The sequence below is a fragment of the Enhydra lutris genome, unplaced genomic scaffold, assembly GCF_002288905.1.
Source record: "Enhydra lutris kenyoni isolate GAN:26980312 unplaced genomic scaffold, ASM228890v2 scaffoldscaffold35, whole genome shotgun sequence".
Classification (NCBI taxonomy): domain Eukaryota; kingdom Metazoa; phylum Chordata; class Mammalia; order Carnivora; family Mustelidae; genus Enhydra; species Enhydra lutris.
This window is the reverse complement of record NW_019154119.1, coordinates 8,041,933-8,113,487: the sequence shown is the minus strand read 5'-3', so window position 1 is coordinate 8,113,487 and position 71,555 is coordinate 8,041,933. Positions and strand designations below refer to the sequence as shown.

Here is a 71,555-nt window from a genome sequence, read left to right as displayed (position 1 = left end):
TTTGGCATTCTTCAGTGGTCATTATTTTTCACCTAGAAACCAAATTGTAATCACCTTGTAAGAGATGTCTGACACCTTATACCTAACACTTAACGGTGTCCGCAATGAGGAAAGAGGACATGAGCTGCCCTGAGATGTTCTGAGCACCCTATGGGGTGCTAACCATTTACAGCACGGACCTCGGTGCAGTTTGCTCCCCGCCATCTATTCATCCTTCTGGTGATAACCATGTCCTCTCACCAACTCTTAGATGCCGCGTTTTGGTGTGCATCACTCCCTAATTAGGACTAAAGCCTAAAACCTAAGTGTAAGCCATCTAGATCATCCCATCACATCAATCTGGGGACAGGTACAGGACCCAGTCCGAACCAGTGAGAGGCAATGAGAGGTTGACTCAAATTTCTAGGAAAGAGACTGATGCTATTTCCTACTGGCCTTGAATCTGAGGAAATGTAAGTTTGGGAGCGAAGGCAGCCATTCAGTACCCTGAGGGAGGGATTCCACTTCCAGATGGAGTCAGCCCAGAGGAAGCAGAGTTGAAAGAGATAAAGAGGAAAAGAGAGGAAAAAAAGAAAGAGAGAGAGAGATGCTGAATCCTGGTGACGTTGACTAAGGCCCTGCCTGAAGCCAAGCCTGAAACCAGCCCAACTCTGCTCTTTTCAGAGAAGTGAGCTGATTAGTTCTCTTTTTGCTTAAGGTGGTTTGGGTTGGGATTTCTATCCCTGGAAAGCAAAGGAGCCCAAATGGATACAATCCAAATGGTAGCTCAGTCCCACCTCAAGCCTCACCAGGCCATGACACATCAGTAACAACAGAATGGTGGCTCTTAGCTTCCACCTCAACTGCTACCTACAGGGACTCAGCGCCACCATCCCCAGGGCTCCCTCACTTATTTCTTGGTTGGGACTTCCCACATGGGCATCTCACAGGTGTTCAGGAACAATTCTGGTCATGTTCTTTTATAACACACTCTTATCAAATGACCATGGCCAGAAGGGTGGGATCAATCCACTGACCCTACTATGATCACCAGCAGGGGTGGAAGGAGGGGAAGTATATTGGCAGCCTCCACTGAGACCACTCAACCTACAGGGAGGAGAGTCCCTGCCATAAAGAACAGAGAACCATTATCGTAAGAACAGGGAAGTAAGAGCTGGGCAGAAAAAACAATGGGCCCCACCATGGGTGAGGAGTACCATTTACCACCAACTGATGAGGAAATGAAGACATGGGAAAGGGAAGAGATATGCACACAGTCACTGAGAGAGGAAGTTACAGAGTTCAAACTCAGGCCCCAGGGTCCACGGTGCTTTCCTGCTCACCTTCTTTCTTTGCTGTAGAGCTGGGCATAATTCAGAAAGAGCCAGGAAAATTCATAAACTGTCATGTCAGTTCTTTCTAATCCACTGTTGAGTTAAAATACATTCCTGAACAATGGGACAAAGGTATGATCTAACAACCAGAGGACCCACCAAACATGAGCACCAGGCTCCCAGGCTCCCATGATGTAAACTATAGTAGAATAGGGTCCTGGAACACCACAGTTTTCCTCCCCCTGGAAACAGCCTCTTTATGGAGTTAAATGTGATCCTTTTCCAGGCTTGATCCAATTACTTCCTGACTCACCCTCACCTCAGCCATCCCAGTGACACTAAGATCATACGATGCCCTCACATTTCCAGCAAATTCTCTCGGCCATCTAGACTTCCTCTCTCCCAGCTTCTCAGAATTCCCTCTCCATCCCATTTCTATGGCCAAAGGGTTTTCCTCTCCCTTCTTTCTCTAAGGCTTTTCTTTTTCAAACCAAACTCCAACGTAACCTTCAAATCTCGGGCTCCTCAATGTTAAGAAGTCTAAATTGAAAGCAGGAGACATAGGGTACGAGGCAATCCTGGGTCTGCTGCCCTTGACAATGTTGGCCAGTTTCTCCACTCTGGGGCTTTAGTTCCTTCCCAATGCCACAGCATACAAATTCTAGGATTTCCTACATCATCTAACCCACTGTAAGCACAAAAGATGCCCTCTCTCCCCCACTTCCATTATCCCAAGCCTCATGACACTGAATTCTGCAGCATTCACACCAAGGATGTGTTCTGCTCCCAGGCTAGACCTGAATGATGAGAAGCGATGTTCTTCGCCCCGGAGACATGAGAGTCCCTGGCTGTTTCTGTTTTAAAAATAAACCATATGACTCTCAGATTTGAGGGTTGAAGAGCAAAGAGAAAGGGGATATAAGAGAAGCTTCAGGGCTGATTGCCAAATATGTTTCCCACCCACCAATTTCTTTAACAGGGAGCATCTCAAGGGGGAGCCGACCACATGGTCTTGATTTATTGTAACTTCACTCATCAGGCTGGTATCCTTTCAGGCATACTGGATGGCCAGCAGGCAAGAGCCTTTTCAAAGCCCTTCCCTCCAACCCAGGGCTGGCCAATGGCCAGGAGAGAGGTCTGAAGGAGTTCTGTGCAGTCTCCCAGGAAGCTGTTCCTGCTGGGTGACCTTCCCCCACTGAGCCAGAAAGTTCTGCAGAGGATCACACATGTCAGAGATGTGCTGGCAAATGTCCCATGGAGTCCAGGTCCAAATGGAAGCCTTGGGACTGGCCCCAAGTGTGATGGATACGTGTCTCGATGGGTATGGATAACAACATGGATGGCACCACACACATCAGCCCCCATGGATGTCACCCCACACACACACCGACTCCCATACACATACATGGGCACGTCCCTGTGAGCCCAGCCTCCGCCTACAGCTGGGACACCTCTGATTTCCCATCTGTGAGTGGGATATTGAACCTACTCATGGACTCTCACTACACACACTCCTGAGAAATCCATCATGAAAAGTCATTTTAGTTATGCTAAGATTTAATGTCCCTTTTCCCACTGGCAAATCCAAGTGTAGAGTTAAAGCAAGTCATCTGTTCCCCATAAGTATCCCTCTCTACAGGAGAGGGTCTATGTTCACTGAGCCCAGGTGTGTGATGGAGATTTGCAATTGGCACCTAAGCCCCAGGTACATGTTTGCAACAACAAATATGTGCCTGTTCAATCCCAAAGCCCTCAGACACACAGAGGAATCAATATCCCCTGTGAGCTCCAGCCAGCCCTCTCTAAAGGTAGCTACCGGAGGTCAGGGAAGAAATACAGGAAGTAAAAGGTGGGGTGGGACCAAAAGGCTCCTGTGGGCTCCTCTTTCAACTGGTGGCTTTTTGCTAAGCATATCCTAAGGCCAGCAAAAGCAGAAACCCAGCCAGAGTCTAGCACCAAGATGCATCTTCCCACCAGAGGACCCTCACAAGAAGGTCCTTTACTGGGAGTTGACCAGGGACCACGCTTCCTGGCTTCTGAGCTGAGCCCTGCCTCGGTGTATCTTCTTTCTCAGACAGGAGTGCCTGCACCCCAGATGTCCAGCCTTCACACACTTCCACCTACAAGCTGCAAATCCACTCATGAGCCCTGCCCTGGGCCTCTTTTGGCTACTAAAAGGCTCCTGGAGCTCAGTGTACAGCCAACACTGCCAGCCCAGGAGACCCACTGTGGGCACAGAGGATGAGCCAGTTGGGGCATTCTCCAGCTTAGGGAGAGAGTTGCAATGCCAACAGAGATGCTGAGGATCACTTTATGATTGGGAAACACACCAATGGTGACAGAGGAAAGAGGCAAACCCAGCAACTGCCTGTTCTCCAGACCAGAAAGTTCTAGAATATGCCGCTGTCCACTCAGAAAGAGTCTGATGCTTCCCAAAACACCTGCAGGCTATACTCACTTTCAGGGAAACTCCAGGGTAGGATTCACAGATGATGGCTCTCTAAGAGGGTATTACTCTAAATGGGAAACTGAGGCCCAGAGAGAAGGCAGGTCTGTCCTAAGCAGTGCAAAGCTGGACCATGAATCCAGGCTGGTATAGCAACTGAGAACCCAGGCTTTGGAGACAGGTGGTCCTAAGTTCAATCTAAACCCCACCATGGCCAAGGTCAACACCAACTTCTCTAGTGAAATAAGAACAGCACTAGCCCATGGAGTTCAGTGTGTGGTACAGGGGACACCACATAGAAGAATCCAGCATACCACAGGAACTCGATAAATACTGCCCCTTCCCACTCCTACCTTCTTTCACCAATCTGAGCAAAGGCTTAGCACTTCCCAACATCGGCCTAGATGATACTTTTGAAGATAGGGCCCAAACTGAGAAGGCTACCCCAGTGGATGAGAGCATGTCAGCCCCTTCCAGTGCCAGGAGCAGGTAGAGTCCAAGTTCCCAGACTCCTGGAAAAGACACTCCCTCTGGTTAGAGCCCAAAGCTTCTTGCACACTTCCGCTGGGGCACCAAACCTGTCACAACAGCAATACCAGGAGGGGAGACACCTCCTTGTTTGGGGGCCTTGGTAGCCCTCCCTGAGCAGAGGAGGAGAGAATCCTGATTCATAGTCTCACACAGCCCCAGATGTGGCTGAGGATCTGGGGGGTCCTTGCTGCCTACAGATCCTGAAGGGCTTTCCCAGGTCAAAAGGAGTACAATACAGGTTTCGGAGCCCTAGAAGGCAGAGCCAGAACCCAGGGATAGCTACAGGTTACTAGGAAGTTATAGGGGTGTCATACCTGCATATCTATAGCCTTTTTCGGGTTACAAGATGCATCCATATCTGTATTCTCAATACAGAGTGTAACAGGCCATCTCGAAAGGTGGTGTCTCCAAGATAGACCCAAGTACTAGATGGCCACCTGCCACAGATCTCACTAGGAGTTTCTCTAGTGGGCAAGGGAGGAAGGAGGGGGCTTTGACAGCCTTTCCAGACCCAGGTGTCTTTAAGGCCACTAGGGGATTCTTGTCCAGTTCCATCAAGTTTTAGGATACTGACGGACAGACCCAAACATCACAGAGTAAGAAGCTCTTTGTCAGAAAGGAAACCTCCTAGGCCAGGTACAGCCAACAACTTAGCTGCAACTCCTCACCCAAGAAAAGCCAAGCTAAAATACCAGGCCTCCCTCCCAACCCAGAAATCGAAAACTCACTTGCAACATGATCCTAGCAAAGCAAGATCCACCGCACTGACCCAGTGCAAGAACTAGGCCGCCCAATGGGGGGCTCCCTGTGATTGGCGTCTGCAGTGAAGCATTCCAGGCTGAGCCTCCCAGGACACACACATCTCTGTCCGCTCAGTCTCCACACCATTAACAAGTGGATATTTCCCTAGGCTAGTCCTCACCAGGCTAATTGGGCAGGAGTAAGGCAGCTTTCCTGGGACAAAGAAAGTCACTTTGTCCAGGCACTTGCTATAGCCAAAGTGGGCCATCTTTCTTCTCTGGGTTCTAAGACCTCCGTGCCAGGAGTGGTGAGGGGAGAAAGCAGACTGGGAGCCATTCGAATACAAACCCCCTCCAGTGTTCTGAGCCTTGAGCCTCTGGCACAGGACCACCAAACACTGACTCAGGACCACCAGTGGCCAAGACTTGGGAATGACTGCCATCTAGGCATTTTCTTCCATATGTTGAAATCTGCCTTCTTATTTTGCCCCACTTTCATTTATGCCATAAATATTTATTAATCATCTACTATGAACTAAGCAGATGGCCCTTACCCAACTAGAATTTGAAGAGAAAAATTATGCCCTCCTAAATGCCCAGCTGCTGGTACTCCACATTTCACCTACCCCCTTCGGCTACTCCTGCCATTGTGGGGGTTAGAGGCCTCTCCCAAGGAGAAGGGAAACCTTGACAACATACCCCTCCAAGTGTTCCATCCGGAGAATTTCAAGGACCGAGGCCTTCCAAGTCACAGAAGGCTCTGACAGCTCCCCTAGGTCAGTAGAGGGATGACCACAAGAACCAGAACAAACCTGCCTGGCTGACAAGGGAAGGCCCAGGGAATGGAGGCCATCCAGTGCTCAACACATAGTCTTCAAACCACAGAAGAGAAAGAGAAAACTCTTGTGAGTTTTCTCTGCCTTAATTCCTGGGTCTTATGGGAGCTCTGTAGCCATTTTGGTTTTATTTTGTTTTATCCAGGAAGGGATGAGGTAAGAATCCAAATGTCACATATCACTGTGTCCTTACAGATGACCCACCCTGATGGTTCTCAAATGATGCTGAATGGAGCCCTTCAGGGTACAAAAACCTTTATAAGATGTCAGGGACGCGGACCGCAGGCACAAGGTAGGATGGGGCATGAGCAGCATTGTCCCTGCCCTGCCCTCTCCAAAGGCCCTAAATTGAGAGGTTACCTATTCTATATATGGAGCTTTTTGCTTAAAGAATGGCGCCTGCAGATCTTTAAAAAAAAAAAAAAAAAAAAAAAAAATTTTTGTTTTGTTTTGTTTTGTTTTTGGATACCTCCTGCTTTTTGAAAGACAAAATAAAATCAGGGCCCAGAGAGAAAAGGGAATTGGCAAAGGTCAATGATTGGGCTCTAGAAATCTCCTGAATGATGGGCCAGAGTTCCAATTCACCCAAGCTTTAGGACCACTTTAGGGTAACAGTGCAGCACTGGGAGACAGCTAGTGAGGTAAGGGGCAATTACTCCCCAGTTGTGAACCATAAGAAATGCAAATAGATGGGCTCTTTTCCTCAGATGGAAATCACATCACAATCCGGGCTTGGCCAGGGTGCCTGGGGCCTGGGCGGGTGCCTGTGCTAGACTCTTCCCAGGACAGACTGATGGCGCCCAGGTCCTCAAGCCCAGTTTCGGGGCCCATCCCTTCACTTTCCAGGGCCATCCGTGGGCGTGAGCGTAGTTGCTCCTAAGGGGAGTTACCTGGCTCAGGTATGGAAGCCTGTCAAAGCCCCGAGCAGAAGCCCCCACACAGGGCCCCATCGGGGGCTGAGTCAGTGTACGGAGACATGGTGTCAGGGTCTAGCTAATGCTCAAATAGATCATGAATAATTTGCTGGAAGCAGCTGAAGGCCATACGCATTCTACAGCCATCGAATGTGGACTGTACATTGTTCTTAAACTTATTTCATTTTCTCTTTTGCCAAAAAAGGAAAAGAAAAAAAAAAAAAAGACACAAGTTTTGGGCCATGAGAACAACCCTGCTTGCTCGGCTCTACGCCCTTGCGTTTCCCTGGGCCTCGGCTTTTACTGATGTTTTGTCTGCGGTGGGCTTTGGCCACATAAATGTGAATGAAATGAGGTAACTCATCGTTAAAGTTTCTGGCAACACCTCAGCTGGTCGTTCGTACCCCTGAGTGCTGGTGGGACTGATGGACACAGGGGAACGGGCAGACCTCCCGCGACCAAGTGGCCATGGGGCTGAGAGCGACCACGTTCCACAGATGAGGGACTTCAGACTAGGGCTCTGGGGTGGGGAGGCTTGGGAACAAGGAGGACAGGGTCCACTTTAGCCCTGGCTACAGGATTAGCTTCACGAGTGCCACCACAGCCAGTGCTGAGAAACACAGTCCCCTGAGACACGGTGGGGCCCCCACTCTGAGGGTAACACTGAGGGGAATCAGCTACCTGAGGACCTCCTGTCTCCCAGTAGGCAACACAGTCCTGGGCAAAGACAAATGGCAAAGAGGAGACTGCAGCCCACTTCTCTGTAGCCTGTTCTTATCCATCCCTGCAGGAGTGAAGGAAGAGAGAAGAGGAAGAAGAGGACAGGAGTGATGGGGACATAAATAATGACAAATTCAGACATCCCCGCAGTCAGGGGGCTGAGGACTGAGCCAAATTTAATTTAGAAAAATAAATGTGACAGTTCTTACACCCAAATGGTATGGATCAATTCATACTGGTTACACTTGTTTTTAAGTTTATCAGAATTAAAGTTTGCCAACAGTCTACACCCATACATACTAAGCACTTGCTTTGTATCAGCTCCTCTGCTGTGACTTTGCTCAACCCCAGGAGATCCCCTACACACACAGGGAAGGCCTGACTCACTAACATTCCAGACCCCATGACAGGAGATGGGTAACGTCTTTCTGCACAAGGGACATTTAGAGTTTGGCTGAGGGCTTTACATTCAGTAAGTCATCAGCAAATACTAGAAATATTCTCAAGTAAAGACTAAACACAATTCTCTCTAGATGAAGAGATGGGGGCATAGTATTTCTCTTTCTTTCCATTTATTCATCGATTGGACAAAAGTTTCTGGGGCCTACCTTATCTGGTGCTCCTCAGCATCTGTTTCTTCTCTTCTTCCTAGAAGTAGAAGACGCCATGTTCCAGCCCCTTTGCGGTGAGATGAGCCCCAGAACTAATCCTGGCCAACAGGGCTATGAGCATGTCACCTTCAAGCTGAAGCATAAAAGAGCAACTGGGGAACCCTCCTTCATCCCACTCTCCTGCCAGAGCAATCAAGACACTGTGTAGTCCCAGCCAGTGTGGGTACAAGCGACAGAGCCTCCATCAGCTCCAGACATTGGGTGACTGCATGGAATGGAATCCCCACCCCCAATCTGTGAGGGACAGAAAGCACAAGTAAGGTCATTTTGCTACCTCACCCAGCCTAAACTGACCACTATAATGGTGAACTCCATAAAACCTGTCCCCAAAACAGAAGCTTTGAGGAAAGGGGTAAGAAATTAGCAGAATGTGGGGAGTCTAAATGGAGAACAAAGGGATAAGAGCGACAAAAAGCAGGATCTGTGAGCTACCAAGAAGAGCTCTGCCAAGCTCAGAGTCTCTGGAAGTCAACCCCACCCTGTCTCATCCCAGCTGGCAAGTGCCCCCACCACCCAGAAGTGCCCTCTGCTCTGCCCCTACCCCAGCCCTCCCTAGTCACCCATCTGAGCTGCATGAGGGGTAGTGGGGACTGGCTGGGGGTAGGGACAGGACCAGCTACATAACTCCAGAGGCCTAGGGCAGACTGAAAATGTGGGTCCTGTCGTTCAAAACTTATAAAGAACTTCAAGATGGACTTCTGTCTTCCACGAATGCTCAGGCACGAACCCACAACGCAGAGAAGAAGACAGAAGCAGAGGCAAGAAGGAGGCGTCACACTCACCTCCATAGAATCAAGGCCTAAAATGCCCCTGAGGAGAAGCAACAGTTCCCAGGAAAGCTCAGGGAAAGGGACTCTCTCAAAGCCACACAGCCAGAGGAGCAGAAGTGCGCTCCCCAGGCCAGGCTTCCTCCCTTCCCCCACGTCAGATAGGATACTGATGGAGCCGAAGCCATGAGTCCCCAGCGCCCAACTGCTGCCACCATCAATGGAACATGCGAGGGAGGAGTCATTCTTGCACACCCAAGCCCAGGAAGGAGCCCGTGGTGCTGACTGCTCTGGCAACCCTGGGCCATACCAGACAGCCTCAGGGGAGGTGCCAGGACATCCCAGCAGCATCAAGCTCAGGGTAGGGGTGGGGGGTGGGGTTCCAGGCTAGGAAGGCAACCTCAGACACCCCACCCAGGCAGGAGGACCACATTCCCACAAGCTCAGGGTCTCTGGAAGACTGCCATCTAGGCAGGGAGAGTCACCAGTCTCTCCCACCCTCAGCTCCCCTTCCCCTTGGTCCAAAAAGGGAACATGAAGGAGAAGAAAGAAATTTGGTTTCAGCCCTATTGCTGACCTACAACATGATCCTCAGAAATGTCTTGAGCCTGTTCTCCCACAGTCAAATCCAAAGCTGGGTTTTATGATCTCAAAGGTACAGCTGGCTCCAGAATCATGATTCTTCCTGAGAGGACTCTTACTCCAGTGGGACAAGCCATGTCAACCATGGGGACTAAACTCCAAGTCCTCCTGAAAACAAATGGAGAAATGGAGCTGTGTCACTTTACCTCCTTCCTGGATTTGCTGGAGGCGACCTCTTTGTGGGGTCTTGGAGCCCCTCTGCCCAGTCACAGGTCATGTGGAGTGATTTCACACTGTGAGGACCCCTCTGGGCCAAGGTTTTGCCATGGAAGCAGCCAGAAGCCGCTGTCCAGCTGGCAACATGTGGGATCTCAGACAAAGGCCATGTGTAAATCACCCATAAACTCACTCTCTTGCTCCCCACCCAGCTCTAATGGATCCCACAGAATAATTTATGAAGCCCAAGTGGAGAAGACTTCATGCACCACCCAGGGTCATAAAGCATAGGGTCTCCTGACCGCCCCATGGGCCCTGGGCTGGAATAGCAGAGCTCCCTCCAAGCACGTGCTTCTAGGCTCCAACACAGAGGTGTTGTTTCAGTTCTATGAAGGCCTTCCTGGGAACATCTGGGTATCACGGCCTCAGAATAAGGACTTGGGCAGAAGAAACTGAGGGCTCCAGAAACTGATGATTACCATCTCCGACCCCAAGATACAAAGCAGAGACTGACATACTCACAGAGCATTTCAGGAATGTATCCAAATACCTATTTTACTATTAAAATTAAACTTATGCCTATATAGAATTTTAGAAAAATCAAACAGCACACAAAGTCGTACAATAAAAAGAAAAAGCCCCTCCCATCTAACATTAAAAGAGTTATCTCATGATTAGAGGCTAGTCCCCATTCTACAGATACAGAAACTGCAGTAAGAGAAGTCAAATGGCTTGCCCAAGGTCACTCAGCTCACCTGTAGTGGAGCCCAGGCGTTCTGAACACTCGAGGGGAGTGGTCCCTCTGGGTGGCATTTTCTACACCTTGCATCTGAGTGCTGGGATGCCCAACATCCCTCCTGTAATTCCTGAGCCCCACATTGATACACGGCCTGCCCTAAAGATGGGGAAGTGGGTGGTTGCTGGTCCTCCTTGCACACATGAGGGGTCTGGTGTCCTGCACTGCATCCACCAGCAGGGCTCTCTGCTCCCAGCTCTGTAGCCCTGGGTCCTCACAGAGCTGGCTTCTTCTTGTTCCAGGGCATGATTCCAGCTGAGCTCCCCCAGTGAAGCCCTACTAGAAACTCTCTCATCCATCCCTAAGCTCTAAAGCTGCAGAGCCCAGGCCTAGACATCCTAACTGGTCTGCTGAACCCCAGCCTTTCTGCCCACTCTGAGAGGGTCTGAGCTAGGGCTGGCAGGAAAGGAGGAGGGAGAAAGTGTCGGGTCCAGTACCTGGCAGAATGGGGCCCTACGCACCAAAGCAGACTCAAGGGGAGAACATAACACATAATGGTCACTTAAATGGAGAATAAAGAAACGAATACCTCACTTGGGGACAAATTAACTTGCAGTACCATTGGGCCCTAGGGAAAAGGTCCAGGAGACAATGATAAAGGCGGCCCAGAGACCACCAGGGCCAGACCACCTGCTGGAGGCCAGCCCAGAGGCCACCCCAGCCACGGCAAGATGACAGCTTCCATTCTAAGCAAGAAACCTGTGCCACCTGGGCTCAGCCCAACCAGAGCTGTGTGATCCAGGACAAGTGCCCCTGAAGCACCCAGAATTGTAAGATCCTGAATTACAGGAGAGCCCAGGAGAGAACATTTTAAGTCCTTGAACAAAATCATGGAGAAGGAGAGACAGGTTGCCTAGGGTCATAAAATCCTACCCTTTCAACAACCTCCGTGACAAGCAGCCATCCTCACTTGTCTTAGACACTTCCTCCACAGGCATTCCCACCCCTAGAAGTCAGCAAATTCCTTGGTGGAAATTTGTATTTATGTGTTTGCAACATTTGTTTCCTCTGTAACATGCAACTGATGACTTCCAAATGCATAAGGGTGGGCATTCATTCATACATTCAACACATTTCACTGAGCACCTACCAGGTGCTATGCACTGGAACAGAAAAGAGCATGAAAGAGACAAAAACCCCTACCTCGTGGACCCTATGTTTACTACTGCTTATAGTAATAATAATAAATAAAGTGCACAGAATGTCTAACAGAGATAAAGAAAAATAAAGGAGGAAGAGAGAGTACTCAGAATACATTTTAAATAGAGTGGTCAGAAAGACCTTATCAAGTAGAGACCTAAAGAGGGAAGGCAGCAATGCGTGCAAAGTCCCTGAGGTAGCAAAAGCTGAGGCACAGGGAGCACGGGCTTGAGGATGGGCACAATTCTAGGGGGTCCAGCTAAAACTTCCCCCTTAGCTCTCCACTCAGTAAGGATGTGGAAATGAGAAGGACATTTGAGAGATGAACCTTGAATCTGCTCTAACTTCTTATTTAATGTACATCAATACTTCCTTACTAGCCACAGATTGTGCTGACAACACACCTCACAACGATGATGAGTCAGTGCCAAGAGCACTCCCCTCCACACAAACACAACAAGCCGAGCCTTCTATTTGGAGGAGAGAGGGGAGCACTCCCATCCCTCACTGTCCTCCTGTCCTCCTCTGGACCCGCTCCAGTCTGTCTAGGTCAATCAATCAGTCTCCATTCTTTTCAAAATCACAATATGCAGCTCACAACAGGAAAGATGGAGAAAAAGCACGCTGCATATCCGTTCACACACCACTCAGGTTGCCTTAACCCAGACGCATGACCTCCATGTTGGGGAGTCAGCGCACAGCCCACCCTCCCCCTTTGTAACCCACATCACCTCCAATACCAGAAACATGGATCACATGGATCTTTTCCCTTTTTTTAAGATGTTCCCAAGAAAATCTGTATTTAATTTATGGGCAATTTATAATGGAAATCGACCATATAAAATGTATACAAATGTGTAGGGCTGTATATAGGGCTTGGAAGGAGACAGTTGAGCTTAGCAATAATTAACGTGAAGGGTCTCTTCCCTGCTGCCAGGTCGACATTTGGATCGCCCCGACTCTCATTAGACTTAAACCAGAAAGGGCTCGGGGGCCGAGGGCCAAACATTCCTCAAGTCTATGGAGGACGTCAGGACATGGAGCCGACGACAATACATTTCACCAGCATTGCCAAAGCCTTGTTTAAGTTTAGAAGATGCCTGTATTGCATTACTTGGACAGAGAGAGCCAGCCCGTGCGCCACAATCCATTTTCCAGAGCAACAAAACCACTTCCAACCAAACCAACCCCAAACCAACATGAGGCCACAGCGTTTGCAGAGCGGTCAACAGATCCACGGGACACCTATCTGTCCCCAGCCCCAGCCCCGCGGCCTCCAAAGGCAGGTCAGCTGTTACTCCCAGCACAGGGCTGCCTTGCTCAAGTCAAAGAAGAGTTACAGAGAACCTTGGAGCTGCCAGAAGCTATTTCCAGGGGACTTTGATCCACTGATGCTGTAATCTCTGAAGGGAAACATACTTCATTTAGAAGGTATTCTTTGGTGTCATTCCCAAGGAGAAGGCATACTTGTTTCTGGAATAACAGAGCACTTACTCTTCCCCTCTCTTGTTCTTGTTCTCACTCTCCCTCACTCCGGCCACGAGCACTCCAGTTGGGATGGTGCACTAACAACCTTGCTGAACACAGTGAGAGATCATAGAACATGCTGTCGGCCAGAAACGCGTGTTTTCAACAATGCCCAATTAGAAGCCAAAATCCTAGATGGCCGCAATACCATCGCCCAAGGGCCAAAACTCAGGCTCAGCCGTTCCCCCACTGGCCTCCCGCAGGCTCCAACCACTGAGGATTCTTTGTCTCTGAGCCGGTTCAGGGGGAGAACTCACTGTGGGAGAGGCAGACCCCCCTAAAACACACACAGGTCCCTCGAATCCCCCGAAATGCCATGGCAAAGGGTGGTACATTTAAATAAGTTTTTCCTGGCATATTCTGACATGGCTTAGATCAATTACCTCATTTTTCAACAATGAAAAAGATTAAACAGTTGTTAAGGGCTATAAAATGATTTAATATACTATTAAGCAGAGACGTAAACTATCAAAGTTTAAGTTTCCAGGGAGAGACTTAAATATCAATTATATTCATATCCAATTTGTATGGAACTCCCCCTACCACAACATAGCACCCCCTCCCAGAAACCCACATCAGGGGCAGCTCCCCACTGCCTGGGGACACACGGCCCCTCCGAAGGGGGCTGTGAAAATCCAGTTCCTGTGCGCTGGTTTCATGAGAATTTGTCATGGCCAGGGAAACCGGGCTCAGACTGTTCACAACACTTTTTCCTTGGAACAGAGAACAAAATCAAATTTCGGAGAAATTTCAGGGATATGTATTTGTGCTCAATGATGGGAAAGGACCATTAAGTACCTTATGTGAAACTAGAGCAGGACTCTAACTTCTGAACCCTTACTGGTTTTCATTCACTCGCTGCTGGCAACTTTTCAAAGGGTAATTATTATTTTTTAAAATTACCTTGTAAGGCGAAAGGAAAAAATAAAAATTCTCTGCTTCCTCTGTCTCCTCTCCTAGCATGAACTTTTCAAAATATGGGTTTTCACTTTACTTCCCCGAACGATTCAGCCGAAAACCTGCCGCCCCTAATACTGACATCTCCCAGATTTGCATAGCGCCCGGTTTACATGATCAAATGGAGTAAAGCCTGCATCCCGCCTCAGTTCACCTCTTGGCCCCTGGATTGGTTCCGACACCGTAGGCCCCATCGGGAGAATAACTCAATAACCCATTTTATCAATTCCAACCGCATGAGGGAAGTTAAGGCAGACCCCACCGCAAGGGGAGCGCTGGGTCAGTTTTCATCAGACACAGATGTGCACCCACCTCTTGTGTTCTCCCTGTTCACTCAAACTAGAGGAAATCCTACAAGGGCGCAGAGGGGCAGGCTCCACAGTGGTGCTGTGCCTAGACGAGGCCTCCCCAGGCCCTCTGCTCCATCTTTCAGACCCCGGGAAGTCTTCAAAGATGAAGAGAGAATCTGGGGTTGGGAAGCAATGCGACCTGCTCCTGACAGAAGTGTAGGAGAACAGCGCTGAAAGAACACTCAGGAAAATATTTTGCAGCGTGAATGCATCCCGCCCCCAGACTACTGCTGCCCAGTGTCGGGGGAACTAGAAAGCCCATATCAGGGAGAGATTTGATTGCAATTACTTAAAAAGTGCACATTCCATGCTTTTCAAGGAGAAGCCAGACTCCCCAAATTAATAATAAATCAGAACGGTCCAAACATGGACTGATGTCTTCAGAAACAACACTCGAGTTTCTCGTGCTACTTAATCGTACTGTGTATTTTACCACTTACAAGGGGAGGGTGCCTGGCCGGGCGGCCTCTGCAGCACGCCCCACAGCAGGGCGCTTGCCACATAATTAAGTGGCTTTCAGAGAGAGGCTCACCGTTATTCTTAGGATGAATGAAGCAAGTTTCACTGTGAAAATGGCCTTTTTTCTTTCTCCAAGAAGAAAGCCATGCCTGTGCACAAGGCAAGTACTAAGGAGCTGCTGCTGCGCCTGGAAGGGAGAGGCTTTCCACACTGCTCATGTACAAGGACTGAACTCCCAGTCCATGTGTCAAAGCAATGACCCCTGAGTCGCTAAGCGGGAGGGCCCAGGGCTGGTGAGAAGCAGCCCAGTGACTTCCAAGTTTCTCCTCCTTCCTCCTTCCTGTACCAGTCTGCTGTAGAGGAAGGGGCTCAAGGTTCAATCCCTTCCATACTATCTGATTTTCCAGCTGTGCCCCTGGACAGCTTGCGATTAGCAGGGAGAGGGGTCTCAGACAGAGGCTGAACCCTTTCCTTATCTATTCCAGCCAGCCAGGTGGGCCAGGCACTGGCTGCAAAGGGTGGACACGTATCTGGTTGAACTGGGACCTGGTCCTGGAAGGAACCGTGGTGTATCAACCACATCGAGAGCACATGTGCCAGAGGCCACGATGGATTCTTCCCCTTAGAAGGTGTCCTCTCCAGTTCTGAAGAGTTACGTTCCCTACGCCATTTCCGCCCCTCAAAGAATGCAGGGGGGGAGGGAGGGCAATGGTGAGTGCGGACTGCTACAAGCATGGAAAGAAAGCCATCTTCCAGAACAAGGGTGCCCTGCACACCTTGGAGACAGGACTGAGGCTCCACTGAGGGCGGCAGACTAGGAGTTCTGTTAAGTGAAAGCAAAAACTTAGTCAAAACAACCCAAATTATGATCTTTAGTGCTTCGGCCAGCTTCTGCCATTTGAAAACCTTCTTCTGGGGTCCAAAAAAGGGCAGGAGTGGGGCGTTGGGAATCCTGGCAGAGGCGGATGCACTGGGGGCTCTGCACCTGGGGAGGGGCCCTAGCCAGGTGCCCCCAACCCCACTGCCATCTGTCCAGGGCACACCTTCCAGAAGAGCACCCGCGATCCCTGCCACAGTCTCGAGAGGGAAGCCTGCCTCACATCACAGAGGCCCGGATTTCCTGAGAAGCGGTTGTCGGAGCTGTCTGTGGAGGTAGCTGCAGGTTTCCGTCCTCGCAAAGAGCATCCAGCAAGCCTGAGAGCTGTAGTAAAATGAACAGAGCCGATGCATATTGGTCATCTGGGGGCACCGTATTCAAGGGTGGGAGGAAACTCACACTACAGAAGCTACCCTGTGCAGTGGGTCTCACGCCGGGAGCAGAAGTGAGGGCAGCAGCTCTCGCCCAACCTGCCGGGCCACTGAGCACACAGAGCAGCGTCCTGAGGATCCGGGAGCCTTCGGAATCCCCAGGCAGGAGGATTACACACTCATATATCACAAAACCCCCAGGTGCACTCGGAGGTCAGCGTCACACACCCATGTTCCAGATGGGGAGCCTGAGGGGAGGGCTCGCGTTACTAGGAAGCCCGCTCCCCTCCCCCGACTCAGCCATCTTCTCTCCCACGCTGACCACGTGGGCTGGTGCGCACGCGCACAGGCTCACTCACGCGGACGGCGCATGCGCGGCTCTCCGTCAGTGACAGACCGTGGCTGTGCCCTGCAACCTCGGCTTGCAGGAGAAGCTCCACTCCCTCCGTTTTTCCTGGGGGGCGGGGGTAGGAGGGTGTGAGGTTAAGGGCAGGATTTGCCGTCTAAATACTATAAATAACGGGTCACCACACTCAGATCGTCTTGTTCCAGTGTGACCGCAATCACGTGACCCTTCGTTACTCCCCAAACCAGTCCTGTCATGTAATATGCGAACTATGCATAAACAATCTGGGTTATGGTGGATTTCCTAAAACTAGGAGAATTTCAGCCATAACACCCACGTTTTGTTTCTGGAAATTAAAGCCTGGGAACAGGGAAAAGAAAGTCCATTGATTTATGAATTATATTTCTGCACATATTTCAATTCCCAAGGCTTGTGGGGAAACAGAAACGCGATCTCGTTCCTGATGGCGTCGCCCCCGAGAGCAGCAGGCCTGATCCTCCTCGGATTCCCACTTCGTACCAGGAAGCCAGGCTCTCCAAATATGGTCCCTGCTAAAACCTGAGTGACCTAATACCTCAGGGAACAACAAGAATGCACCCAAGCAAGAGGGCCTCGCTAATTGGGGCACCCCCTACCCAATGACTTCCAGATGCCAAAGGAGGTGGCCAAGGCTTCAGCAAGGACCCAGTCTCTCAGCTGGCCAGGTCTGCATCTCGCAACAAACCAGACCTGGCCAGACTGCATGGGGACTGCTTCGTGTGTCTTCCGGTCCCCCCAGCTGTGACCTTCTGCAGGCTGAGGGCAAGGAGCGCTAACACCCAGCCAAGCTGGAGGCTCAACCAGTGTTTGCTGAATGGTGACAGAGGGAAGCCAGAGGTCAAAGGAGTGCTTTCCAGGGTGGAGGCTGGGCTGAGAGAAATCAGGGAAAGTTTCACCAACTGGCTAGGAGTGAGGCCAGACATGATAGCAGGATTTCAGCAAGAGCTTGAGAGCACAAGGTGGAGGGAACCCACAGCAAAGCTAAGCAGGCAGGGGCTGGCATGTGCAGAGACAAGAGAAGGAATCCACGCGATGAGCACGTTAGAGATAAGAAGGGAATCCAGAGGTGGGTGCAGAAGTTAGGATCAATAGACCCATGGTGATGTTGTCCACGCTGGAAGGGCTCCAGAATGGCCTAGAGGGGCAGCCTGCTGCTTACATGGTCCACACTTGAGGGCTTCCTCATCAGCATGGCTTCCCAGCCCCTTCCACCAGAACAAATCCCTCTATCCTTCAAGGCCCTGCTCAAACTCCACCTCCTCCAGGAAGCTTTCCTTGAATTCCCCCAGTGTACGCTCTGTTCTGCCCAGTCCATCCACCCACTGAGGGCTATGACAGGTGGGGCAAGCATCTAATGGGTTCACAGCATCACCACAAGTGGGCCACTTCTTTCACCATGAGCTTCCCCCACAGTGTGGCTTTCCCCAGGACAGGCGTACCAGCACTGCAGGAAGAGCTTTCCATCCTGAGGAGGAATAGCATAAGAGGGGGCTATTCAGCCGGCCCATTTCTCTACCCCCCAGGGACCCTGCTCACCTTCCCAGCCCTTGGCCCAGGGACCAGAGCTTCTACCCACTTTTTGCAAGGCTCCTGGAGAAAGCGGCTCCTGCACCCAGTTCAGAAGGCAGCCGCACCTTCTGCCCTCCTCCCAGAATCCCTTGGCTCTCTGCCTCTTGCCAGTTCCCTGCAGCTGAAGACCATATGTCACCCCTCATCAAAGCCAGGCAGGGTGGCCTGCTGGTGCTATCATCGTGCCCAGTTAGTCCCACGCCCAGGAGGCCAAAGAGTCCTGGATGCCAGCACCATCCATCCCCAGGAGCAACCTGTCTGGTCAGAGCGACTAAAAAGCCCTAGCCCTGTGAGCAAACCCACTTTTAAAAGAACAGAGCAGAGCTGTAGAAGTGGGGAGAAGAGCTATTGAGGACTAGCAGAGCTCAGGTCTTGGTCCTTCCCACTGCAGAAGGAAGTAGGAAGACCGGCTCTTGCCTCTAAGGCTGGGCTTAGGGGTGGATCTGCACAGAAACCCTCCACCTGTGAAGAAGGCGGAACACTCCTGGGCCTCCAGGACAGCAGCACACACACAGGCTCCAGAGTTCTGCCTTCATCATAAGGAAAACACATGACATGTTTAATGGATCACTTAGAGGCAAACACATGACAGAAGTATTCTTCACTCGACAAGCGTTGAGTTGAACTCTTCTCAAACACGTAATTGCCTGTGGGAGAGCTACAGGAGGCTTCTCCCTAGAATCACATTATGTAGGTGTTAGTCACTCACCCTTTAGTATGAATCAGCTTAATCAAATAGCTTACCTGCCGCCTTCTGGTGGAATTCATCTTCCCAAAAGAATGGATTCTGTAGGGAACTGATACAGGGTGGGTCATTGTGGAGCAAGGGGCATAATATGAAGCTGGGAAGAATGGGGAAGAGAAAGAGGACTTGCTCAGTCAGAAGGCCAAATAAAGAGACAAAGGAGAGAAGCCTCTGATCACATTAGAGGCCCCGAGGGGAAGAACTGAGGATCCAAAACAGCTTCTCAGACTTGGGCACCGTATTAGTGTGCTAGGGCTGCCCTAACAAAGTACTGGGGACTGGCGGCTTAAACAACCGAATTTTGTTGTCTCGTAGACCTGGAGGCCAGATATCCGAGATTGAGGTGTTGGCAGGGCTGCTCCTTCTGGGGACTGTGGGGGTCCATCTGTCCCAGGCACCTCCCCTAGCTTCTGCCGCTGTGTTGGCAGCTTACCACACTGTTGGCAAAATCGCAACATAGAAGCATCACCCCAACTTCTGCCTTCACCTTGACGTGGCATTCTCTCTGTGTGCTTGTCTGTGTCCAAATGTTCTCCTTTTTTAAGGACCCATCCCATTGGATTAGGGTCCACCCGAGTCCTATAAGACCTCGTCTTATTCGATTATACCTGCAATAGCCGTATTTCCAAATACGGTACCTTCTAAAGTTCTGGGAGTTAGAACTGTGACACGAAAGGGATGCGGGGTTGGGGGGGGGACAGATTCAACCCATAACCGGCACCTTTTCTAGGAAAGAACTGGGACAGAAGACAACTGAGTGACCCTGAGCAAGGCATTCCCCAGTCTGACCCTCATTTATTCATCTGTGGCCTAGAGAACATGGGTGATGGTCCCTTTCCACCTGATCCCTGCATCAGGGGGCCCGTGAGGACAGGTCTGCATTCTGCAGGCATCCTGGGGGCTAGCAGCAGGGTCTCAGCAGGGCCTCCCCTCACTAGATCCCACAGGACCTCCCATCCCTGTTCAAATAAGGACATAAGCCAAGTCAAGTCACCAACACTCCCAAGGTCTAGGGACAAGGAGCTGGGACACTGTGGGGTGCAAGAGTTCCCTGACACTCACGGGTAAGCCTCAGACACCATGAGGTTGAGACCTGCACAGAGAGCAAGCATTCTGCTGAACAAGACCAATTAATTCCTGATGTTGCCTACAAACAGCTTGTGCTTTCAGGGAGCAACTGCGCTGTTAAAGTGTGATCCCAGAAGATCAAAGTCAGGCCCATTGCCTTGAGCTCAGCGCCAGGGGAGGGACACCCCCTCCCCGGAACTACCTGGGGCCAGCACACAGTAAACCTTCGAAGAGCCCTAGATGGAGAGAAGGCAGGCCCACTTGTGGGGTGAGGGCGACACCTAGTGGCCATATAGGAAATTGCATGCTTTGGCCCCGGGGGAAGAGGGGTTGAGCAGGAGAAAAGACTGTGTATGTAACTGGCTGTGTCAGATTGAAGTCCCATACCCCCTGGCCTCCGAGTTGAGACTCCAGGTCATCGGAGGAACAGCAAAGACTCCTCTACCTTCACAGGACCCTATAACTGCCTGCACAGCTCTTTTTAAAAAGAACCAAACCATGCCCACGAAAGTGGGCAGCTGAGCCCCAAAGCTCAGATAAGTCCCAAATCCCGCTGATGGTGGACAGTGGGACTGATCCTCTAACAGGGTTCCGCCACCTGAAAACACAGCAGGACTCTCGGCATGTCCTAGCATCAGGTGGCAGCAGGAACGCGGTAGCAACCTGGGGTCTAGGCCAGGTTCCGCTCCAGAACCTGCACAAGCCCCCACCCCTACCTCAGCTGAGGCACCCCAACCCTGCAGAGGGGGAGCCGATGGAGTAACAGTCAACCACTGCTGGGGACATTTGCAGTCAGAGGCTGTCTGAGTCATTGTGAACAGCCTGCCCGCAAGACCCCAGAAGCAAGTGCAACTAAATTTAATGTTATTTAATTTTGACCCAATATATTCAAATATGTTATCATTTTGACACAGAGTCAAATAAAAATTACTTATGAGATTGTTTTGCATTCTTTCATTAAGTCTTCAAAATCTGACGTGTGTGTGTGTGTGTGTGTGTGTATAAAACACAACGTAACTCAGTATGAACACTAAATTTTCATTGTATATACTCGCTCTATATTTTGATTTCATAAACTTTGCAGTTGAAAAAGTAGATTCACACACTTTAAATGTGAATTTGTTGTTCCAAATACCCTTTAAATTTTTTCAATAACTGAACTGAGTATTTTAATTTTTTTAGTTAATTCAAAGAAAATTTAAAATTCCATCCCTGGGACACCTGGGTGACTCAGTTAGTTAAGCCTCTGCCTTTGGCTCAGGCATGATCTCGGGGTCCTGGGATCAAGCATCAGGCTCCCTGCTCAGCAGGGAGTCTGCTTCTCTCTCTTCCTCTTCCCCCCTCCTCCTTCCTCCCCACCTCTCTCAAATAAATAAATAAAATTTTTTCTAAAAAATTCAGTTCCTCAGCAGTGGTAGTAAACGCCAACTGCCCAGGAGCATGAACTCCCATCTGGGGCAGAGCCTGGAAGGGCTCCCAGACCTGTTACTTGATTCATTGCAGCGATCTCTTCCCCCGACTTCCATGAAGTGCATGGCCCCGGACACACACAGTCCTGAAGAGGGTGAATGCAAGGAAGTTCCTAGGTCTTAGGTCCCTATAGGTAAAAATGGTCTGACCTCCTGTCTCTGTCTCCAGCTCCCCACAGTCACCCCCTGTACAAAGCCCAAAGCGTGGAGCCAGGGGTCGTCCCACAGAGCAACCTCCCCACCAGGTCTGTCATGCACCTCGGGGGTCATGAGCTCCAGGGTCTCCAACAGAGCAGCAATCAACAAGGGGCCCATACCTGTCCCAGGCCTCCAGCAGCAATAGCCCCACATAGCCCACAAGCTCACCTGGAGCCGACACCAACCCCACCCCCCACCCCACCCCACAGGTGGCCCCGCCTCCCACCTGGATACCCTGGCCGGCCTAGCCCTGCTCATCATGCTTTCAGGGCTAGTGTCCCCCCACTTGCTCCCCTGGTCCCCTGCCCCAGGCTCACCTTGCTGCTCCTGTTCTCATCAGGGTTCCAGCTAGGGACACCCAAGACAGCCTCTTTCTGCCTCCCAGGTCCGTCAAGGATCGGATGGAAGTACCACATGGAGTTCCCACAAGGGGAGCAAGGAGGAGACCCTCTCCCAGGGTCTTCCTGCTTTTCCTGGAGGGCAGCAGCACGGCCGGGATCTTCTGTAGGCATCTATCCCGAGCTTCCTGAAAAGCAAAACCTTCCCCCTAGAACTTGTGGGTTCTTACAGCCCGTGTCCCCCACCCCCGCAGAGCTCTCTGCCCCCTAACCAACTGGCCAGACTGGTGTGGCTAGGAGGAAGTGAGTTGGTGAGTCAAAGGACCTCCCACTGCAGCCCACTTTCCAGCTGGGCAGCGCCTGTCCTTCCATCCATCTGCCCACCCACCCATCCAGGAGGGAGCCTTCGCTGCTCCCCAGGATCAGCCTGGAGCTTTGCCCTATGTGATCCTAGTACCAGGGACACTGAGGTCTGCCACACTGCCCCAGGCTGGAAGGTCACCCTGCTTCTCCCGTTTCAGACCCGTATGGGGGACTGCTATCCCCCGGATGCCCAGCTGTCCTCCCACTTTGGCCACGCGCCGTCTGAATACATCTGGGGAAACCCTGTGTTCCTGGCCTCTGTGCTGGGGCTCTCATTCAACTGCCCCGAGAAACAGGAGCCCAAGTCCCAACCCCAAACAACAGCCGAGACAAATCCCACATCTCCACACGCGAGAATACCCAGGCCCCGCCGCTGGAGCGGAGGACATCGGGGAATCCGGCATGGCTCCGTCTCCGCCCTGACAGGGCTGACTTCACGAGCAGAGCAGCTCTGTAGGACGCGCCCAGGAGAGCCAGGTCCCACTTACAGGGGCTGTGGGGACGCTGTCGGAGTTCAGGTGAGGCAGGCGACGTGAGGCTCAGGGTCGCTGATTTTCCAGGTCACATAGATCAAGGTGCGATGGCAAAGCCGTTGGTCTGGCTACAGTGGAAGCGTGGTGGGAAGCCAGACCCGGAGCCCCACCATGGCCTGGATATGGGATTTGGGGAGCTGAGGACAGAGGTTGCTGCTGGCCCTCCTTAAACAGAGCAGGTGAAATTAGAAATTAGATCTTATTTTTAAGTAATCTCTGTGACCAACATGGGGCTCAAACTCATGACCGTGAGACCGAGTTACATGTTCTACTGACGAAGCCAGCCTGACACCCCAGAAATTAGGTGCTCTTGTCCACCTGCTCTGTTCTGTCGCACTGCTCCTTCCCTGCACACGTCCACCCATCTATCTACTAACAAGAGACTAAGACCTCAGTCCCACCGAGACGGGTGGGCCTTGGTGGGACCGCTCTACTCAACTCTTGCCAAGTCTTCCTGGGACATACGTGCGCTCTTGCCCTCCTTGTGGGTTGATAAATGATTCTCCCTCCAGTGTGAACATAAAGACTTCTGGGCTTGCGGAACCTTCCAAAGAAACCACCTGCAGCTGTGCCTTGTCCAGTTCCTATTTTCTGGGGCCCTGGCAAAGGTTCTCTGGGAAGAGACGGTTAGGACCTGAGTCGAGTGCAGGAAGCACGAGGAACGCCAGCCAGGACACTGGGTCTCCGGGGGTGAAACGACTTCATTCATTCTGTGATAGTTACATGGAACAGAGTCCCTTGATACTTAAGACTTACAAGCAACAGTTGATTAGGTTAGAAGACAAGAGAGTATTTAAGGTGTATTTAAGTCGGTCTCTACCGACTGGGGGGCTCCCTACTGTTGCCTTGGGCACAAACATTGCCGGCCCCACCCAGACCCTCCTCCCTCAGGACATCTATGGAGAATCTAGGTCCCCACAGGAAAGGGCCTTCACATGAACGAACTGTCACGTTGGCCAGATTGTCTCTCTGGGAGACGTAATGTGGCCAGTGCAGGCCCTCGTGCTGGACCAGGTGCCAGGAATGTGAGTGAACCACAGATGCCCTGCCGAGGAGGTGACCCAAAGGAGAGGCTCAGATGCACTTGACTGTGGGCAAGGGAGGCTCGTGAAGTGCAGACATAGGGAAGCCTCTCCGAGACTTGCAGGGTGGGAGTGGTCTGGGCAGAGATGGAAGAGCCCCACCCCCACCCCGTGTGCCGCTATCAGCCGGAGAACCCAGCTTGGCGACAGCTGTCCGTGAAGAGCTATGTGCCCGTGGCCTCTGACGCTTGGGACCCCGAGCTGTGGTTGTCACGGCACTGGCTGGCTGTTCCCCGTGGGAGGACTGGGAACTGGCCTGGCCGTCCTTGTCCAATCTGCTCAATCCACTGACCTCTTTCCCACACGATGCATAGACAGCCCGACTCCAGAGGGCAGGTTCGAAACCCAGCTGGAAACCACATGGCCTTCGGCGTCTGCTGTGCTCTTCTGGGACCCCGGAGGGGGTTAGCCATACCTGTATCACCTTGCCCACCTGGGAGCACCCCCACCTTTGCCAGTCTTGCCTCCGGTCAGGAGACTCCCGCTTAGGCGAGGAGGCTGAGCGCAGGTCACTGCACGTGCCGGCCTCTTTGGCCAGTCCTCTGGCCTGAGCTCTGCTCCAGCTGGGGGCAGTGAGCCCGCCACATGCGGCACGCGGCTCACGCAGCCTGCAGGGCTCCACGTGTGGCCTTGAGCCCAGCGTTCCCCAGGGGGTTCCGGGCGGGCACCATCTTCAGGCTGTAGAGGGCTCCCCTTCACTGATTTGGTAAAGTGTCTAGTACTTGCCTTCAGTTTGGAAGGAGGACCCCACCTCTCCAGGAAGAACCCATGTGGGCCTTTTGATGTGAGTAGCTGGTGCCCATTCCCAGCCTTGCCTTCAGCTTTTAGCTCTGAAATTCATTACGCAGACGAGACCACTCCTGTTCACCAGGCTCCGGAGGCCGCTCAAAGCCATGGCAGATGGGGTGCGAGCCCCCCGCCGGGAGGACGGTAGTGTCAGGGGGCAGCACAGCCAAGCTGGGCCACAGCCGCAAGCTGGGCCACTCAGGCCAGGGTGTTCCTGCGGCTCCCCACTCCAGAATGAGCCAAGAGTAACCTGGGCAAGCTTCACTGACCCTCTCAGAGCAAGGGAGGGGCTTGTTCTGGAAAAGCCTCCATAGTTGGCCTTTGAGAGCTCTGGGTGCAGGGGAAGCAGGGACCCAGCCTCTCCAAGCCCCCATTTCTCTACTACCAGCTACCCTGAGTATGGGTAGCATGTTGAGCACAAAGATGCTCTCTGGAAATTGACCCTTTCTCCCCTGACCCCCACGGTTCTGCAAGACGAGCCAAAGTTGTGGTGGCACTGGGCGAAGAGGGGCAGCTGGGCCTGAGCCGCCCCCCAACCCAATTTCAGAGCCAGGGCTGAGTGTGGGCCTCTCCCAGCTGTGACTGGAGAGGCCCTGCCACTGCCCCCTCACCACCTCCAGCTCTCCGACAGATTCCCCACAAGATAAATTCTTTTACTTAAGACTAAACCCTATCCCTTAAGGGCCTTCTCACTAGCGTTCACAGGAGACACAAAAAGACCAAAGAGCATGATGACAAATGAATATTTAGCCCTTCAGCCTCGTGGGACCAGGACAAGATCATGAACAAGGAGAATCTGACCCCAACCAGAGCCCAGTGTACCCATTCTGCACATTCCACAGAACTGCTCCGCACCTGCCACCTGAGAAACTGGGCATGGCCGTCCCAGGGACCTGCTTGTTCTGCTCTCGGGACCTCTACATGGGACACCAGGGTCTGAGCCCTGGGCCAGGACCCCCTGGTGAAGTCCTTCCAAGAAATAACATCACCCATCAGCTGTTGACAGTAAACTCTTTTCCCCAGGGGCACTATGAGGTGAGCTCTAAAAGCAGTTGAGCTGGTGGGCCAAGGAGGGCAAGGAGAAGGTGTGTGGCAGGGTCTGGGGCTGTCAGTCAAAAAGGATGTGTTGGCATGTCAGCCCCAAGGCAGGGCCAGAATCTGAAGCTTGCCTCCAAGCAGTGAGGTACAGGCCAGAGCCATCTCTCCCTGGGAGCTCTCGTGGAGGGAACATCCTGTGTCTCTAAGACAAGCCTAGGACGGAGCTCACAAGGAACGGACTGTGTTTTGATGTGTTGCATGCCAGTTTAACCCCTAGAACCAGAAGAAGTGGCTTCCAGATCCTAAGGCCCCTCAGGAGAGCAGGCAGCTCTTGGAGGTCCTAGGCCCGATGAGTGTAAGTTGCCAAACCCGCCTCATGTGAGAACGGCTGGGCCTCACCATCCTGTAAGGAAGCTGAACCCCATTGACAGAGGGTCCCAGGATCTTTCCCTCCAGTGTGACATGGCCCTGAAGAAAGTGGATACACTGGAGATCAGAGAAGCCTCCTCCATGAAGTGTGTCGATCCCTCTACAGACCCCATCGGCAGGTAGAGATGCCTCTGGCTCTCCGCTCATGGAAACCCCTCATGGTGTTTCAGGAGGCCTCCTGGGCCTCCCACACCCTTGAATCCAGTTGGACCTGTGATCTCCACGCTCCCTCGTTCCATCTTCCAACTCTGTCTTCAGGCCCACTGCCGGCCCTCCCTCAAAGCCACAGCACCTCCCTCCATCCCAAATGAGGCAGACCTTAAGCATATGCCTTGGTGGATTCCAGTTCCAGACGCACTGATCTCTCTACCCCACTGGAGAAGAGGAACCAGACTGTCACAGCTCAAACTCACCTCACATCACTTCCATACCTTCTCCATGAAACTTACCCCCATCTCTTCCTAGGTGAATTCTCAGGCTTCTGAACCCATTTCAAATTCTGCCACTTCCACAAAATGTTTCTCTTCCTTCCCTCACCCCCAACTCCTTTTCCTTTGAACTCTCATAATCACAGAGTCACAACCATATGGTACTTTGGTTGGTTGGTTGTCCTTAATTGTTTATCCTTATTTTCCCTTCCATATGGATCTCCTTGAAGGTAGGGCCATGATCTTTGCCTCTGGTAGCATTCAGCCTTGGCCTTCAACTCCTAAAATGTGTGTGAAAATGAGTCAAGTACCATATTTGTCACTACCTCCTTGAGGGCCTTAGGATACAATGTAAATCAGTATGCCTGAGGCCACCTGGGATAAGACCTCAGGTCGGGAGCCAATCCTATCGCAGAGCAGCACAGAGGCTCAGTGCAGATCCAGTCTACAAAGTCCCAGGTGAAGTGGGGGACAGGCCTGCTCAGGGAGCAGGAATGGCTGTGGAACCATGGTGGTATTCTTGTGTGCTTCCCCAACAAGAGTGTGGCCATCTCCACTCTGATGACCACTGACCCTCCCATTGGCAGGCAAGGCCCACTGAAGAACCACACCTGCGAACCAAGAGAGTCTAGCAGAATCCAAGCATTCTTCCAGTTTAATGTCACTCCTGTTGTACCTCTGTGAGGGGAAGGCAAGGACCACCTGCTCTTGCCAGTTCTTAAAATGGCTTGGATGGCATTCTTTCTCAGTCCCATGTTCTCAGTATACCCTAAAATCGTGGGTTATTTACTTTGAAGGTGACTATGTTGTATATGAAAATGAAGTGGTCTGTGAGAAAGAAGCCCTTGCTGTGAAGGGATGGCCCACAGTCAGGAGAGACCCTGATGGACTAGACGTAAGATGGCCAGTCTCTGGGAGAAGATATTGTTTTATCTTATTTCCTCACCAGATACTGGCTCATACTGGAGATAAAGTAAGCTGGAATAATATTGAGGGACCCCCTCCTTTAGAAGATTACGTGATGTTGCTAAAAACAAACTACCATGTGACTAGATCAAGATCCATCAAGAAAACAGCCACCAACCAACGGGAAAGACCCGTAGAACAAATCTCCGCAGTAGGCTGTCTGGGCTGGGCTCAAACTCCAATTCTGTCATCTTTGTCACTCATAAGTTGGGACCTTGGTGACTTCTCTAATCCTATCTGGTCCTCAGGTCCCCATGTCCATGAAGCAGAGCTACCTTGAGTCCTCTTTTGTTCTGTGATTCCACAAACCAAAGAACCTGCTCTCGATTCCACTCTTACCCTAGACTAATGCTATTCTTCTACTCAGCTAAAAGCTAAAGCTGAGGGGGCAGATCCATCCTACTGGATATAAAAGCCAAAGATTCCATAAGGACAACTTATATGTCAGAGCAAGACCCCTCAAGTGGGGGATCCAATCTCCCTGGGGATCTCAGTGTTACCTGAGCCTACCAAAAGACTAATCCATTCAGCCCATGCAGTTTCTCAGTCAGGATCTTCCCCTGACTTCCAAGCAGTTGCCTCTAGCCCTATGCAGACCTCCTTGAGTGTAAGAAGGGGCAGGATGGACTGAAGGCTGATGCCGATGGTCACAAGGTTTCTCCAAAGTGATTCCCACCTTGTTTGTCTCCAAATTCTTCCTGACAGCTGCAGAGAGTAACCTGTTGGGGGTTACTCTCTGTCTCCCAGAGTGAGAGAATCCTGTACCACTCCTTGGTCAGGAGCCTGGTGGTGAAATCCATCGCATCTGAACCCAAAGAGGGGTACTCTGGGAAAACCACGAAGGTTCAAGCAAGAATCTAGACTTCCGGGTATATGGACAGTTTGGGAACACCGAGGAAAGTCCCTGGGGAGTCCCAGGCCCAGAGTATTTTCTAGGTTTTTTGGAAGAGATCTGGCTCACCAGTACTGCTTGGTGATTTGGCATCAACGTCCAGAGCTCAAGTCCAACAGGAGGTAGGTAACTAGTAACTGGCACTAAGTGTGGGAGGCAGCCTGGCCTAAGTTGGACCTCTAGGAGATCTCCTGCTTGGCCAGTTACTACCTGTGTGAACTGCACCAGTTACTGCCCCTTTTTTAACCTCATCACCTCCTTTTGCAAAATGGGGACTTGAACCTCATTAAGGTTATGGAAGACTCTAGAACTGTTGGTATTCCATCCAATCGGTGGACTTCCTGTTAGGAAGTCTCCCTCTTCCCCACTTCTGTCCTCGCGTGTGTCTACACTGCCTGGCCTGAGTCTGGTTACACCTGAACCCCATGGGGTACAGTGGTGACACCGGGAAGTTCTGCTCACATTCCTGCCCATGAACATCTCCACCACCTCCCCTCCAGCCTCCCAGACAAGCCCAGCCTTCTGAGAGCTGCCTCCAGTCCCAACCAGACTCTGAACTACCCTTCCTGCAGAGCTGTCTGAACAGCACCCTGCATCAAGGCTGCATCTGGCCAGGGCCATTTTGTTCTGTCAGTCCAAGGAACTCTTGCTTGAAGAGGCCTTGCAGGCAGATCTGGGTGAATTCTAAAGGTTCTTTGGCAAAAAACCACCTGGCTCTCACCCATCAAGCTTGTCTAGTGTCTGGCTATGCTAATTTGCAGGCGTTTTATGGGATGTTTAACAAGTCTGGTTATCCTTCTAGAAGAAGGAAGTCCTGGAAGAGAGTCCATAGGAGCCTGAAATTTTAAGTCTTCCTGCCTCAGTGACACCCCCAGCCACACCCACCTTGAACTCGGGCCAGGAAAATGGCCTTGACCATCCAGCCTGGGTTCAGTGACTATGAGGGGCACTGTGCCTGCTGGCCAGATGGTCAAGATCTGAGATGGGAACTTTCGACAGCATGTCATTTGAGACCCCTGCCAGCCAAGACCCTGCCTTTTTCCTCTTCACAGAGCAGCACTCAGAAGTCCTGACCATGGTCCTGGCTGGCTCTCTGCTTCCTCATCACAGCAGTGACCGCTGCCCTGAAACTCTCCAACACAGCCTGTAAGTCACTCCACAAATGACAACCACTTCCAAGTATGAAGACACTTCACCAAGCACACGGCCCCCACTGCCCCAAGGGTAAGGTGCTGTTTGGGCGGTCTTGCTCTCAGTGCTCCGTAGGAGAGGCCCTCCAAGTTTGTTGCCTTAGCATTTGTTTTATAAAATGAGATGAAGGAAAAAAAAAAAAAAAGAAAAAAAAAATGAGATGAAGGACCAGAGCCAAGTCGTCTGCTTTCCTGTGGGCAAGGAAGGAACGTGGGGACAGGGCGAGTTACCCACCGCAGCCTAGAGGTCGTTAGTGGGAGGGAGAGCTGCCCCGGGAAACACAGCTCCCCCAGCCCATCCCCACTTTCTCGTGAGTCTGCCCACCTGTGAAGGATGATCTGTGAGCCCAGCCGTGCCCCTGCTCACCGTGTTGGCCAGGGTCGCCCGCGTGACCGTCGTCACCTCCCCCTCCCTCCCAGGGTCACTATTTAACTCAGCTCTGGGAGTCCACAGCACGCAGCCTGGCTTTGGAGATGATCCTTGGCACGGCTCTTGCTTCCTGCACGTGTGATCTGAGGCCCAAGCTGTGGGCCTCTTGTTGCTGGGGCCCGTCCTGGCCTGGTCCTGAAGCTGTCTCTGCGGAGGGTGGTAAGAGCGTCTCCCTGGGGCCCAGTTCCGGAACTTGTCTCACTTCCAGAGGATGCTGTCATGGCCTGAGCCCTCAGCTGGGCCCCCACTCTGCTTCCTGGCCCATGTAACTGTCTCAGGAGGGCAATGTTTCTCACTATAAAAATGGGTGGTCCATCTTGTTAACCCAGCTGAGAGTCATGGGTTGGTTAGTGGTAAGGGCGGGGCGGGGGGTGCTCTGGGCCATAAAGAGCCCTGGCCGCAGATGTCCCTGGCACAGGGAGGGTGGGTTGGGAGGGGGGCGCTGCGACCCCTGCTGGGCCAGAAGGGCTTTAAGATGCTGGCTTCTTCCCACTGAAGACCTCAGGCCCCCAGGTCATTATCAAGGTTTTAGAAACACCAAGAACATTGAAAAGGAAGAATACCGTTTAAGTGCAAGCACTGGTTTACATAAAGGAGATTCTTACAGGGGCCCTAAGAAGACGGGATTTGCATGTGATCACTAACAATGAATCTTGGAACACTACGTCAAAAACTAATGGTAACTAACATAAAATCAAAATTTTTAAATAAATTTTAAAAATAAAAAATAAAAATGAATAAAAAGCAAAAGGCCGTCAGTAGTGGGTCTAAAAGGCCTGGCAGAAGAACTCAGAGAAGGGGGAGTAGCTCTGAGGAGAGTGAGGAAGGCTTCAGCCAGGAAGTAGCCATCCAGAGCTTTCTTGAAAGGTGAAAGTCTCTAAGTTTGAGGAGCACAAGGCCCAGTCCACCCCGCCCGTGGTGTGGATCCTGGCCCTGATCCAAGACGGCTGCAGCCGCATTGTCTGGAGGGAGAGGGGAGGCTTGCTCCCCGGCCCCTAAGCCCTCCTCCCCTGGAGGTTGGGGGGCTACGAGCAGACCCTCCCTCTACTCCTTCACCCCCTGAACCTCACGCAGCAGCCCCCCCCCCCCCCCCCCCCCACCCCCCCCCCCCCCCCCCCACCCCGCGCAGCCGCCCCCCCCCCCGGCCCCCAACACTTCGCAGCCACATCCCTGAGCGGGGGGTGCAGGACCCAGCTGCCTCGCTGGCCCACCTTCCCTCACTCTCCTGGGAGCAGCCCACTAGCAGCCTCTTTTTCTCTTGTCCCCTCCCCACCGAGAGTCTCACCTGAGACCACCCCGCGGCAGTGCCCACGTGGGCAGGTGAGGTATCCTAGTTCCGAGGCTCTGTTGTTGGAAAAGCATTCCATTCTCTCTAAGCTAAATCCTCCAACCTAGTCCTTCCAAAGAAGTCCAACATCCCCTGTAAATGTGCCTGTCCAGTTGGTTCAAACCCCAGGGCCATTTCCTGTGCCCCTCAAGACACTGGGGATGCCGCGCCGGGAGAGCAGGCAGGCGGGCAGCCCACGCCCACACCTTCCCCTCCCCAGGCTTGCTCGGGCAGCTTGTTCTTGGACCCCATGAAACTTGTATCCTTTCTTGTTTAATTAATACATTTAATTTAATTAATACATGTAAGTATTAACTTAACACATTTATCTTTACTTAAACTCCACTTAATTAACATATAGCGTGTTGCTGGTTTCAGAGGTAGAATTTAGTGATTCGCCGGTGGCATACAACACACAGTGCTCATTCCGTCACGTGCCTTCCTTCATGCCCACCCCGCTGTGGTCCCGGCCCCCTCCTCTCCAGCAACCCTCCATTTGAGAAACTTACATCCTTAAAATAAAGTTTTGACTTGCGTTGAATCTGAGTGAGTTTTGATCCTTGCACCTGAATCTGTCCCAAGGTGGAAACAGCAGGAATTGGTTTGCCCAAGAGAAGTGACTGAGTCACTTCTCTTCCTGTTTGTCAACCTCTCAGTCTGGGCATCCAAAGAACAACCAGACGCCTTTCTCCTGTTGGTGACAAAACGCAGTAGGACGGGAGCCGGCCGGCTGCTTGCCGCTGGGGCTTCGGACTCCATCCTGCCGCGCCAGGGAACCAGGGAGCCGGCCGCCTGCCCTGGCGATGGCGCCAGTCAGCTCAGCCAAGCAGGCCTGACTCGGGCCCTTTGGGAGCAAGTGGGGCTCCCACCAAGATGGTCTGTCCCCTAGGGGGCAAAAAGAGGGAGGAGCTAGTGTTGCCCCAGACTGAGAGGGTTCCAAGGGCGCTGGACTTCCAGTCTCAAAACCAAGAAAGTCCTGGGCAAACCAAGACAATCTGGTCACCCCAGAAGCAGCTTAGGTACAAGGAAAAGAAGAATCTGGAACTTTCTATGAACTTGGTCTCCAGCCTCATTAAAGGCTAATTGAAGTCTAAGTTAAGTCAGGACTCTTCCTTTCGGTAAAATAGAAATTCTGTCAATGTGGAAGAGATATCATGAGACCTATGTGAGAACACATGGAAGATGACAGGCCCTTGTGTCACTGGAAGTTTCTCTAACTAGTCCTTGACCCTCATCCCAGTAGACTTCCTCCTCTTGCACTTCTAGTTTCATGTGAACTTACCATTCCCCTTCCCATGATCGCAGGTTAAATTATCACCTGTGTCTACACAGGTGGAAACACCACTGGGTCTACATTCCCCTTCTCCTCTACCCTCCCAAAGTTCTTTATACCAGCTTCCTTTCCTGTAGCCCCACAACCTGCCTGTGCTTTGGGGCACCCTCGCTACTTAGGGGGAGTGATCTGGGTGTCTGTGCACCTAACACTTCTCTGCATCAGGTTTCTGGCCCCTCGCACAGTTCACCACAGGGCTGGGGCCGAGGGGCTCCATCTGGAGGCAGGTGTAGATTTGGCGTCAAGATGAGTGAAAACAGATATAGACCAAAGTGCTTCACTAACTAGAAGCCACTGTTATTCTTAAAGGGAGAGCTCAGATGGACTCAAGTTCTATTCTTAACCATCTGCACGACCTTTGCGTGTCTTTGTCTACCCATAACATAAAGGGTACCGGGGAGGGGGCAGGGAAGGAAAAGGCAGAACACAGGGGATTTGTAGGACAGTGAGAATGCTGTGTGTGATATCATGATGGACCTATGACCTCAGGCATTTGTCCAGACCTACAGAATGTGCCCTACGAAGAGTGACCTAAGGTCAGCTATGAACTTCGGGTGATGAGAATGTTGTCCATGTAGGTTCATCCTTGGTCTGGAAAAAAAAAAAAAAAAAAAAAAAAACCACCACGCTGGGGAGTGATGTTGGTCATGAGGGAAGCTATGCCTGCGTCACGGGGTAGAAAGTGTAGGTCCATCTCTGTACCTTCCTCTTTTGTCGTAAACCTAGAACTCTACAAAATAAAGTCTTTTCAATAAGCAAATGATAAGTAAATAAAAATCAAGGAGATGATTTCTCAAGTTCCTTCCAGCTCAAGTGCCATATGACTCTGATTAAAATTATATGCCCATTAAGCAATTCAAAAGGAATTATGTCTAGAACTGTGAGCGCTAGCAGACAGAGGAGGAAGAGCACTTGAGGCGAGGGCAGGCTGCTCCCCAGCCCGGGACTGCTGGCTGCGGTGGTAATTGATGAGGACAGAGCACGGCAGTGTTTTCTGAGAGCCCGTGAGTAGGAAGCCCGAGGAGGCTATACATTAGTCATGTCTGAAAATCCTTCTCACGGGTACCGTGAGCCAACAGAGCTAGCCACGGCTACTTGCCCAGACGAAGGACCTATTGATCCAGAAAAAGAGGAACAGTGAGCCAGCATTGCTTGATTTGCTCAATAGTGATGACTTTTTCCAGGGAGGAAACCCCACATGAAACTATTGCAGATGGAATCCTGGACCGAGGCAGGCCCCGACGTGATAACTCAGTGTTATCCATCATGCCAAATTCCATGGTACCAATGTGATCTCCAATTTGAGAGAGGAAACATACCACCCACCCTCCCCGGGAAACTCAAGTCCTTGGGAGAGTCAGGGGAGCTGAGGGAAGTCTCCCAGCATCTGTCCTTTCCTCCTCTTCCTTCCTCCATTGCTCAAATAGAATGAATAGAATGGATGAGGGCAGAGAGCCTGATCAGACACCCCTGGCTTTCAGGCACCTGGGCTTATACCTGGGCCAAGTGCCAGAAAGACACATCCAAATGCAGTTCCTGTCCTCGGGGTCCCCAGCTCCATGTGAGGGGAGCCACAAACCCCCAGGAAACGGAAGAGCATAATCAGATGCTGAGCTGAATGATGTAGACAAGGGGTCCCCAGGCCTCAGTGTGCACCGGCGTCTTCCGGGGGCCGGTGAAACACACTATCAGAACACACTCTGAGATACATCCAGCTGATGCCAACGTTACGGGTCTGCGGACCACATTCAGTGGCAAAGGTGCTCTGTCTAGATCGTACTGAAATTCTGGAGAACAAGGGCATGAGTCTGGGCTGATATTGACAGAGAAGGGTTCACGGTAGTTGCTGAAGCTTCAAGAACGGGCAGGACTTGAATAAATGAGGAAAAGAGGGTGTTCTGGGAGAGAACACTGGGAGCAGAGACAGGAGGGTGGGAGGAGGTTAACAAGGGTAGAGAAGACGACGCTGGCCACTGTCACACGCTGGTATCCGTGGCAGATGCGGGCTCAGGCTCCAGGCACAGGCACCTCACTCCATCAGCCCGCCTCCTCTCCTCCCCATTCAAGAGGCTGCTCCAGTTCCGGGGAGTCTATTGGCAGCCGGTCTTCGCAATGGAAATGATGATTGTTCTGCGAGCCCCAGTGACAGCTCCCAGTCCCGCCACTCAGCCAGCTCGGATGGCGTCTCGCCTGGTTTGTTGGAATGGCTTGTCGCTTGGCTGTCTCAAAGGACTCCCACTTGTCTTTCCAGTCTCGAGCCAGAGGAGCCTCTGTCCTCCAAGAGCTGAGTGTCTTGAAGGCACACAGGGTGGTTGTGAACTTCTCAGCAGACAGCCAGGGCAAACCAGCATGTTTTGTAGGGTCCCTGGTCATGAGCCCCTCTCCTGATTCAGTCAGGAGAAAGGGAAATGAGGCCCCTTCCTTCACTCCCCCTCCTCGGAGATCTGTAGTTGATAGGCTCATTGTCACCAAATGCTTACTCCTCCTTGCAGAGTGGCATTTGTGGATGCAAGCACACCAAGGTGTACGTGTAAGACATCTGTCATTTAGAAATTGAACTAACATTAGGTGCTGACTCAGTTTCCCAGGGCCGCCATAACAAAGCACCACAGACTGTGGAGCTGCTAGCAACAGAAACGCATTTTCTCCCAGGTCTGGAGACTCGAAGTCTGACCTCGAGGTGTCAGAGGGGCTGTGCTCCCTCTGGAGGCTCCAGGACAGGATCTTTCCTTGCCCTCCTCCAGCTCCTGCTGGCTCCAGCTGATTCTGGCTTGTGGCTACTTCCATATGCACCTGGCCTTCTCCCCTGTGTCTGAGTCCAAATTCCCTTCTTATAAGGACATCGGCCACATTGGATTAATGGCCGTACCCCATCCCAATATGATCTCACCTCAACTACTTAACATCACAGCAGCCCCCTTCCCCAACAGCATCCCATTCAGAGGTACTGATGGTTAAGACCTCCAACATATCTTTTGGGGGACACAATTCAACCCATAACAGGTACCTGTTATAAAGCCCTATTAAAACATTAAGTCCTTGCTGAATCAACCTTGTCTTTTAGAGGACTTTCTTCCTCTAAAACTAGAACAGTGAGCTGTTTAAACTAAAAAAAAAAAAAAAAAAAAAAAAAAAAAAACTAAAAATCAGGCCCCTTTTCAAGATCAACTGAAAAACAAGAGATCAAACACTTGTCCACCCCACACCTACTGGCCAGCAATGAATCTGTAAGATCTAAATAGCAACTTAATAAGCAGATTTGATAATGAACTCATTAATCCACTCACCATATCTGAGGACCCTCTGTGTCCCGGGCTCCGTGCCAGGCGCTGATGATGGAGCATGAGCAAAGCAGGCCAAGGTCCCTACCCAGGGGGTAGCCTACCTCCCGGTGGGAGAAGACAGGGAGACAAAAGGAATAAACACGTGGAATGGGTAGACAGAGGTGAGATGTGTGATGGGGATTTGCAGTCAGAAGAGGGTCCCACCGTCTGGGGACAGAGGATCAAAGGCCTGAAGGAGGAGAGGGCCAGAGGTTGAATGAGGGGCGGGAGGGAGCAGCTGCACCAAGGCCTTTAGGGAAATTGCCGCTTCCTCGGACAGACAAGCCACTCCAGGGTGAGAGCCAAGGCAGACCGGTTGGGAGACCTGCAAAAAGAAAAGGTTGGGGGTGGGGGGGAGCAGGGGGGTCCTGTGGGCCTGGGGTGGTAGCAGGGAGCAGAGTGGGGAGCCCCGAGAGCCCTGTCTGGGACAAGCTCAGGCTGCACTCTCGCAACTCCCATCTTAAAGAGAACGCTCTAAAAAAGTGGAAATAGGTTCAGGAAGACGTGGTGCCAAGAGGAATACAGTCAGAGGTGTTCCTGGTACAAACTGGCCAAAATTGCCTAGAGGGCACAGATCTACAGGAACGTGGTGAAAAGAACTCAAACTGAGGTTTTAAAGATGTGAGTGGTGGGAGCAGGAAAGTGAGCGGTTTGACACTTTGTTTCCAGTTGTTCTGATTAAAGCGGTTACTTCTGGAGGAGTCGGGGTCTTAGTCTCCACTTAGCCCTCCTGTATGGTTTTAATTTTTAAATTTTAAATTTTATTACCGTATACCTTATTAATTTTATATCAGAAAATCGGCACGCATCATGGGTCCAAGCAGAATGAGGCCAATTGCTATGTTCTTACTGAGAAGAATGTCCCAGATCAGCAGTCATTTAAATGACTGAATAATGATACGTGTGCCATTAATCTGTGCATGGCCGTGCACACATATGTCTGTGTACTTGTCCATCGATCGAGAAAGGTCTGGAAGGATAGATACAACTTCAGAGTGGTTCCTTTTGCCCCTTTTGCCACGTGAGAAGAGGAAAATGCCTGGGGGTGGAGGGTGGGGGGTGGGGGTGGCTTTTGTTTTCTACATTCTCTGCCCTTTCGCCTACTTTTCAAAGGAGTACCTACATGGGTTGCAATTTAAGGTTAAGGTCTTCCCCATACTCTGCTCCAGTCAGAGCTCAATTAAACTTCTCATAATCCGAACAAGAATCATTGAAATTTCAAATGAACAGGCAGTAGAAAATTCCAGTCCCTCTTTTCTCTTAGTCCTGTGAGAAATAAAACACTATATAATGGCAAAGTCTATTAAAGTTGGTTTTGTTTTCTCAATAGAAGTGTCCAAATATAAACTGTTTAAAACTAAGCATGACTCTTCTAAGAAAACAGAATGAACACATGACAAATATCTATTTGACTCATGATTGAGAGAACCAGCCGGATGGTCAAAGAGCATTTAAGGAACTGAGTATTTACAGTCAATGACTAATTGGGGAATTAAGTCACTAGGTTAAGCTAGAATCATAACTAGTTAATGTCCTCCGGGGTGATAAAACCATGATACCATTTCTACCAGAAAGAAATCAGTTGCATGTTCTCTGGACAAAAATCTGTAAATTACATGTAATCTCAGAGAATTTAATAGTCCCTGGGTGGGTCTATTAGGCTGCGCTCAGCATATTGAAAGGATATGCAATCTTCCTTTTGCCTTGCTTATAGATGTTGGATACTTTTTCTTAACATAAGATACAAATTTACATATTGGCAGCTGAGGGTTTCCATTTTCCAAATGGAGTTTGCTCTTAATATTAATCTGCTTTTCACCATCTTCTGTGTCTATTTTCAATCAGAAAGGAAAATTACCAACAAGCAAGTTTAGAATTGCAATAATGTTCCATGGTAAAAGCTAATTTTAATATTGTTTTGCTACTCACCTTGATGGATGCTAAAACAACTCACAGGCAATTTAAATTTTGTATCAGGATCAAAGGGGAAAAAAAAGAGTTCTCATGTCTGCTTTGAGTGGATGCCAACAACAAAAATCAACTGATACTAACTACAGTTTCAAATGCTTTCATGGATTTTGGAACAGGACTTTGGGCAAGTTACTGCATTTCTTAGCCTCGGCTTCATCCTCTATGAAAAATAAGACTTTCCCTGCATTATTGCATGTGAGATGAGATGCTGACAGACACAAGCCTGGGAGCGTCCTGCTGAGTTCTTCCCTCACTGCGTTAATGTACACTCACAGCTCATAATTTCTGCTTTTGGGGCTTCCCTTGTGGGTGTTTCTCATTTGTCTTTTGCTATATGGATGTGTCCTTTTATCTCCTTGTGATTTGAAGAGATATAAACTATGTTTTTAAATCTTACCAATGGCTTTGCATCTCAAAAAAAAAAAATATTTCTCTTCTTTCCTTTTTTGAAAAGAAGTTTTTTTTTTAAGTCCCCTAATGTTAGATGTGAAATTTAACAAATCTCTCTGACCAAATGCCATGTAAACTGGAATCACTTTCCCATAATTTGCCGCATTTTCGAAAAATACAGAAAACACCAAAACATTAATTTACCTGGAAGCTATCACAGTAACACAATTAGTTCGTGTAGTGATCGTTCAGTTCACTTTTCACTGGATGTTTCTCAACAGTTTTTGTAAATAGCAACCTCTTCACTCAAATACGGTAATTAAAATGTGCTAAAAGAAGAGTGAAATTTCCGTGTCTTAGCCTCAAACGAGGCATACCCTCCCATTTCCCCAGCACAGTTGGTGTTGCGCTACTTAGCGGGATGAGAGGATCCTTTGGGACCCTCCATCTGTTGTGTCTGTAAGCTCTTTGGTATTGTGAAGGACTGTAATGTGTAGCCCTTCATTTGCCCAAAAGTGTTTTTCTTCTTTTCTTTTTTTTTTTTAAGATTTTATTTATTTATTTGACAGACAGCGATCACAAGTAGGCAGAGATCACAAGTAGGCAGAGAGAGAGAGGAAGCAGGCTTCCTGCTGAGCAGAGAGCCCGATGTGGGGCTCGATCCCAGGACCCTGGGATCATGACCCGAGCTGAAGGCAGAGGCTTTAACCCACTGAGCCACTCAGGCGCCCCCCAAAAGTGTTTTTCTGTTATAACTTCAGCAAGTGCAGTTTGCAAGAGGACTATGAGACCCCAAAACCTTGAAAAATTGGTTTTAAAAGCAGTAGAGAAACTGAATGCACTTAAAAAACATTGAACTGTATACTTTAAGTGTGAACTGTATGCTGTGCAAATTATATCTCACTTAAGTCCTTTAAAAATTGTACAGAAAGAAAAAAAATGAGTGTAGTAAGCATTCATGCCATTACACCTGATGAAATTATTGTAAATGTACTTATGTAATTTCAAATTGCTAGTACTTACACTTGTCTTAATTGCTCAATTAATATATTTTTCTAACTGTGAAAAGTATTTGGGTATCTTGGGCTAAAATGGAATTCATAATTTTTTTTCCATTAAAATTAATGGATTTTGAGGTGCCTGGGTGGCTCAGTCAGTTAAACGTCTGCCTTCGGCTCAGGTCATGATCCCAGGGTCCTAGGTTTGAGCGGGGCATCCGGCTCCCTGCTCTGCCTCTCCCTCTCCTTGCTTTTCCCTCTCACTCTGCCTGTCGCTACCCCTGCTTATGCACTCACACACTCTCTTTCTGTCAAATAAATAAATACAGTCTTTTAAAAAAAATTAAATTAAAAATGGCCACTTTTTTTTCACGTAATGGCTTTTCACTTAGAAACATTTTTTAGGGACAAATTAAGTTTGTTAGGCAAGAAAGAGGTTTAGGAAACTGAGTTAAAGTTTTAAGGGGGAATTAGGTTTGGCAGAGAGGTTACAAAGATCCATGCAAATGCCAAATTGATTTGCCCTGAAGCTAGGTTGGCTTCCACCACACCCACTGAGAAAGATTTTCAGACCAGCAAAATGATGGGAGTGGGGGGCAAGACTATGTAGTGAGTGAGGGGAGGTTAGAGAAGTCAGGGAAAGAAAAAAGAGAGAAGATCCAGGAGAGGGCAAAATCGGTAATGACTAAAAGCTGACTGGGAAAGAATTTCCTGTTCCACCAGCAGACTGTAGTTTGCTATCAGAAAGTAAATCGTTGGCTTCATTCAGTTCTGGATTTCAGAAAAAAAAAAAGCATAAATAGCTCCAGGTTTTCTGTTGGTGTAAAAGTAATTCTCTAAGCTCAGAAGTAACTTCTATCCATTTACTCTCTTACCTTACTTTGTAACAAACCACAACTTTCTCTCTTGTTTTTAGGGAGAGAAAGGCTGGAAGATGACACAGTTTCGGTATATTTTTAGTAGAAATGCTAAAATAGGAGAAATCGGAGCAACAGCACACATAGAATATCTTGAAGGCACATAACAAAGGTGTTATTTAGCAAATCAGAAATTTAGAATCTGTGTAACACCTAAAGTTTTGATCAAGAGATAAAAATATATTATCCTTCAGTTATTTCCAGTAATAAGACAAGAGAAAAATAAGCATCTGGGTTCTAATTAGCAAGTACTGAATCTGACCTTCAGTGATTTTTTTTTTTTTTTCTGACAAAAGGATGAAGAATCATTGAATTCAAGAAACTAAACAAATTCTTTTACAGAGTTTTGGTTTTTGGTTTTGGTTTTTTCATATTACATCTGACCCCAGTCAAGAGTAAGGAAAAGAGAAGAGAAGCCAAGAGAAGGGGCACCTGGGTGGCTCAGCCCAGATGTCAAATTTTTTTTTTAAAGATTTTATTTATTTATTTGACAGAGAGAGATCACAAGTAGACGGAGAGGCAGGCAGAGAGAGAGAGAGGGAAGCAGGATCTCTGCCGAGCAGAGAACCCGATGTGGGACTCGATCCCAGGACCCCGAGACCACGACCCGAGCCGAAGACAGCGGCCCAACCCACTGAGCCACCCAGGCACCCAGATGTCAAATTTTTAAAATAAAAAGTTGGGAACAAAAATAATAAAAAATATAACGTTAATGAAGAAAATGTCACACATTTCTTTAAATATTTTACTGTAATCATATACAACTATGCATTGATATTATTTATTTATACTTTACAAAAAGCAGTTATTCAACAGTAGCTCGAGCTGAAATTAACTACTTTAAATATATTATTTAACTTTCAGTGCTAAGGCATGAATCTCTTCATCTTAAATATATATCAAAATAGCTTGTCGCCAAAAAAAAAAAAAATAGTAATTACTCAACACCTACTTTACATTATAAAGAATGAGATGCCAGGTATTATAAGGGTCATGAGTCAATATTTTAATTAAGTTAAAACTTGCAAAAATTTTTTCAATGATTTCTTCTTTGTTTTTCTTCTTTGTCTAGAATAGTCTGTTTTAAGCTCAAAGCAGCATCTTGAAATCCAGGATTTAAGTCTAATACCTTCTTGAAATCTTCCAAAGCATCATCAAAGTATCCTGTACCAGGACCCAAAAAATGAAAAAGAATAATAAAACTGAGTATTTCTATATATTATTCATAACAAAGTTCAGATACACGTGCTTTTGTATTTATGAGCTTTCAACCACACCTAGTAAAGGATTTTTTTTCTTCTTAATAATGATATATGGATGTGTATATCAAAGTAATTTTGCATGCCCTTACAGAATAATTAAAATTAAAATTTTAAATTAGCTTTAAATGAACACTTAAAATTGACTCTGGGTTTATTTCTTGAGATTTAACAGAGAAATAGCATAAAACGTCATAAAATCTCAACAAAATCCTATCTTTAAGGAACAGAAAATTGGTATTCCTTTTAACACTTTAAAAAAGAAACAGTACCTACAGTCCTTTGATCTAAGGATCTAAAACCCCTTCACTTTATATTGTCTTGTGTGCCTGTAAAAATTTTAACTCAGAAAAGTTCCACAGGTGATCATCCGTGCTGAGCTCACTTCACAGTTGGGAATGCACAGGCACAAAGTAACGGGGTCACTCTCATCGGTCTCCAGGTCCAATCCTCACCCCAATGCTCCACTGTAAAGCCTACCAGAAGCCTAAAATAAATGCTTCCTTTGTTTCAGGCACTACACCCAAATTTTATGCGACATTAAGACTTGATGTCTACTACATTAGTTTCACATTTGAGGGCTCTGAATTCATAACATAAAGTCAAGGGCAAAAGGGAAAAAAGATAATTCTTACCCAGCCTATACAGTATCAACCCTCTGTTGTAATACGGAACTTCGAAAGTGGGTTGGACTTGTATGGCCGATGTGTAGTCCTCCATGGCTTCATAAAAATCAACCCTGAAGTATTTGATTTGCCCCCTGTTGTTGTAGGCAGTAGCCAAATCCTCAGGGCTGCATTTGCTTTAAACAAAGAGTTCACATTAAAAACGTGTGTTACCAAATTCCTCTCATTTCCACTTTCATTCTCTTTTGGGTATTGTCCAGCTTCATAGCCTGTGACATGCAGTATCTACACCGGAAAAACCAAGTAAAGAAATGAAATGCAAAGAAATGAGGCAGAGGAATCCGGGGCGCCTGGGTGGCTCAGTGGGTTAAAGCCTCTGCCTTCAGCTCAGGTCATGATCCCAGGATCCTGGGATCGAGCCCTGCATCGGGCTCTCTACTCAATGGGGAGCCTGCTTCCTCCTCTCTCTCTGCCTGCCTCTCTGCCTACTTGTGATCTCTGTCTGTCAAATAAATAAAAATCTTAAAAAAAAAAAAAAAAGAGGCAGAGGAATCAATTCTTGTTTAATCCCTTTACCTAATTTATAGCGTGGCAGCGCTACCCTGTCAGTCCGAAAAACACATTCATTTTATAGTGTGTTCAGAGCCCCGTGCACTGTCAACTTGTTTCGCAGAACGCAACATTCAAAAATTATTCATTTTCTAAGCATGCGCCAGCCAGCAGGGCAAAGAAGACAGACCAAATTCAACCTTAGCCAGGAGGAAAAGCCAGCCCAGAGCTCCAGCTTGCAATGGATGTATCACAAACTGAATCATCAATGTTATTCTCAAATTTTTAAGTGATCCCACCAAAAATGAGATTTTAAATCATGTTTCACCAGTAAATAAATACAAGCTGACCAAAAGTGAAGAATCAACATGCTGTTGCCCAAGGAGGGGATGGAGCTGCCCTCCCTCTCATCTTAGTTACGATCGCCCCAGCAAGGCCACACTCGCCTCCTGCGAGGAGGACATCGGGGCTCAGGCTCATTCTGGGGGTCCTGTGTGCCGAAGGGACTCTGCTTCTGAAAGCTCCAGAGGCTTCCCCAGGAGCTGTGAGTGGGCAGGGTCTCCAACAAGGGGTCTCCGACCAGCCACCTGCTCAGCAGGTCACCCCTCCTCTGCCCGACGATTCATGAAGAGAACATGAACGGACTCTGCTCCAGGTCAGAGACAATTCTGTTTTCCTTTTTTTCCTAACTGGTTCTCAGATTTGAATCAAACAGAACAGGTGCAGGCTACACTCATCTGTCATTTCTTCATTAAGCCCCCAGTACAAAGTACAGTCCTCAGAAAACATCGTGACTGCTGTCAGTGCCAGCAAAAGAGATTTCTGTTAATATCTAGATCCTTGAGATATGACAGGCACGGCAACCACTGCTACCATAAGAGGTATGCACAGGGGTCTCCTTCAAGTCTAAGTTTACTAACGATGGACAAAACTACTGCAGCATGAGAAAACTTGCTTCCGGGAGCTATGACAGAGACTGGGTGCAAGACCACGTCCGGACGCCACTAGCACCAGGTTTGAAACTGGAGGAACAGGAGGACACACTCGCTTCAACTCTCTCTGTTATGATACTAGGTGAACTGCTGCCCCATAAAGGGTTTTAAGAAAAATGCAGCCTCAGAACTCCAGAAAGGTTTCAGAGAGTCAATTTTTAAGCTTCGAAACTTTGTTGTGAGTTTCTTATATTCCGAGGATCATAGAAAGTTTGGTCTAGAATTAGATCTCATTACAACAAATTCTAAAAGCCTACTTTTCATGTGGAAACTGCTTCATATTTTAAAGATGTGGGTTAACTACTGAAGCCGAAATGTTTTTGATAATATTAAGATTTTTGTAATGATAGTATTTATCACACTAGAATTTAACTTCCTAATACAAATGTGGATTTTTTTTTACATTTGCAAGCTTTAGCAAAAAAAAAAAAAAAAAAAGGAAAGTTAGGTTTATGACTAAGGCTGCACTTTGGGATATGAAAAGAAAATGTAAACCATTCAGAGTGACAGGCATGCAAAAATTGCAAATGCTTCTTCAAAATGGTTCAGTGACCCATTATTTTAAAAAATAAATTTAAGCTAAAAGACCTATTTAAGGAAAAATATCTGAAATGACAGAATTCATTTTAAATTCATGAGTTCCTAGAAGAATTTCAGAACTATAAGGAAATTAGAATGTTCATTCAGGCATGCTGAGCGACCTTCTAGTAAACCATGGAGGTTTTCTTTCCTGCACTGGTAAGAAGCAGATATTACATCTACTATAAACACACACGGGTGCTCTTAGGTTAAATGTATAAAGGAGACTAGATGGTGTCAGTATACCTATTGCTGATGAATACTTTTTGAAACCTAGTAGCTAAGTCTACTCTTTGAGCTTGAAATGATAGAAAACTACATTTTTTATGTTTACTAATCTTTTTTTGGTGGGGTGGGGGAGGCTCAGGGGATGGTGCTACTGTCTTATTGCCTGTTCAGAAATTTCTATTAACTGTTACCTTGGTGTATTATCAAAACATGAAAGGAATTTTATTTTTCTGGTTTAATTCCATGAGTTTAGCAAATTGTGCCTCGGGGCCCCTGGGTGGCTCAGTCATTAAGCGTCTGCCTTCGCTCAAGTCATGATCCCAGGGTCCTGGGATTGAGCCCCCCATCAGGCTCCCTGCTCAGCCGGGAGCCTGCTTCTCCCTCTCCCACTTCCCCTGTTTGTGTTGCCTCTCTCACTGTCTCTCTCTGTCAAATAAATTTTTTAAAATCTTTGAAAAAAAATTGTAAGTCTCATACAAAAGACAAGCTGGCATGCTGTCAAGAAAAACCAAATCCTTGAAGGGAGAGAAGGGTGATGGTGCAGACAATTCAAAACCGTCAAAAAGCTGTTCATTCTACTCCTCTGTTTCCTCATTCTAGTCCACATCACTCCATCAACAAAAACAAAGGCAAAACTTGGAGGACCATCAAATGCTACACATCCAGGCATAAACCCAAGGCTCTCTGGGCAAGCAGATATTAGCAGGTGAAGTCGCTAATATCACAGAAAGACATTATAAGCTTTCTAATCGAGGTACACGGCACCACCTAACATATGATCGCCACAATACTGGATCTGAACCGGATCAAACCTCAGGATTTCACTACCAACTTACAAGCAGTGTAGGAGACAGGGGACCGTATTAAATGACATCAGGGGAATGACTTCAGCAAATCCAAAATATGGGGAACTCTCAAAACACCGGACTGGCTTCCTCGACAAAGTTCAAGGGGAAAAAAAAGGAAGGGGAGCCTTACAGATGAAGAGACCTGGTGTGCATCCTGACTGGAACCAACTGCTAAAAAACACATCAGCCTAACAAAAACGTTATTAATCAATCAGGAACCAACACTGACTGCGTATTTCATAGTAAGGAATCATGTAATAATAATGATACTGTGGTTGTTTCCGTAAGAATCCTTAATATTTAGAAATGCATTTTTTGAAATATCCATGGATGACTGTGGGGTGAAATGGTAGTATTTAGGCCGAGTGATATCCTCCTCTACTACACACACACACACACACACGAAAAACGAAGCACTCTTGCGGTGATGTGGCGACCGACCGGAGTAGCGGTCCCGGGTCCTAGCGAGTCACCTCGCCGTCTCCAGGTCTCAGACACCCGCTCGTTAAAATGGCAGGTGGAAAAGCCCTATCGGCTCTAAGTCTTGGGTCAGAGTGAGTAACGTAGGAGACCTCCCGGGGGGAGGGCAGCACGCGCCCCTCGCCGCCCTCTGGAAAGACAAACGCTCCGCCCGACGCATCTCCGGTCCCGGGGAGCTCAGGCGGCGGAACCGTGGACCTGACATACCCAGCCACCCACGTCTCGGAGGCGCCGCGACCCCACTTCTCGCGATAGTTACCTGCCGGGCGCCGCTCCCACGGAGCCTGCACCTGCGCACTGGCGAATGAAAGCGGAATACAGGGCCTCGGCCTCGGCGTAGTCGCCCTTCTCGAAGTGAGCTTGGGCGAGTGCCAACGTCGCGTGGCTTTGTTGCCCTTGCTGCCCATCCATAGCGGTCGGAGGCCTAGCGTTCCGTGTACAAAGGGGGTTGACTTCTGGGCGTTTAGAGGTGGCGCCACAGAGTCACTTCCGCACTCCGGAATTTAATTTGACCGCAAAACCTCGGCGCTTAGCGAAGGGGGAAGTTTGTACCTTCGGAGGACCCATCATCTCGCGAGATCAAGCTCACGGCACCGGCGGGGAACTCGCGCGGCCGGGGAAATCCTGGACGGACTCTTCTGAAATGCGGCGCCGTTATTGCTGCGGGTTCCGCCTGCTTCCTTTTCCAGAATAGCAGTGGACTGATGGGCCCAAACTGGTTTCCGTGTCGGTCGACTGATGTTGCGAAGAGCTTGTCCTTTGTCACAGCGAGTTGTTGGGGGAGGGAGCCTTACGATGCCAGAAGCAGGAGCAAGCTTGGTTTCTTTCGAATGGCTCAGGGGCCCGCAGATTCTAACGCCCCTCGGGGTTCCAGCGTCCGCTCTTAGCAAGACATCTGGGAGAGGGTGGCTGCGGTTACTCTGAGACACTGTAGAAATCCCTCGAGCTTAGCGTCCGAATTCAGATTACCATTTATTAGCTCCAAGAGCCTAGACTGCACACTTCTCAGGCCTCTGGAATAGTGTAAGGATCCATTAAATAATATTTTGTGCTGACGGTCTGTTATGTTAGTTTACATTCCCTGGCTGTTATTGCCAAAGGGAAACCCAGAGAGTGATTTATTAAGTGCAGTGTTTTTAAGTAATAATTACGTAAAAAACAATCCAGAGAAGGAGATTACCAAAACAATTCTACTTAAAATAGCATCAAAAAGGAATAAAATATTTAGGAATTAACCAAGAAAGTGAAAGACTTGTACAATGTAAACTACAAAATAGTGCTGAAAAAAATTACACATAAATAAATGGAAAGACATCCCATGTTCAAGTTAAAGGGACCAGTAAGTCGAAGGGAATCCATTTCACTTTGAAACTTAACTACAAAGCCACAGCAATCAAAACACTGTGGTATTGGCATAAAGACAGTCTTTTCAATTAAGTGTTGCTGGAAAAATTAGATAACCACATGAAAAAGAATGAAGTTGGATGGAAATATATCAAAAAATTAACTCAAATAGATCGAAAACCTAAATGTAAGAGCTGAAATACAAAATTCTTAGAAGAAAACATAAGGCAACAGCTTTGTGACACTGGATTTGGCAACTCCTTGGATATGACCGCAAACACAAAGAAAACATAAAAAAATTGGACTTCATGAAAATTTAAAACTTTTGTGCCATTAAGACTATAAACAGTACAAAGACAACCCAGAGAATGGGAGAAAACATCAAAAATCATGAGTCTGATATGAAAATGTGAGAGATGCTGGGCTGGTGTGTCCACTATTGCTAAGACACAAAGGATTCCGACACAGTGTCTCTGTCACACTTGAGAAGCTCTGGTCTAGAGGACACTGGAGGGCCTACTGTAGGATTTCAGTGCTGGGACCAGGCTCAGCTGCTGTCCCTCCCTCTCATCCATCTTCATAGACTCCACCTGCAGGTGGTGCTTTGCGTGGCAAGTGGCATCAACAAGCCTCCCCTTTGCCAGCTCACCCAGAAATTACAGCTGCAACATGACAGTCTGCTGGAAGTGCTAAGTTTGCCTGCAAACTCATTCTGTCAGCTGCTACAAAAATTGCGGGGACACCAACCACCCACGCCCTGAGAAGAAAGTCAAATAAAGTCCCTTCTTGGGCTCCTCCTTCCCCGATAGGGCCACCACTTGCCTGAGCCCCATGGCCTCAGTAAAGCTTCTCTCTTGTTGACTAAGGCAGTGGGGAACAAATACACAAACACACACATATACATACATTTTCCCCCAGAATATATAGAGAACTTCTAAAACTCAACTTTTTTCATAATGGGTCTACTATTTTGCATTTGCACCAGCAGTGTATAAGGGTTTCGGTTGTTCCATATCCTTTCACTACTTAGTAATTTTAGTTTTAGCTATGACAGGATGTGTGAGTGGTATCCCAATTTTCTCTAGATTTTACGAACTAGAAATTTAAGCTATGCCAAATAAGAAATGAGTAAAAAATTAACTCCAAGTCTTTTAATGTCATGAAGAAAACTTGCAGTAACAGCAATTTAATTTGACCTGTTTTTTTCCTTCTCCTAAATTCAACTAAAACATAAATTAATGCCTTTAATTTTAAAGAGGTTATTAAGGCCATTTTCACTTCTCATCACTCATGAAAGCTCTTTATGTATTTTTGTAGTTGGATATATGTTACTTTTCTTTAAAAATGTTTATTTTCAAAAAATAATTTCTTTAAAAATAACTTGAGAATAATCGTAAGAATAGACAGTAGGGGGCAACATAATATTGTCATTTTCATTTTAGAAGCTCAGTAGCAATATTTTGGAGCTACAACATTATCAAATAAGTATTTCCCATGTTCTCTTAAAAGTCTGCTAATATAATTTCTCCCCATTTCTAAATGAGAACTCTCTATGACTTCTAGAGTAATTCACTGCAATCTCCAGTCATCTGACATTTACCTATTACCTTTCTAAGTTGTTTTTTCTGTTTGGTAGCAAAATATGACATTATACATCTACTGGACCTCCTTGTCCCTTTCTCCCCTGTCCACTCTGAAGCCCAACACTTTCCTAACCAACCCCCACCAGAACATTTAAATCAAAACAAAACAAATACCATGTTATCCTTAAGTTATAGGTAAAGGAAATGGGATAAATACAAGTCATTTTTACATCAATACTTTTTTCTTTTTTTTTTACTGAATGCCACACAAAACCTAAAATCTCAGCTTTTAGAATACAAAAAGATAATTTCAAAATGTATTTTAGTAAAAAAAAAGTAATAAAATCAGCATTTGTGCATGATAGCAGGTCAACAATGTTATTTGGTTGCTTGATAAGCACATTGCTTATCACTGTAAACTTTATCAGTTAGTCCCATCATCTCAATACTTTGACCTATCAAAGTATTTTGAAACTCTGAAATGTAATATAATTCTGTTTTGAAACTTCACATAATTCAGGCCAAGTTTTGTGATAAAGAACAACTCAGCATTACTTAAATGGAGTCAGACATGCTTCTTACAGGAAGAGAAACAATATAACTGCTTCATTGTATGTCTTCAATATATGCTTCATTTTGCCCAACTTCTCCCCAACTATTTGTTACATACAGACAATTTTACTTCTGTTTGCTCCTTTCATCAGGACAGAGTTTGTTGGTGGGTTATCCTAAAATTTCCTTCATGCTGAACAAACTGAATTAGGTCAACTCATACTATAGGTCTTTCCCTAGTACTATTTTTAAGCCAGACAAAGGCCCCCAAGACATTATGGCAGATCACTAAAACTTTCAGAGATATAAATACCAAACAGGCATAAGCTGTCACAATAATAGAAAAGATATGTCTGTATACACACATCTACATATAGATAATTAGGTATACAAAGTTTAACAGTTTTCAGAGACTGTGGTTTCTGAATTAAACTGAACAAGAGGTAGTGACAGCAACTCAGCATCTATCTGAAATAATTTGTTGGAAGAAAAATTCTAGGGTTCAAGCAACATGGAATTCATGGCAAATGAGAAGTCTCCGAAAGAGAGTTCCCAAAAATATGTTAGGAAAGGCTTGAGGAGCCAACGGCTGATTTTGGAATTGGAGTAACTGGGAATGTAATCAACAAGTACAGTAAGGTCTAGAGGAATGACAATCTAACCGAGTGCTCAGCTGATTCCTGGGATGGGACAGGAAAAAGAGAAAGATGTATCAGGAATTAGACCATGGACTAAGAATCAGAACTCTGAACATGCAATCCTTCTGCATGAAGGAATCCTTCACCCTACATCCTTAAGATTTTCTCTTCCACTGATGAAGCAGAGAATAGTTTTATCCTGAAAAGAGAAAGTCTTATAGAAAGATGTAAGTAAGGGGCACAGTCCATTGAGCATATAACTCTTAGTTTCTACTCAGGTCACAATCTCAGGGTCATGAGATCAAGTCCCACGAAGGGCTTTGTACTCAGTGTGGAGTCTGCTTAAGACTCTCTCCCAGATATTCGCAAATGACATATCAGATAAAGGGCTAGTATCCAAAATCTATAAAGAACTCAACACCCAAAGAACAAAGAACCCAATCAAGAAATGGGCAGAAGATATGAACAGACATTTCTATAAAGAAGACATCCAAATGGCCAACAGACACATGAAAAAGTGCTCCACATCACTCGGCACCAGGGAAATACAAATCAAAACCACAATGAAATACCACCTCACGCCAGTCAGAATGGCTAAAATTAACAAGTCAGGAAAGGACAGATGCTGGCAAGGATGCAGAGAAAGGGGGAACCCTCCTCTACTGTTGGTGGGACCGCAAGCTGGTGCAGCCACTCTGGAAAACATGTAGATTCCTCAAAAAGTTGAAAATAGAGCTACCCTATGGCCCAGCAATCGCCCTACTGGGTATTTACCCTAAAGATACTAACATAGTGATCTGAAGGGGCACGTGCACCCGAATGTTTATAGCAGCAATGTCTACAATAGCCAAAATATGGAAAGAACCTAGATGTCCATCAAAAGATGAGTGGATAAAGAAGATGTGATACACACACACACACACACACACACACACACACACACACACACACAGTGGAATACTATGCAGCCATCAAAAGAAATGAAATCTTGCCATTTGCAACGACATGGATGGAACTAGAAGGTATTATGCTGAGCGAAATAAGTCAACCAGAGAAAGACAATTATCATATGATCTCTCTGATGTGAGGAATTTGAGAGGCAGGGTGGGGGAGTTGTGGGGGGGTAGGGAAGGGAAAAATGAAACAAGATGGTATTGGGAGGGAAACAGACCATAAGAGACTCTTAATCTCACTAAACAAACTGAGCATTGCTGGGGGTGGGGGAATAGGAGAGGGTGGCTGGGTTACTGACATTGGGTGAGTGCTGTGAAATGTATAAGCCTAATGATTCACAGACCTGTATCCCTGGCAAATACTACATTATATGTTAATAAAAATAATTAAAAAAAGAAAGACTCCCTCTCCCTATCCCTCTGCCCCTCCCACTCATGCTCCCTCCCTCTCTCTGTCTCAAATAAATAAATGCATCTTAAAAAAAAAAAAAAAAGATGTAATTATGTTCAACAGGAGATATATTCCCTAGGGTTGATCCTTTTGTTAGTATGTGATTTTCTAATCTGGAATAATATCCTCTACTAGTCATAGAAGAAAACAAATCAGTTAGATGAAACTGTGTTAAACTTAATAAGTAGGTAATTTATGAGGTGTGTTAGACAAAGTAAGTAGACTATGAATGTATGACCATACCTCATATTAAAGAGGCACTAAAAACATAAAGGCAACCAACATACTATTCATGACACAGTAATATGCGTAAGACCTATAAAGTGTTCGATATGTGTGAGATCTTGATATAATTAGCCATCGGTGACACTTACTCTGGCCAGTCCTCTGCCCAAGAAATACAATCCAATCAAATCCATGACCGCTCAGCAGACTGGCAGCCTGTGGCTGTGACCTGGTATACTTGCCCCATGGCCTCTTCTATAGAGCAAGTGTCCATCACTAGCTTCAGGCACATTCCATATGACTGGGTCATGTGGATCAAACCTCAGCTCCAGTCCTCTTTATAGCCATACTATCGGGGTTGGGTGGGGGAAGCTGACTGGGCAGAATGGGAGTCGGGACACAAGAACAGAACATAACTCAGGATTCAGGTAATGTAATCTTTCTACCCCACTGATACCTTACCCTAACAACAGTGTTAATCTGCCCAGTCACTTTCTCCTTGTCCATCACCGTGCATTTCAAATTGATTCAATAAACCATGTTATTTAAAGCATCTTCATTGGTCTGTACCCTTTTCTGCTCCATGACTTCTAGAATGGCTTGCTTTGTAGTATATTTGGAGGCTAACATTGCATTACGGTAACTTCCCACAAGGCCCTTAAACACAGAGACTTCTAAGACTTCTGGTCCTCTCATTTTATTTAGGCATATGAGCTCACTGCCGAAAGCTCATCTAGGCTCTAAACCTCTTCTCAGAGCTCACTATTCTCAATCTGCGACAGGCTTAATTGGTCTCTAAAGTACCCAACACATAGCACTTTGAGAGAGGTGACTAATTTACGTATCACAGCTGCAATAGCAATGCGGCATACTTTTATTCATTACCTCTACTAAGCATCAGCCAAACTTGAGCAAATAATGGTGATGACACAGTGCTAGAGTTTAGCCTGCAGCCGCAAAAATGAAAGGACAAAGTTCATGAGAAATAAATAGAGAACGTTGTTAGTTACATAAACAGGTTAAGAAATTACCCATTGCTGGTTACCATTTTTTCTTTTTTAATTAATGATGATAAGTCATAACAGACACAAGACCCAGAAAGAATCATTCCCCGCACCCTAGAGTTGTTTAAAGGAAGGGCCCTGCTTAGAGACAATATTTCAACTAAAACTGTAACTACAAAATGGCTGTTGTTGTATAAATTTTATCATTATAAAAAGAGCCAAGTTTTCTACATAATATAGAGTCACGTTAAATGCCATCTCTCAGATGAGGCCAAAAGGGTGGATAAAAAAGGAAAAGCTATACAAAAAAAATAAGCCTATTAGAAACAATTCAAATTATAAAAAAAAATATCTTAAAGTGCCTTCTCATTTCTGAAAATAAAATATAGAAGGCATTTGATACTTATTTAATGAAACAAAGCTAACAATAGAGATCATTTTAATATTACAATTGTTTAACCTTCTAATACAGATTATGTCAATTCCCTAAATTCAACTTTGCCCACTCCCGCTTTCTCATCACCCAACCCCGCCAAGGTTTCTGATGAGTCAGTAAGCCTGAAACGGTGAGAAAAATTTCTTATTTGGAATATTTTCATAGTTATCATGTAGTCCTAACAGATAATAACAGGAAATAAGACTGATTTCCATATGTTTTATATGAAAATCAGCATCATTTTTTCATAGCAGTATATTTACACAAAATTATGTTATGTATATATAACATCTGTATGATATATATACGTGTATATATTATGTATATATATATAATTTTGTGTAACAACACAACTATGTAATAATGATGCTGGTTTTCATATATAATGTATGAAAGTCCATCATTATATATACAGTCACAGCTATGGATATATGCTACATGTATTTTACAGACATAGGAATTTGTCATTTCTTTATCCCACTGAACTATGGCATAAGGGACAGAAGTTGTAGTTACTTATTTCCTGTGCCAGAACACAGTGCTTGCACACGCTGCACATCCAGAATTGGTACTCGGTGATTGGGCTTCCCGTGGCAACACAGGTTGGCAGTTTCCCTTCCCCTCTGTAAAAACAAGGAGAAAAATGATGAATTATACTTTAAAACTTCTAATTACTTAAACTACTTATTACACTTTAAAAATTTAGGAATGAAAAAACATCTCCAGGCAAGTTTCAATTAAAAACTTTTCTTACGATGAGAAAATAAAGCATTAATATACTTAGAAGACTAAATAACATAGGGTATAATCTTAAGGAAAATTACTTCAAAATTCAGTGCTTATATTATTATATCACACTATTAAACTTACAGAAATTCCAGCTTCTAATCGGATGAATGATATACATTAATTACAATCAGCCTACCCTTCAAGAAGGCTGTCCAATTCAGATTTTCTATTATCTTTTGGAGTATGCTTCGTGAAGATTTCTAAAGCAAGATCTTCATATTGCTGTTTTTGCTCTGAACTGAGGGTCTCTAAAGATTCCAGTTTAATAAAAGCTTTTGAACAAGTACCAAAAGCTCTACTGGCACATGCGCAGAGCGCCAACAGAGAGTAGATCTCAACGGCGGGGATGATGTCTTCATAGTCTCTCAGGTGAAGGGCTAGGTAAAAGAGGACAATTTAGATTTTGGAAAGTAATCGTAATATCATGATCATGCATGGAAAAAGAATCTATGTTAAGCTGTGTTAGTTTAACCTACATGAACTTTTATGAACTTAAAAAAAAAAAAAACAATGGCGGGCATTCAAAGGACTGGTAGAAGGAAGTAAGTTATGTGATCTCATAGTTCTGTAACGCTAGCCAACAACTCAGGTGCCACAAAACTCAACACCACCAAATGACGGACATGCTGTACTGGTTAGAAGTACACACGCAGACAAAAAAATAAAAATTGTTGTCAAAACATATCTTTTTTTCATATGAATATATTAGAAATTTCTGTGGCCTTCCAGAAAAAGTAAATTAATATTATATTGTTAGTCATAATTTTCAAGATAATATCATGTTTCCTTTTGGTAAAAAAGCAAAGCACCATGAAATCATGTTTTTTCTTTGCATGTCTTTGAACAGATTTTTTTTTTTTTTTGCTTATCTTACCAAAACAACAGAACTTTGAGAAAAAAAGAAGTGAAAATGAGCCTATTAAGTTGTCAGTTCAGAAAACTTATTTTGACAGCTGCCATATCTCCTTCACCTTTTCTATGCTAGAGATACAATCTTTCTTTAAAATATATTACAGAATTAATAGATTGTATATGGATTTCTTCATCCAGTAGGTAAAAACTCTCAAGCTAAAGTTCTAATTTGCCTTCTAAGTCTAGAAATTGTGCATAAGTTATATAAAATACAACCATTTTAAACATAACTGCATAAGTTATACCACATAGCAATCAGTTAAAATTAAGTGAAGGTCAGTTATAAATATACAAAAACAAAAATGGTTCTTGTGTATAATAACCAATTTAAAAAAGCTTTACAGTCCCCTTGCTAATACAAATGATAACACAGATCTCTGTTTGTCAACATGGAAACACGACTGCAACATATACCACAGGGTATAAAGCAAGCTCCTGAACAACATGAATGATATTATTTTAAGGAAAACTATCTACAATTTTGTAGGAGTGAAGAAATGTCTAAAAGGAAGTTCATCTAAATGTTAGCAATCATTATGTCGGAGTTAGAAGATTATTTTACAAGTTATTAGATTATTTTACTTTTTTCTTTGTATTTTTTTCTGTTTTGACTTAGATTGTTACATGTCATTTTTTTTTTACATCAGTGTCATTTTAATTAAAAAAAAAAGCAAATGCTATGGAAAGCTATTAATATGGAAATATCTTAAAACATATCGATGTTTTTCAAAAAGGACATAAAAGTATGGCCTGTTATACTCCTGATATTATTTAAAAAACAAAACAAACAAAAAATAGATATTCAAAAGCATATGGACTGAGCTATTAAGTATTTAACTTTAAATGAATAGAATAGTGAATGCTACAGATGGTTTTTTTGCTTATCTCAAACTCCCGATTTTAATGTGAACCATAATTATTACTTTTTATGTATTAAAAAAAATTAAAAGTGCTTCAAAAAGGGGAAAGCACTAAACAAATTACAGATAGCAAATTTCAAACACGAAAATAAACCCATAGATAAAAGTGTTATTGAAATTAACATATGGGCAAACTGAAGGAGCTAGCCCTTCATATTCAAGTGATCATTTCTACACATATTCTATACCTTCGGTCATATGCCCACCTGTCTTCAGGGCAGTGTCAACATATCCCTCATAGAGCTGCCTCTGGGCAAGTATATAGAAGTGGTAAGCCTCGGCCCCTCTCCAAGCATTATCTGTAAAACGACTAGTTGTAGACAGAGCTTCCTCTTCCAGCAAACCAGCCAAAGCAGAAGTGGCCTATGAGTCAAGCAGACCCACATTTTCTGTCAGCACAACCATGACTGTCATTCCAATAAAGATAGCTTCTGAAATGGTCATACATTAAAATACCCAAGTAAGCAGATTTTATCATTACAAAACTATCATTACAGATTTAACTTCCCCACTAGAATTCATCTTTTTTAAGCCAGTATAATCAAAAATTTCTTTCAGCTTGGGACGCCTGGGTGGCTCAGTTGGTTAAGCGGCTGCCTTCAGCTCAGGTCATGATCCCAGCGTCCTGGGATCGAGTCCCACATCGGGCTCCTTGCTCGGTGAGGAGCCTGATTCTCCCTCTGCCTCTGCTGCCACTCTGCCTGACTGTGCTCGCTCTCTCTCTCTCTCTCTCTCTCTCTGACAAATAAATACATAAGATCTTAAAAAAATATATTTAAAAAAAAATTTCTTTCAGCTTTACTCAGGTGTAGCTGGCAAATAAAACTGTAAGATAGTAAAAGTGTACATCGTGGTGATCCAACACACAATACACCATGACCCATGATATGGTCAAATTTGAAAACAGAATGGAGTATAAACTTTAATTTAATAAGAGATTCATTATACCTAAAATAATACACATATTCTAGGAAAGTTTCTAAAACTCACTGGTTAGAAAGCAAAGGCTACAGATTAGTCTTGCAGAAAACATTTTCAGTTCTCCTAAGTGGAAATTTCTAAATTTGAGTATTAATTCCAAGTCAGTCATTCCTTTTCCTCCTCCCACTTAAGAAAAAAAGTGCAAACAAGCAAATTAAATGGCCTGTCCATAAAGAGAAGTTTGATTGTTTGTTGTTGTTTTTTTCCCTTAAACACATGAGGTGATTTCATGTTCTGTGACATTCTACCTTACCTCTGAGCTCTTTCCTTTAACTTTTCCTCTTTGGGCATTTTTCATTTGTTCATGGTATTGTTCTATGAGTAAAGCTGATAGGACATACAACTTCTTGACACGTAACGGTTTGGTTCTTTTCTTTGCCTCTTCATCTGCAATCTTTAAACATTTAAAGAATATGGGAAGACATTCCTTAATCAAATTATATTTGTACAATCATTTCTGAAATTTGATCTTTACTAAAAAGAGAAAACCAGTGGGATGGTACATAAGTACCACCCATTTATGATAAATATTTTAAAACCCACGTTCTTCTCTTTAGCTTATTAAGGACTCCATTCTTTCCTTAGCATTTGGCCATGGAGTTACAACTCATAACAACCTCAGAAAATTACAAATGCTCTTAAGTCACAATGAAGAAAGTTTTCATGGAAAGGGTAAGCATTTTCCATGAGATTTTATAAGTGATGTCCCAAGTATACTGAAATAACAGGACTTTAACATGGTACAGCCTTCTGAAATGAAGATTTATTTAGAAGACTGAGGAGAGTTTTCCCTTCCCTTTTTCATTAACTCAAATGGGAAAAAATAGAACATAATGTAAATTTTGCATACATTACCATATACTAGTCATCTTCCCTCCAAATGCATATTATGAAAAAATGTAATGTCTTTAAAATATGTACATTTAAAACGACTCAAAATTCTATCATCAACAGGACTTAATTCCCAGTTAAGGGAACTTATACTTTATGGTCCCTGAAAATTCTCCAATTCTTTGTTAACTTCAGGATTAATATTCAATTGTTTAGGTACCAATAAGGTGCTAACACTAATAAACAGACTTTTTAGTAAAAGGTAACGATACTAAGATAACACATAGATACAGCAGTAATAAAACCAGAGGGATTTTGCTATCACAAGTATTTGTTTTCAAAGAAAATGGAAAATGTTTTCTTTAATACACAAGAAAACATTGGTGGGGCGCCTGGGTGGCTCAGTGGGTTAAGCCTCTGCCTTCAGCTCAGGTCATGATCTCAGGGTCCTGGGATCGAGCCCCACATCGGGCTCTCTGCTCAGCAGGGAGCCTGCTTCCCCCTCTCTCTCTGTCTGCCTCTCTGCCTACTTCTGATCCCTCTCTCCGTCAAATAAATAAAAATAAAAAATCTTTAAAAAAAAAAAAAAAAGGAAACATTGGTAACTAGAACATATCACATACTTACCAAGATTATTATATTACCTTAAACATCAGTTTAGCAGCATCATAAAAGTAATTGGCTTTCCGATAGAGTTCTATGGCATCAAGAGTTTTATTCTTTTCCAATAAATGAGATGCATACCTCGCTAACAGGGATCCAATTTCTTTCATACTATGATTTTTAGCTAATTCAACAGCTTTGTTCCACTAGAGGGAAAAATATACCATTCAGTTACCCAAGCATTTATAGTTACGGATGTCATAAAGTTCATATAATAAAGCTTTAAGTTTATAGTAATTAAAAATACTACATCAAAATTTTTAAAAAACTGGTATATTTTTTTAAATAAGTTTAATTAAAATCAAAGCAACTATAGATTCTATAAGTTAAATGTGTGTCAAAATGATTAAATGATGTAAGATTTTGATTTGCTTAGGAAATACATCAGAAAAGGAAAACTTCGAAGTTTATAATCACAATATTATAATTCAGTTTTGCACCAAGAAGGAGTAAGAAAAAGCTACATTTGCTTACAGTAAAACAAAATAGGTAATCAGTTAAGAAAATCTTCTATCAGATTTAACATTTAAAAGTTATTTTTAAAAAGTAAATGGAGTTTTATAAAATACTTCAATACTTAAAAGAATACACTGATATTCAGCAATTTCCACAATTCTGCACTTTTAGTTAAATTCCGGATCTTAAAAATTCCAAATATATGTTTTCTATAAAGAGACAGGAAAATAGATTTGCCAAAATAAATATTGATAAGGTAACTCAATTCTTTCCTCTTGCAATGACCATCAACTAGTCCTTCTTTGGAAATAAAACCCTAATAAAATACAGATTATGAAATTACTTCCAGACAAAAACTTGCCAGACTAGCAGCATACGGTTTGTCCCCATATTGAGTTAGTTATGAGCGGGTCACCCTGAATGGTAGCACTTCAAGAGGTAAGTGCAAACTCCAACATTTTCTAGGTCCTCAGCAAAGTAAGAGTGTATCTAGCTCCTTTCACAAAATTCACCTCAACCCTACACTGGCGACAGCCTCAGAGGATGAACAGGGACTTCCGTTTTCAGTTCCTTACTTGGTTGAGATGTACGCAGGTATCTACTGCTGCCTTTGGCTGATTACACTTCAAAAATGCAGTCACTGCTTGTTCACACATTCCAACCCTCACAAACATCTGTGCTATTTCCTGTAAGGACAGAACATTACTCTCAGATTTCACAGACCAAGGAAATCACTTATATTTTCATTTACAAAACTCCACAGGGATATATGAGTATTAAATCGACCGGTGGTTACAGTCATTTTTCGTTGAAACATACACAGGGACAGAGGCTACAAACCAGAAAGGATGCTAAAAAACCAGTGTTTCGCTGGCTCACGCCGCAGATTTGAATTTTAACCAGGTCCTGAACTTACCACACTCTTTCCTTCTCCCAGTACAGTAGCAACTTTACAGAAATGTCAAGTTCTGGAACAAACTCCATACCAGTGTGTGAAAACACATTTAGAGCAACCGATGGTATAATCAATGGTCGTCGTTAGAGGCTTCAGGGAAATCTCACATTCACAGCGCTCTCACATACCTCTCCAAAGAAACACCCCAGACAGGCTGGCCATTCGTTAGTTCAGGAAGCGAGATCCAAAACAGAGCTCCCTTGCAAGGCAGTGGTGAGGAGGGAGACCACCACAAAAGCCGACCATACCCATCTGGCTTACACTCCATTTTCAAAAAATCAATTTTCTTTTTCTTTCTGAATATCTACTTAATCAGAGCTTTTCTCTCCCTACTCTCATTTCTAAAGTATTTGGGGTGGGGCACCTGGGTGGCTCAGTGGGTTAAATTAAAGCCTCTGCCTTCAACTCACATCATGATCCCAGGGTCCTGGGATCGAGCCCCACATCTGCTTGGCAGGGAGCCTGTTTCCTCCTCTCTCTCTGCCGGTCTCTCTGCCTACTTGTGATCTCTGTCAAATAAACAAATAAAATCTAAAAAAAAAAAGTATTTGGGGAAAATCATAAAAGTACATTTTGGATCCAATTATCTTTTTAAAAGTAATATTTGTATTTTTCTGGTTATAAAGTTACACATTCTCACAGTAAAAAAAAAAAAGTTAGAAAGCACAAAAATGTAAAGTTACTCATAATCTTACTACCCATAGGAAATCTATCTCAATAGTCTGATGTAATCTCCTAACATCTTTGTTCTATGAAACTGTATGTATGTGTGAACTGCTGTAAGTATCATGACCGTGTTATATATAGTTCTGCACCCTGAATTCCCCACTTAAATAGTATGTACATTTTACCATATTATTAAAAACGCCTCCAAAAACTTGATCTAAAGTTTACAACACTAAAAAAAAAATTTTACCATATTTTACCATATTATTAAAAAGCTCCTCCAAAAACATGATTTTAAAATTTGCATTACTAAAACTTTTTAATCATTTTAATTATTTATTATCTATAGCTATAATTACTTAGTATTTACTCAGTAAGAATACTTTTCTGGATATTCTATAGCAACATTCTTTTCTGCATCATCAGACACACCTAACTGATGACATTTATGTAGGATACACTGTCCTAATACCCAGGGTTTTTAGTAATTTCAGTTTTCTCTCCTACTCAAGAAAGCACAGGACTGAGAATAAAGGTACCTGAAAATGCCATTATTACGGGGATAACTGCTCTGATTCACAATAGAGAAAACCAAATTATCAGAATTCTACTACTCATTCATCTATTAATTGACAAAATTTTTGAGGCAGAACTCACCACTGACGTATGTCTAGACCCTGCAGCTAGAGAGGCTAACTCTACAGGTATCTTACAACTCAGTAATTTACATTTTAGACAAAACAAATAAAATATAAACTCATTAACATCATTCAGCAATTAAGACACTTAAAAAGAACATTTGAAACAAAGTTCCACAAAACTCTGCTTTTTGTTTCTTTTAACATTAAATACTTTATTGTTAATATAACCTAATAAAAGTCAAGCTATCTTTTTTAACTTTTGTTATAGCAAATTTCAAATATATACACACACAGCTCAGATCATTTTGAAGCAAATATCTGACAAGAAATCATTTTCGCTGGAAATATTTCAGGTGTTCAGCTAACTTTACTTTTTTTAAAAATTTTATTTCTTTTCAGTGTTCCAGAATTAATTGTCTATGCACCACACCCAGTGCTCCATGCAATACATGCCCTCCATTGTTCAGTTAACTTTAAAAGCAATTTTATAAAACTGGTAAGACTAGAGAATATTGTGAACATGTTAAATTGTGGGAATATGACTAATTTTCCCTCCATTTTCAAGCATTCTGTAATACTGACATATTATTCAAACAATTAAAAGTATCATTCCACATCTAAGAAACTATAAGATTATAGAGTCATTTTAAATTTTCTTTGTGGCAGGGGATGTTTCCTGACTGTAACATAAAAACCTTATAAAATAACTTAACAACTCTAAAAACTACAATTTGTAATACCTACTGGAAGCAACTTATGGTTTTCTGGAAGTGAACTGGCAAGATTCTCCAATCCTTCATAATCTTCCAACATATAATAACATTCAGCTAGACGTTCCTGGTTCCGGCCTTGTACGTAATATTGTACGGCATTCAACCTACAGAAAATTTTAAAAAGCAAAAACTTTTAAAATTAATGTGAATCTCCTGGTAAATAAGCATTTTCACCAAAAATGTTCCTTCATTAGAATTACTAGTATTACTCTAGTGACCACTTTCAGTTACTGTATGTCTTTGAAGCATATAAAGTGCAGGGGAAAAAAGTCTAACGACTGTGAAGCATATTTTAGCTGCAATATCCTTTGGATATTCTTAAGACACACTGCCGTAATCTGATACACAGGTTTACTTCCAAACACTGACATAAATAAATAAGCATATTGATTAAAATGAAAACTTCAGAATAAAAGTCAATGATAGCTGAAAATAATCTACAATAAAACAACCAAATATAAAATGTTTTTTATACCTTTTTCAGAAGTAAATCATATAATGTCTCTGAAATGCACACTGTGGTCTTAAATAGTAGAAGGCGGCCTGAAGCTAGGCACACATTTTGTGAGTATGAAAACTGCAAAGGATCTCTTGCTCCTCGGTGTGGATCTAAAGCTGTTTGAATTTTAGGATCTGGGAGGACGGCTTTCAATTTCCCCAGCATCACAGGGAATTACCCAGGCAGCTACCATATTAAGTGCCGCATGAATGGAGAAGGTGGTCCCCATAGGTTACCCACCATTTTTGTCGATCAGCAAAGTAGTCTCCGATGGCGTTGTGGGCTTGTTCTAGGAGACTGTCATCTGCATCACCAGATCCAGTTTTCAGGAGCTGGAGTACTCTAAACCAATCTCCCAATTTCAGCCGAAGGCCAATAGCAAGATCTCTACAAACGACAGCATCTATTCATTCATTTGACAAATACTTAACAACTGCCCACCATGTGCCAGGTTCAATTCCAGGGAACTAGAATACATAGCAGTGAACTGCCAGACAATGTACGTTGCCAAACACTTTAGAAACTTAACCAGGAAAGAGGCAATGGGGGAAACCTGAAATAGGGTAAAGGACATGATTTCCTGCCTTGTATTTTCCTAGAATTCCAATTTTCCTAGCAAAATAATGATTTAAATACTAATCATTTCTTTTCATCAATTTTGTAGACATAATGAGGCTTAGTTAAAAACCACACATATAAACACATTTGGTTTTATCTTTCTTTTCAGGGCTTATGCAGCATTAGGGATCTCCTGGAAGTACAAATAATATTAATAAACATTAGACATAATGCTTACAGCTGAAATGAAATTCGTATGTTATCTTATGTAAGTCTAAAATAAACATAGGAATAAAAATCAATCCCTAAGTACCGTCCATGGTCCTTGACAACAGAAACTTAAATAAAGGCCTAAACGAAAAAAGAAAACCCAACTATTGGGATGCGTAATAAAGGATAAAAGCCCCCAGTCTCTGTAGTCTTATGTTTTCCTACCAAATGAAAAACTACTTGTGTTTTTCCTACCAAATGAAAAAAAATCCACGGTCAGTCATTAATGTATGTAAAGACAGAAAAGAAAACGGCCTCCAAATTACAAACTGTAAATTAACGTGGGGCTTGTGGAATCCCCAGCCAGTCATCCAAACTGAAATTATTTTCCAAAGAAATGGTATGAGACACTTAGTCTACAGTACCTTCCTCATTTGCACAAGAAGATCGCGGACGCCGAAGCCATTCAGGGAGCCTGTACCTTCCTGACTTACCTTCTGTCCATTTCAAGATACATCCTTTCGGCCTCTTCGAACCTGCCGAAGTAGGCAGCAACTTCCGCCTGCTTCATGGACTCACTCTGCAGGTTGCCCAGGCGCTTCACAAACTTGATGCCCTGGTAATCTTTGCAGCGCACAAATGCTTGCTCTGCAGTGTGCAAATCCAGTTTCTGAAGAGCTGCTTCGGCCAGTAGGCGCCTTCAGTACAAAAAGAAACAGAAAAGCTTATTGCAATTACCGATAAACGGGTCTTAAACTAGAAATCAATTACTATCCCTATTGTTTCCCGTCAAACACAGTGGGAAGCGACGAACACATTTATACACGTTTCACTTAATATTATGCTCATTTTGAGTACTTCCACATCTGAAGGGAATTTCTGTATTTTAAACACAAGAGCAGGAATGGGCGTCTGCCCCCATGAAGGCTACCACAAGAGTGGCGGACGATCGAGCTGAGACTTTAAAAGCATACACCAGTCATTTGGGAAGATTTTTTATTTTTAAATACCAGAGTCGGGGGTGTGGATTGTCCTCTATGAATTGAGATGCATCTTCAATTCCAACCTTCTCGATCAATGCTCGACTATCTCGCAAGGACCGGATCTCAAAGTTAATTATATAATCCTTGTTTGGATGTTCAGGATTCTATAAGTAAACATGAGAAGAAACAAAGTCAAATGGCTGCCTTTAGAGCATGTGTTTTGTTTTGTTTTTTACAGTAAAACAGACACACACACACACACACACACACACACACACACACACACAAACTGCACCACCTTGTAAACCACAATGGGAAGAAAAGCTATTCCAGTGTGTGCGTCTTTCAAGTTGTCTGGAAAACACCCACAACCCACAAGTGAAGTTCCTCCTGGGGCTATGAGGCTGCCCACGGGGAAAAGGCAGTGGTGGAAGAAGGGGTGTCTTACAATTATGCAGCCTCGTTTCCCTCGCTTAAATGTCACGTTCCCAGGAACTACTATCCTCTTCTCACCCAGAGTCCTGTGGTTCCCATCAGAGCAGAAAACACATGTGCCAGGGCCTCTACCCACAGCCCCCTCTCCTCACTCCTTAATCTACTCTTTCCTTGCCAGGAGCAATGAAACTGTTGCTCCCTGTGCTGCTGGGCAGCAGATAAACAAATAAAAGAAAAAGGGTCCGTTTTCCTCACCTCTTTCCTTTTCTTAATTTTGCAAGCTGGCCCCTCCAAAAAAAAAATTTTTTTGAAGGCCAGCCTTGCAGGAAAGAGCTAGCTAGTAGGCAAACAGTTATAATGAACTCACCAGTATCCTACATATTCCAAGAAAAGAAAAAGTGAAACATGCGCCTCAATGGTTCCCAGAACTGAGCTGCGTGTGCCCCTCCTCACCCTGCAACTAAACCATTGCATTCAGAAGCTAAAAAGTTCTCCGGGAAATCCCTGGCACAAGACAGAAAGCAGTATGAAAAAAGCATGAGGTTTGGATTCAAACAGACCTAAGCTTAAATCCCAATGCCACTGCTCACTGGCTATGTGCCAACTATTTCTAAAACGTGTTATAGTGTGCCCCCTCCTCCCGTGCCCACCCAGGAAGCCAAGGCCATCTTCCCCAAATAGAAACCCATCATGTCACTCTCCTGCTTTACGCCCCCAGTGACTCCAGGATGTAGTCCAAACTCCACAGAAGGCACACAAGGCCTCTTACAACCGGGGCCAACCTCCGCCATGACCGCTCCGCTTCTTGATCTCTGCCAGTGCTACCAATTACACACACCAGCTTTGAAGCCAGATGACTTGGAGTCAAATCATGTCTCCGTCTACTGCTAACTGGGTGTCACTGGCAAATTAGTCTATCTCTCCAAGCCTCACATTCTTCATCAAACAAATGAAGATAATAATCAAACTTACTGCCTCGGAGTTGTGAGGATTAGAAGAGAGAACACACATCAAACATGTAGGACAACACCCGATTGTGCTACTCACATCACTCCGACTCAGAACTGACCCAGGGCTCTCTCGCTGCAGACCTCTGAAGGGATACAACTGCCAAAGAGACTACAGCACCCCCATGCCTTGTCTGGTTGCTGAATTGCTCGTCTATCTCCCCAGTCCCTCTACTCGAGGCCAGGAACTGCGTCTTGAGGACTGCCAGTAAGCATTTCCTGAGTCAATGAACAGATGAACTTTTGGCAAATCATTTTACCCACTAAGAGCCTTCTTCATCTAAAAGTGAGGTCTATGTAATATCTACGAGGCATGGTAACAAATGCCTTTTGCATAATGCAAAGTAAATGCTTTGCACAAAATGAAAGTAAAACTCTTTTCAATACAGTCTTAGGGAAAGAAATTCTCAAAAGATGGTCAGTGAAGGCCAAAGTAGAGGTTCAAAAGGGTATCTGGAATCAGAAATGGATTATTTTATAAAGCATGAAAAAAAAATAGGATAGTGGCCCTACAATCAAAAAGCTATGGAAGTACCCTAGAACTACAGAACACTAAATTGTCAAATATTTCTTCAGTTCCTCTGTTGATAATATAGAAACAATGACAACAACAACTAGCTACCATTTTTTGAGCTCATGATCCTAGCACCATGGTGAGTGCTTTTTACACATTACCTTATACAATAACAATCCTGGAAGATAGGTACTATTATTTTCACATTTTATAGAGACGAGACAAAAAAAAAAAAAAAAAAAAGAGGCTTGTAAACAAGAAAGGAAAATGAAGCTCAGAAAGGTGAAGGAACCTGTCTAAAAGTGGAGCAACTGACAGAGCAGGGTCAACCCACATTCCTAACAGGGACACTACACTGTCTGGTGAAAAAGGAAATCCCAGCCAAGCTAGCGACAGAAATACTGTTGCTTTTTAAGAATTACCTTCATTATCTCATCCAAAAGAACAGATTTAATTTCTAAATCCTCGAAGTTACAAATATATCCAGAAGTCTGAATGGGCTCCTTTAAGGATAAAAAGAAATATTTATGTTAAATTGTACAAAAATTTCCTTCCTTTAATATATGATTTTATATTTTATTACCAATGTTTTCAAACCAACAGAAAAGTAGAAAGAATGCCATTAACACCAATATGCCCATCATCTAAATAATTATTAACGATCTGCTAAATATGCTTCAGTCCATTTTTTGGCTGAAGTATTTTAAAGTAAATCAAGTAAATTTATAGACATCATGACATTTTCACCCCTAAATATTTCAGTACATATCTCTAAAAGATAAAGATGTTTAAAAAAAAAAAAGATGCTCTTTACATGGCCACATTACTATTATTATACCTTATGTAATCAATATTAATTCTCTAATAGCAGCTAATATTGGTCCAATTTTTCTCAATCCAGAAGTGCCCAATACCACGATATAATTATTATTCATGCAATGTACCATTAAACTTAATTCTTAATAAAACTGACAAACACTAAATTTGTATGTAAGCACATATATCAAAGAAATCTTGTACCATCCGGAGAAGTCCATCCTCTGTAACATTAGCCAGAGAGCATTTCTGATAGATTTTCTATATAAGAAGACTTAATTTGCCAATATGTAAATACACAAGTCTGTTACACAAGTCTCTTATTCTACTGTTCCACAGGCTTATAGAAAAAAGTGTAGTAAATGCATATTACAATGTAAAGTAGCCGTCCTAAATCTCTATAGAAAAAGTAGGTATAAATATTAGGTAAACAAAAAGAAATAAAGTCTCAATATACTTACTACCTCCAAGAAAGGATAAGATAATATCTAGTAATGGAAGTAATACCAGAATGTAATTTTTTAAAAATGTATGTGTGTATCTATATCATGAAACAGAAAGTAAGCAAAATCCAAAGGAAATAACATATCGAATTTATAACTCTGAAACTTAGTTCTTTATATGTAGAAACTACAAAAATTATAATAGGAAGATACTAAAAAAATGGAAATTACAGGTAAAAATGGAATCAAATTTAGTTTTAGTATGTCAAAGTTTAAAAATAAGGCTCTTGCATACACACTATATGTGTTTATTGAGTCTTAAAGTGATTATATTCTTTTAAAAAGTAAAAATTGTTAGGGTGCCTGGGTGATTCAGTCAGTTAGGCATATGCTTTCGTCATGATCTCAGGGTCCTGGAATTGAGCCCCACATCAGGCTCCCTGCTCAATGGACAGCTGCTTTTCCCTCTCCCTCTAACCCTTCTCCCTGCTTGTACTCACTCTCTCTCTCAAAAAAAAAAAGAAGAAAGAAAGAAAGAAAAGTAAAAATTGTTGATTATATGAGAAATTTTTACAAAAAACCTTTATTTCTGAAAAAAATTGTATTATGTAAAGGCAAATAATATGTCTTTATGAGCAATGAACACACAGAGAGAATCAGAACAAAATTTAATTCAAAAAGAAAGAATATGGGCACCTGGGTGGCTCAATTAGTTAAGCGACTACCTTCAGCTCAGATCATGATCCCAGAGTCCTGGAATCGAGTCCTGCATTGGGCTCCCTGCTCGGCAGAGAGTCTGCTTCTCCCTCTGACCTTCCCCCTCTCATGCTCTCTCACTGTCATTCTCTCTCTCTCTCTCAAATAAATAAATAAATAAAATCCTTTTTAAAAAAAGAATATAACAACATATTTCTTATAAATGATAAAGGCCTTTTGTACACCTGGATTATTTTGATACTACATGTGTATCCAAATATACCTACAAAATTGTTTTATATTTGGCTATCTGAAAAAACAAAGCAAGGTAGCCAAAAAATAAAAGTCATAAAAGATGATGTGTGGATAAAAAGTTATACCAAAAATAAAGAGAAAGGAAGAAAATACAGGAAGGAGGAGAAATAAAAAAATTAAGAGTTTCCAAAATAATCTATTGGCATGTAAGCAAATCTGCAAATATTTGTGTAGTTCAGATTTTAAAAAAGTCCTCTGGGGTGCCTGGATGGCTCAGTCAGTTAAGCAGCTGCCTTTGGCTCAGGTCATGATCTCAGCCTCATGCTGGGCTCCCTGCTCAGCAGAAAGCCTGCTTCTCCCTCTCCCTCTGCTTTCTGCTCTGCCTACTTGTGCTCTGTCTCTGTCAAATAAATAAGTACATAAAATCTTTTTTAAAAAGTCAACTTCTGCTTGATCTCAACTAATTCTCTTTATTTTCCGAAATTCACTAGATATGCACCCACATTTCAACTAAATATGAAGTTTTAGACCAGTGGCTGACAAAAGTAGGGCACACCCCTAGGCAGTGAGCAAGAAATTTATTTTTATCAAGAAAGTATTTAAAGCTTCACTAATCTATACTATATTATGTCCTCTTATTCAGTACATAAGTCAGAAGGTCTCATAACATGTAAAATATGACAGGTACCCTGCAAGTGCTGATTCCCTCAATCCTAGCACATTGTGACATACTGAAGTTTGTACATACTTGCTAAGTGGATTTAGGGATTATAGTTTCTCACTTTTAGCTAACCCTCATAAATTGGACATGTGGCTTAAAAATCCTCCCACAAAGAATCTGTGGATTAGCGGAATACCGATAACGCAAGGACAAGCAAACAAGACAAGACAGAACAGTCACCTCCCTCACCCCTCGCACAGATTCCGGGGTTAGCCACATTACAAAGTGAAACAATGACAGTCTAATCAGGTCTGACAAAAAGTCGGTTAAAAAATGGAATTATCAAGAAGACTCTGAAACATGGGACCTACACTAAGTTAATAATTCCACAATCTATTAAAGTGTACATTATGCTTGAGAAACTAGCTAAAGGTACCACGAACCATAACACCATGACATTTTAAAATAAAGTGTACTTCCTGTTATTTTTTTCTCAGTCTTCTAAAATTTCTATTTCAGGGATGTGAGTCATAATGTACTTGTATTAAATAGTAGATCATATATATAATTTCCAAATAAATAATTATGCACATATGAAGGTATACATACAAAAGTTTGGAAAACCCTTGCTTGGTAAAGAAGTATGTAAAAATGAGAGGGTGAGTGACAAAAATATGAGAAATGAAAGGAATATGAATACGAAATAGCATCAGTGAGAGGGAAGATTCAAGAAAAAGACTAGAAAAGCTGAATTAATACCTTGAGAGGATCACTGGAGATAAAAATGATCAAGCAGGGAATATCAACATCAAATACTCATTTCCAAATTCTCAAAGAAAATGTGCTTTATCAGTGAATTACAACTTCACATACAAACGGCACTTTTTTTCACATATAATCTAAAGAAAACTCTACAACTTAAAAGTATGAATCTAGAATTCATAATAACACTCAAATGGATAAAAATACATTAACGATTATCTGTCAAATAATAGCCTATCTCCTGAATAACAAAAGAATATGATGCCCTAAAGCAGCCCCAGTCAATTCAGTTTTAAAACGAAGAGTGCGTCCTTACGTGATCAGTCAATAAACAGCTACAGGAATGAAAAGCACAGTAACTAACCAAGCGGGCATCACAGCCAGCCAGTGTCCTCATGAATGAAAGAACAGCAGGATTTATAAAGAAATCCAGTCAGTGGTAAGGTTGAAAGAAATGCATCTAGCTCTAAATCCAACAGAAACTGAACTACTCGCCAAGCCAGAAAACAAACTCAAAAAGGAAAAAAAAAAAAAAAGCCGATCAGTTAAAACTAAGAATCACTTTGCACAAGGCCAAGATCTCTTTTCCCCTGGTGCTAGACTCAGCATGTGTGCTACACACACATTGTGAAAGCCAGGCATAACACTCTACTTGTCTGGGCATATGATTTCTGACTTAGTACACACGGGGCCCACGACGGAAAAAGGACCCCCACATTCAAAAAGTATTCCTCTCCCTTCCTCAGGGTAATCCTGTGGTTACATGTCAAATTTTCACACTTGTTTTGTGGCAAGCATCAAATTTCCCTTGGACCCTTGACAGAAGCCCCTGCTTACAGGTTAAATGCAGCAGCCCCGAATGCCTTTCCTTCAAACCATACTCAGGGACTAAAAATTACAAAGATCCTTAAGGCTCCTAAAAGCTTTAACAAAGCCTTTGGGACCAATTTATATCAGGTCATTTCACAACCCAAAGATCGTGAGTAGAGCCAAAATGGGGAAATGTGAAAATAATTTAGGATATTAAAGGGACAAATAGTTTACCACTAAATAAATTACTCTAGAAGATCTTTGGCACCTCAGGGGCCCAAGCATGCAATATCTTTCCAAAAATCAAACCGTAAATCCACACATCAATTAATGACATATAGCATTTATCAATTTATTTCTTATTATTTACTTCTGTTGGGTACAGCAAGCATAGAGAAAATTCCAAACTGAAAATCCATTAATTATTCAAAAATTACATAAAAGGTTTATTTCAATGATGCTTTGATTAGGCTACCACGCAAATTATTCTGAATTTACTAAACACGAATGCTAACAGCTGATGCAGAGCAGACCAAGTGACAGGAAAATTCCAAGTTTAAAAATTAGCTGATGTGAGCTGCAAGTAGAAAATCCAAAAATAACTTAAAAATTAGTGAGCAAGGGGCTTCCTGATACTCCAGACAGGGCAGTTTAATCATTCCACACTTGCATATTCATAAAATTATCAGGGTGAAAAAGGCCAGGATTCGTGGTTGAGAGAGTGGTTATGAATATATATAAGACCAAGTCAGCACAAATTCAGGTGGACAGAGAGGCAAAAGAGAACAAAAGCACAAAGACATTTCAAAACCACATTTCTTTGGTTAGGTTGTTTTAAGCAATTTTGGTAATGTTACTACTGATTTTCTTTTCTTCCTGAACTCTGACAAGGAAAAAATAAAGACTATATATTAGAGACCCATGGCTCCATCTTTTAAAAAGAACAGATAAATGCTTAGGAAGTGCCTTTCAGAGAAAGCAGAGAATATTTAAAGAATCAGTATTATTCCCACTTAAGACCAAACACGTTACAACTCCACAGAGATGTTTCTATTTATTTTCAGAAATTCATGCAACCAACACCAACAAACCTCTTAAGGAAACAAAAGAGAAATCGGTTTCGGTATCTGGCTTATTATTTATGTACTGCTAACGCTCCTTTCTTGTGTTTACCTCAGGATCCAAGTTTCT

General features: G+C 44.9%; 2 protein-coding genes across 6 annotated transcripts in view; both read right to left on the bottom strand.

Moving 5' to 3' along the window:
* Positions 1 to 41,289: 41,289 nt before the first annotated feature.
* On the bottom strand, positions 41,290 to 46,657 carry LOC111154126 (tetratricopeptide repeat domain 32). The gene is made up of 3 exons (XM_022513530.1): positions 46,202 to 46,657; positions 42,276 to 42,442; positions 41,290 to 41,545 (listed from the first exon to the last, which is right to left on the bottom strand). Exons 1-3 carry the CDS (start codon positions 46,351 to 46,353, stop codon positions 41,418 to 41,420), a joined length of 447 nt encoding a protein of 148 aa, XP_022369238.1. The 5' UTR covers positions 46,354 to 46,657; the 3' UTR covers positions 41,290 to 41,417.
* Positions 46,658 to 51,962: 5,305 nt separating this feature from the next.
* LOC111154128 (WD repeat domain 35) overlaps positions 51,963 to 71,555 on the bottom strand; it is a 65,111-nt gene continuing 45,518 nt past the window's right edge. For 3 of the 5 annotated variants that reach the window (XM_022513532.1, XM_022513535.1, XM_022513537.1), the window contains 12 exons: positions 71,538 to 71,555; positions 66,344 to 66,424; positions 63,993 to 64,129; positions 63,477 to 63,680; positions 62,455 to 62,601; positions 61,687 to 61,819; positions 59,256 to 59,366; positions 58,206 to 58,370; positions 56,984 to 57,124; positions 55,938 to 56,112; positions 54,054 to 54,294; positions 53,427 to 53,751 (listed from right to left, as the gene is read on the bottom strand). The exon at positions 71,538 to 71,555 is cut by the window's right edge and continues 193 nt beyond it. In XM_022513532.1, coding sequence (XP_022369240.1) covers positions 53,601 to 53,751; positions 54,054 to 54,294; positions 55,938 to 56,112; positions 56,984 to 57,124; positions 58,206 to 58,370; positions 59,256 to 59,366; positions 61,687 to 61,819; positions 62,455 to 62,601; positions 63,477 to 63,680; positions 63,993 to 64,129; positions 66,344 to 66,424; positions 71,538 to 71,555 — 1,704 coding nt within the window. In that variant the 3' untranslated portion in view covers positions 53,427 to 53,600. Of the gene's footprint in view, positions 53,752 to 54,053; positions 54,295 to 55,937; positions 56,113 to 56,983; positions 57,125 to 58,205; positions 58,371 to 59,255; positions 59,367 to 61,686; positions 61,820 to 62,454; positions 62,602 to 63,476; positions 63,681 to 63,992; positions 64,130 to 66,343; positions 66,425 to 71,537 lie in introns of all 5 variants that reach the window. The other 2 variants (XM_022513533.1, XM_022513534.1) reach the window with 2 other exon arrangements.

Coding starts and splice junctions, on each gene's coding strand:
- LOC111154126 (XM_022513530.1), bottom strand. CDS start 46,353: ATGGATGGGCAGCAAGGGCAACAAAGCCACGCGACGTTGGCACTCGCC. Junction 42,443..46,201: donor GTGGGAGCGGCGCCCGGCAG/GTAACTATCGCG, acceptor CTTTGTTTAAAG/CAAATGCAGCCCTGAGGATT. Junction 41,546..42,275: donor GTTGATACTGTATAGGCTGG/GTAAGAATTATC, acceptor GTCCTGGTACAG/GATACTTTGATGATGCTTTG.